Raw genomic sequence first — 72,089 nt, 5'->3', positions numbered from 1 at the left:
GGTCCGTAACCCTGCAGGTTACGGCACTTCAAGTGCACATCCAAGTATTTTTTAAATGTGGTGAGGGTTTCTGCCTCTACCACCCTTTAAGGCAGTGAGTTCCTAACCCCCACAACGCTCCCCTCAAATCCCCTCTAAACCTTCTACCAATTACTTTAAATTTATGCCTCCTGGTTGTTGATTCCTCTGTTAAGGGAAATAGGTCCTTTCTATCCACTATATCAAGGCCCTTCATAATTTTATACACCTCAATGAGGTCTCCCCCTCAGCCTCCTATGTTCCAATGAAAACAAATCCAACCTATCTAATCTGTCCTCATAGCTTAGATTCTCCACTCCCGGCAACATCCTCATGAATCTCCTCTGTACCCTCCCCAGTGCAATTATGTCTTCCTGTAATGTGGTGACCAGAACTGCATGCAGTACTCTAGCTGTGGCCTAACCAGTGTTTTATACAGTTCAAGCATAACCTCCCTGCTCTTGTATTCTGTGCCTTGGCTAATAAAGGCAAACATTCCGTATGCCTTCTTAACCACCTTACCTACCTGGCCTGCTAATTTCAGGGATCTGTGAACATGCACTCCAAGGTCCCTTAGTCCACACATCTCAGTGCCCTACTATTTAATGTGTATTCCCTTGCCTTGTTAACCCTCCCAAAATGTATTACCTCACACATCTCTGAATTGAATTCCATTTGCCACTGTTCTTTCCATCATTGATATCTTCCTGCAGTCTGCAGCTTTCTTCATTATTAATCACACAGCCGATTTTAATATCTTCTGCAAACTTCTTAATCATACCCTCTATATTCAAGTCTAGATCATTGATATATACCATAAAAAGCAAGGGACCAAGTACTGAGCCCTGCGGAACCACACTAGATACAGCCTTCCCGTCACAAAAACACACATCAACCATTACCCTTTGCTTCCTGCCTCTGAGCCAATTTTGGATCCTACTTGCCACTTTGCCCTGGATCCCATGGGCTTTTACTCTTGTGACCAGTTTGTCATGTGGGACCTTATCAAAAGCTTTGCTAAAATCCATCTACACTGTATCATACGCTTTGCCTTATTGACCCTCCTGGTTAGCTTCTCGAAAAGTTAAATCAATTAGTATGCAGGTACAGCAAGTAATCAGGAAGGCAAAGAGAATGTTGGCCTTAATTGCAAGTGGGATAGAGTATAAAAGCAGAGAAGTCCTGCTACAACTGTACAGGGTATTAGTGAGGCCACACCTGGAGTACTGCATACAGTTTTGGTCTCCGTATTTAAGGAAGGATATACTTGCATTGGAGGCTGTTCAGAGAAGGTTCACTAGATTGATTCCAGCGAGGAGGGGGTTGACTTATGAAGATAGGTTGAGCAGGTTGGACCTATACTCAATGGAGTTCAGAAGAACGAGAGGTGATCTTATCTGACTCTGGATCAGTTCCTATGGACTGGAGGGTAGCTAATGTAACACTACTTTTTAAAAATAAGCTCACATTTATTCACATTATACTGCATCTGCCATGCATTTGCCCACTCACCTTACCTGCCCAAGTCACCCTGCAGCCTCCTAGCGTCTCCCTCACAGCTCACACCGCCACCCAGTTTAGTGGAGAGAGAAAGTGGATAATTATAGACCGGTTAGCCTGACATCAGTAGTGGGGAAAATGTTGGAATCAATTATTAAGGATGAAATAGCAGCGCATTTGGAAAGCAGTGACAGGATCGGTCCAAGTCAGCATGGATTTATGAAGGGGAAATCATGCTTGACAAATTTTCTGGAATTTTTTGAGGATGTAACTAGTAGAGTAGACAAGGGAGAACCAGTGGATGTGGTGTATTTGGACTTTCAAAAGGTTTTTGACAAGGTCCCACACAAGAGATTGGTGTGCAAAATCAAAGCACATGGTATTGGGGGTAATATACTGACGTGGATAGAGAACTGGTTGGCAGAAAGGAAGCAGAAAGTCGGGATAAACGGGTTCTTTTCAGAATGGCAGGCAGTGACGAGTGGAGTGCTGCAGGGCTCAGTGCTGGGACCCCAGCTCTTTACAATATACATCAATGATTTGGATGAAGGCATTGAATGTAATATCTCCAAGTTTGCAGATGACACTAAACTGGGTGGCGGTGTGAGCTGTGAGGAGGATGCTAAGAGGCTGCAGGGTGACTTGGACAGGTTAGCGCAGGATAGCGTAGATGAATACATGGCTTGAGCAGTGGTGCAGCAGGGAGGGATTCAAATTCCTGGGGCATTGGAACCAGTTCTGGGGGAGATGGGACCAATACAAACCGGACGGTCTGCACCTGGGCAGGATCGGAACCAATGTCCGAGGGGGAGTGTTTGCTAGTGCTGTTGGGGAGGAGTTAAACTAATATGGCAGGGGGATGGGAACCAATGCAGGGAGACAGAGGGAAACAAAAAGGAGACAAAAGCAAAAGACAGAAAGGAGATGAGGAAAAGTGGAGGGCAGAGAAACCCAAGGCAAAGAACAAAAAGGGCCACTGTACAGCAAAATTCTAAAAGGAAAAAGGGTGTTAAAAAAACAAGCCTGAAGGCTTTGTGTCTTAATGCAAGGAGTATCTGTAATAAGGTGGATGAATTAACTGCAAATAGATGTTAACAAATATGATGTGACTGGGTTTACAGAGACGTGGCTCCAGGATGATCAGGGCTAAAACTCAACATCCAGGAGTATTCAACATTCAGGAAGGATAGCATAAAAGGAAAAGGAGGTGGGGTAGCATTGCTGGTTAAGGAGGAGATTAATGCAATAGTTAGGAAGGACATTAGCTTGGATGATGTGGAATCTATATGGGGTTGAGCTGCAGAACACCAAAGGGCAAAAAGCGTTAGTGGGAGTTGTGTCCAGACCTCCAAACAGTAGTAGTGATGTTGGGGAGGGCATCAAACAGGAAATTAGGGGTGCATGCAATAAAGGTGCAGCAGTTATAATGGGTGACTTTAATATGCACATAGATTGGGCTAACCAAACTGGAAGCAATACAGTGGAGAAGGATTTCCTGGAGTGCATAAGGGATGGTTTTCTAGACCAATATGTCGAGGAACCAACTAGGGGGGAGGCCATCTTAGACTGGGTGTTGTGTAATGAGAGAGGATTAATTAGCAATCTTGTTGTGCGAGGCCCCTTGGGGAAGAGTGACCATAATATGGTGGAATTCTGCATTAGGATGGAGAATGAAACAGTTAATTCAGAGACCAAGGTCCAGAACTTAAAGAAGGCTAACTTTGAAGGTATGAGGCGTGAATTGGCTAGGATAGATTGGCGAATGATACTTAAGGGGTTGACTGTGGATGGGCAATGGCAGACATTTAGAGACCACATGGATAAACTACAACAATTGTACATTCCTGTCTGGTGTAAAAATAAAAAAGGGAAGATGGCTCAACCGTGGCTATCAAGGGAAATCAGGGATAGTATTAAAGCCAAGGAAGTGGCATACAAATTGGCCAGAAATAACAGCGAACCCAAGGACTGGGAGAAATTTAGAACTCAGCAGAGGAGGACAAAGGGTTTGATTAGGGCAGGGAAAATGGAGTAGGAGAAGAAGCTTGCAGGGAACATTAAGACGGATTGCAAAAGTTTCTATAGATATGTAAAGAGAAAAAGGTTAGCAAAGACAAACGGAGGTCCCCTGCAGTCAGAATCAGGGGAAGTCATAACGGGGAACAAAGAAATGGCGGACCAATTGAACAAGTACTTTGGTTCGGTATTCACTAAGGAGGACACAAACAACCTTCCGGATATAAAAGGGGTCAGAGGGTCTAGTAAGGAGGAGGAACTGAGGGAAATCCTTATTAGTCGGGAAATTGTGTTGGGGAAATTGATGGGATTGAAGGCCGATAAATCCCGAGGGCCTGATGAATTGCATCCCAGAGTTCTTAAGGAGGTGACCTTGGAAATAGCGGATGCATTGACAGTCATTTTCCAAAATTCCATTGACTATGGATCAGTTCTTATCGAGAGGAGGGTAGCCAATGTAACCCCACTATTTAAAAAAGGAGGGAGAGAGAAAACGGAATTATAGACCGGTCAGCCTGACATCGGTAGTGGGTAAAATGATGGAATCAATTATTAAGGATATCATAGCAGCGCATTTGGAAAGAGGTGACATGATAGGTCCAAGTCAGCATGGATTTGTGAAAGGGAAATCATGCTTGACAAATCTTCTGGAATTTTTTGAGGATGTTTCCAGTAGAGTGGACAAGGGAGAACCAGTTGATGTGGTATATTTGGACTTTCAGAAGGCTTTCGACAAGGTCCCACACAAGAGATTAATGTGCAAAGTTAAAGCACATTGGATTGGGGATAGTGTGCTGACATGGATTGAGAACTGGTTATCAGACAGGAAGCAAAGAGTAGGAGTAAATGGGGACTTTTCAGAATGGCAGGCAGTGACTAGTGAGGTACCGCAAGGTTCTGTGCTGCGGCCCAGCTGTTTACATTGTACATTAATGATTTAGACGAGGGGATTAAATGCAGTATCTCCAAATTTGCAGATGACACTAAGTTGGGTGGCAGTGTGAGCTGCGAGGAGGATGCTATGAGGCTGCAGAGCGACTTGGATAGGTTAGGTGAGTGGGCAAATGCATGGCAGATGAAGTATAATGTGGATAAATGTGAGGTTATCCACTTTGGTGGTAAAAACAGAGAGACAGACTATTATCTGAATGGTGACAGATTAGGAAAAGGGGAGGTGCAACGAGACCTGGGTGTCATGGTACATCAGTCATTGAAGGTTGGCATGCAGGTACAGCAGGCGGTTAAGAAAGCAAATGGCATGTTGGCCTTCATAGTGAGGGGATTTGAGTACAGGGGCAGGGAGGTGTTGCTACAGTTGTACAGGGCCTTGGTGAGGCCACACCTGGAGTATTGTGTACAGTTTTGGTCTCCTAACCTGAGGAAGGACATTCTTGCTATTGAGGGAGTGCAGCGAAGGTTCACCAGACTTATTCCCGGGATGGCGGGACTGGCCTATCAAGAAAGACTGGATCAACTGGGTTTGTATTCACTGGAGTTCAGAAGAATGAGAGGGGATCTCATAGAAATGTTTAAAATTCTGATGGGTTTAGACAGGTTAGATGCAGGAAGAATGTTCCCAATGTTGGGAAAGTCCAGAACCAGGGGTCACAGTCTAAGGATAAGGGGTAAGCCATTTAGGACTGAGATGAGGAGAAACTTCTTCACCCAGAGAGTGGTGAACCTGTGGAATTCTCTACCACAGAAAGTTGTTGAGGCCAATTCACTAAATATATTCAAAAAGGAGTTAGATGAAGTCCTTACTATTAGGGGGATCAAGGGGTATGGCGAGAAAGCAGGAATGGGGTACTGAAGTTGCATGTTCAGCCATGAACTCATTGAATGGCGGTGCAGGCTAGAAGGGCCAAATGGCTTACTCCTGCACCTATTTTCTATGTTTCTAGTTTCTATGTTCGGTCAGTGGGCAAATGCATGGCAGATGCAGTATAATGTGGATAAATGTGAGGTTATCCACTTTGGGGGCAAAAACTCAAAGACAGAATATTATCTGAATGGTGGCAGATTAGGAAAAGGGGAGGTGCATTAGAGTTTAGAAGGATGAGAGGGGATCTGATAGAAACATATAAGATTCTGACGGGACAGGACAGATTAGATGCAGGAAGAATGTTCCCGATGTTGGGGAAGTCCAGAACCAGGGAACACAGTCTTAGGATAAGGGGTAGGCCATTTAGGACTGAGATGAAAAGAATCTTCTTTACTCAGAGAGTTGTTAACCTGTGTAATTCCCTGACACAGAGAGTTGTTGATGCCAGTTCATTGGATATATTCAAGAGGGAGTTAGATATGGCCCTTACGGCTAAAGGATCAAGGGGTATGGAGAGAAAGCAGGAAAGGGGTACTGAGGGAATGATCAGCCATGATCTTACTGAATGGTGGTGCAGGTTTGAAGGGCCGAATGGCCTACTCCTGCACCTATCTTCTATGTTTCTATGAAACATATAAGATAATGAGGAGGCTCAACAAGGTGGATGCAGAGAGGACATTTCCACTCATAGGGGAAACTAAAACTAGGAGACATAGTCTCAGAATAAGGGGCTGCCCATTTAAAACTGAGATGAGGAGGAATTTCTTCTCACAGAGGGTTGTAAATCTATGGAATTCTCTGCCCCAGAGAGTTGTGGAAGCTGGGTCATTGAATATATTTAAGGCGGAGATGGACAGATTTTTGAACGATAAGGGAATAAAATGTTTTGGGGAGTGGGCAGGGAAGTGGAGCTGAGTCCATGATCAGATCAACCATGATCTTATTAAATGACGGAGTAGGCTCGAGGGGCCAGGTGCTCTATTTCTATTTCTTATATTCTTATGTTCTTATGTAAGTTAGTCAGACACGACCTTTCCTTAACAAATCCGTGCTCACTATCCTTTTTTAATCCGTGTCTTTCTAAGTGAAGATTTATTGGAAAGATTTTTCCCAATAATTTTCCCACCACTGAGGTTCGACACATCCACTGTGCACTGCCATGCAGGCTGAGGTGGAGAGATTCACATCTTGGATCATTAGTAACGAGTCACTTATTGCAGACACATGGCACACAATTAGCTACAGAGCCACTGTTGTTTTGATCATTGCAGGCCAAACTCGCCACAACAGGCGAGAGCAGCAGCAGACAGGAGGGGAGCCTGACCTCCAGGACCTCACCAACATGGAGGAGTGAGTGTCGGCCCTCACGGGAGCACCAGGTGATGGCGGCCGGCGAGGCAGAGTCCCCGCTCGACAATGACGGTTTGAGAATGGGATGGCCGTTTTCTGTGAGAACCCTCACCCTTGAGCCCACATGCCTTACAACAATTAGCTCCAAACTAACAATACCCCCTCTTTCTTGACTTCCTGCCCCCTCCCCAACTGCTACCCACATTTCTGATTCTTTGTGATTACAGATGATGAGTCAGACGAGCGACAGCCTGCCCGTCAGCTGTCGTCGTCACACAACAGTGCGGGATTTGTCCTCAGTGCCAGGAAGTGGGGAGACCAGCTCAATGGAAGAGGCCGTCTTCCTGGTGTTTCCAGATCTGGATGCTCCTGGCCCCAATGTTCTGCAACAATGCCCAGCGCGAGGGGAAACTCGGGAGACCAACTCTCTGGAGGGTAAGTCGGCCCAGGAGTCCTGCTCAGAGACAGGCTGATGAGGAGCTTAATTTGGAGGCTGTGTCCAGAGAGTCCATGCAGATACACCACAAGCTTATGGGTGCATTGGGGAGAGTGCCGCAGAGCGTCGATGCAATTGCTGTGCGTGTGGCGGAGGCCGCTTCAAGCATTACCCATGCCTCTCAGCAGTCCAATGAGCCCACCTTTGGCTGGCTAAACTGGGATGTGGGCTCAACGAGTGACAGTGGGGTTCCAGAGGTGATGGCGCGTGCCGTGGTTGACGTGGCAGCAGCCAAGACAGCACAGGCCGAAGCCACACAAGGTCTTCGTGATGTCATGCAGTCACTAGTTGCTGGCATGCACTCTCAGACTGCTGTGTTTCAAGCAGTCTGATCTGATGAAATCTCAGAGTGATGCCATGCAAGCATTGACTTCTGCCATCCTCTCTGTCTTCCCCACAGTTGGACAGGGAACAGACAGTGCTGCAGCAGGCCAGCAATCTGTGCTCGCACATATTACTCCTGATGCCACCCCGGAGAAGTGGCAGTGGGCCTCTGGAAATAGAAGGTGCTGTCCTTCCTCACGATGACAGCATTCCAGCTCCCGCCACTGCCAGTCTGCCTCTGCACCCACCATGGCCTGCAACCCAGCCATCCAACACTGCTGCCGCCCATCCTGAGGCGGTGCAGTTAGCAGACGGGCCCTCCAGAACTGGTCCAGGGTGTCCTGCTACACTGTCTGTCCTGTCTCCCTCAGACACAGAGTAGCCCGCAAGCAGCCTTGCTGCAGATACTGAAGGCCACATTGAGGAGTAGTAGGAATGGGAGGGGGGTTGAGGCAGAGGGATGGCAAATACCTGCAGAAGACGCACTAATCATGAATCATGATTATGTTGAATGGTGGTGCAAACTCGAAGGGTCGAATGACCTACTCCTGCACCTATTTTCTATGTTTCTTTGTTTCTATGTTTCTATCACGTGACATATCACCATGGGAATATGTCGCTGTTGACTACAACTCGTTGTCAAAATCTCTTTGGCGTTCTTGCATGCCTGCTACTTTTGTAAGGCGCTGTGGTTGAGATGGTACATGGATACTGTTGCAGAATGAGAACTGGTAGGGTGTTTGTACATATATTGTTTATGGTGATTATGTGTTCTTGTGTTTGAAGGGGCGGTAGCTCCAGCTTTTATTATTTGCGGCTGTGGGGTTTTTGGGATTGTTTGAGGGATGTAAATAAATAAAATGTTAACTTTGACCATTTCGTTCAGCCTCTGGTATATGACTGTGGGCTTGTGATGGAGATGTGGCATTATCATTGCACAATGCACGATCATTATTAGCTGCATCCCTCTGCTCTCTCCATTTAATCAAACCGATGCACTATGGGCCACTATGGCCCGCTGCCTCCTCCGAGGCTGCTGCCTTATTGGACATTCGGGGCCTCACCAGGCTCCTGTTCCTGAATAGTGAGACCTGGTGAGGTGAATATTGAAGGCTGCCTCCAGAGCGGTCCAAGCATCAGAATCGCTGTTTCAGCAGCCCTATTATCTGCTCGATGATGTTGTGGGTGCCGACTTAGCTCTCATTGTAGCGTTCCTCCAGTCTGTGGTGAGGTTGCAGAAGAGATCATTGGGCAGGAGGTCAGGTCGTATCTCTTGTCTCTGAGCAGCCAGCCTCGGCCTTCCTGAAACAGTCGCGGCACAGTGCTCTCCTGCAGGATAAACGCATCATGTGCGCTTCCAGGATAGCGAGCATTGACTGCGAGGATGCGCTGCATGTGACCGCACACAAGCTGCACACTTAGGCAATGGTATCTCCTTCAGTTTCTGAAGACCTCTGCATTCTCGAATGGTGCTCGCAAGGCCATATGTGTGCAGTCAATTGCTCCTTGCACCCTTGGTGAAGCCTGCTATCCTGGCAAACCCACATGCACGCTCATTCGGTTTCTCCCTTGTCATTGGGATGGTAATGAAATCTATTCTACCTGTGTAAAGAGCTTGTGTGTCATCGCGGATGCAGCGATGTGCTGTGAATTGTGCGATGCTGCATATGTCCCCTGATGAAGCTTGAAAGGAGCTGGAGGTATAGAAGGTGAGCGCCAAAGTGACCTTCACTGCAGTGCAGTCCTGGTCTGCAGGAAATGGCATATCTCTAACTACGTCCTTTCGGAAGCACAGCCTCCTGACACACTGCTTCTCAGACAGGTCCAGGTCTGAGTTTTGCTGCCAGTAAAGCCGTGGGGGTAAGGCCTCCTGCCCTGACGTCTAGGGGCTCTCCTCCTTCAGCCGCTGACATGGCAAACAGCCCTTCTCTCTTGACATCGTCTTATAGACCATGTAGAATGCGACACTGCCGGCATAGTAATGCACCCATTAATGTTTTCAACTTCACTTTTTCTGAAGCAGTACTGTTAGGTCCATCTGCTACTGCAAACTCAGAGGATCATGCACCATGCTCTGTGTAAACGTTGCCCTGACTGTGACCTCTGAGGGAAGCGTTTCTTCATCCCTTTAAGTAGCCACCAGTTAATGACTGTGGAAGGTTGTACCGACTGTTTTTTCAGGCGTGATTAGCGGCGGTCATTAAATGGCCGCACCTAATTTACCGAGCGTGGCGCAGGCGTGGTCATTGCACCAGGACTAACGTCATGATCAGAGTGATCGGCAACAGCCAGGCGCTACTGGTCGGTGCTGCCAGTAAACCTCAACTAAATGTTCCGGCGGGGCACTGCAAGCTATTACGCCCGCTTTAACGCCCCTTCTGGCCGCTAACTGAGGCACTAGACAACCGAATTTCCACCCCTAGCTGTTTAAATTTGACCCTATGTATGACCTTTACAGAGTTGCTATCAATAATTACCAAAATTTTTAGTCAATTAACATCAGTTTCAAAATGTAAATAATATTAATACTGGAGTTAAACAAGACAATTATTTTAGTGAATAATTGATTAATATAACAAAAGGCATATTAACACCAGTGAAATGCTTTAACAAGACAGTTTTATTTTTCATGACCTACGTGTAACTACGTAATTATTCTGTTCAAGGTAATTTATGCAATGCTGGGAAATGAACTTTATTTTCTGTTTAGCATCTTATGACAGTACTGAACACTTCTTTATGTTGTACAATATGGGTCAATAATTTTACCTCATCAAAATCTTTGGCAACCAAAAGAAAGGGAGGCCCTAATCCTGCTACCCCCATCAACCCAAATCCAGATTTTATTGCTATCCAAGTCCCAGGGCTGAGAAGCAGTCATCATTTGGATGGTCCGGATAGTTTCATTTACTTTGAAAAAGGTGCTTTGCCAATTGAAGGAGGGCTGTATATATACTTGTTTTGATAGCAACGATGGAAATTTTGTTTTTTAAGTTGACGTATTAAGATGGCGGTGGAGTTCTACAGAATTAACTGATCGACCTGACAGTGGGGGCTAACATCAGGTGAATGGGCTAACATTGAGGCTGTGCGATCTGACCTTCCCTTAAGGCTGCATTAGGCTCTGGTATGTCCGCATCTGTGTCCAGTTTTAGTTCGTGCAGATGGTGAAGGTTGTTGTGACTCTGGAGGTAACGCAGTGAAGGGTGACTAGGTGGAAATCAAATCTTAAAGCTTTTAGTTATGAGGATTGGCTCCAAGATATTTATTTTGGATGCGCAGAGGCTTAGAGGGGAAATGACTGAAATGTAAAAAATTATGATGGAATTGGATACAGACCATTTAGAGAGGTTATTGCAAATGGATACAGATGGTAGGATGAGAAGTCATGCCTAGAAAATCGATAGGCAAAGAGTTATATTAGAAATACTCCAGAATACATTATATTAATGCAGTGTAGTGTATATTATATTAATGAACTGTAGAGTGTATTATATTAATAAATTGTCAGGCATTTCACACTGATTGTCTATGGGGTATATTATAGTGATGATCTGTAGTGTATTATAGTATTACATAATATTTATAGCACAAAAACAGGCCATTTTGCATAACAGGTCGATGTCAGTGTTTATGCTTCACATGAGGCTCCTCCCTCCCTTATTCATCTAACCCTATAAACATATTCTTCTATTCCTTTCTCTCTCTTGTGTTTATCTAACTTCCCCTTAAATGAATCTATGCTATTCATCTCAACTACTCCTTGTGGTAACGAGCTCAACATTCTCACCACTCCATGGGTAAAGAACTTGCTTCTTAATTCCCTATTGGATTTATTGGTGACAATCTTATATCCATTAGTTCTGGTCTCCCCACAAGCTGAAACAACTCTCCACATCTACCCTATCAAACACTTTTATAATCTTAAAGACCTCTATCAGGTCACCCCTCAGTCTTCTCCTTTCTAGAGAAAAGATCCCCAGCCTGTTCAATTTTTCCTGAAATGTATAACCTCTCAATTCTAGTATCTTCCTAGTAAATCGTTTTTGCACCTTCTCCAGTGCTTCGATATCTTTTTTATAATATGGATAACAGGGGGGCGAAATTGCCCCTTTTTATAGCCCTTAGAACCTCTGGGAGGCACTAATGGGCGCAAAACAGTTTTTGCCCTGGGGAGGGGGGCGCTACCACCTCCTGGGAAATTGCCCGGGAGTTTGCGGAGGCACTGCGCCGTGCCCCAGACCGCTGTGCAACCGTCGATGACATCATTACTGTGCACGGCAACTTCTCACCGCCCCGCGCCGACCCGTTACCGCTCCGCGGAGGAAATTGCCCCGCGGGTGGCAAAGCAGGCCGACATCTTCTCTCGGGACGGTGCTTAAAGGGGAGGGAGACAGTGCCCCGGGCCGCCATCTTTTTTTCGGCCGACTCTCGAGTCGGCTCAACGATGGCGGCCCTAGCGTTGTCTGGGCTGCCATCGTGCAGCCTGGCACTCCGTCTTGGGTGTGGGCTGTTGGCCCAGTCGCACGCTGCCCTGGTGGCCCAGTGGAGGCCATCAGAGGCTGTGCAGAGTGCGCAGCGGCCCTCCCCTATAAGCGAAGGGGAAAGGCGTTGAAGGAGCATCCACCGAGCACTTGACTCCCCGCCCCAGTAGCGCCCTACTGTTCCAAAGGAAGTGGAGCGTGAGAGATTGCGCTCTGCTTCATTTGAGGGGCAGTATCGGCAATTCTGCAGTGGGGACGAGACTTCCGTGCCAGGCGCTAAACGTCCCGGCCCCAAGCAGGGCACATGGCAATTTTGTCTCCCAGAACTGTTCACAATACTCCAAGTGTTGTCTAACCAAGGTTCTATACACGTTTAACATAACTTCTTTGCTTTTCAATTCTATCACTCTAGAAATAAACCTCAGTGCTTTGTTTACTTTATGGCCTTATTAACCTGCGTCGCTACTTTTAGTGATTTGTGTATCTATATCCCCAGATCCCTCTGCTCCCCTACTCCAGTCTGACACTTATTATCCAAGCAGTATGTGGCCTTCTTATTTTTTTCGACCAAAGTGCTCTCCCTCACACTTATCTATATTGAAGTTAATTTGCCAATTACGCACCTATTCTGACAGTTCATTAATTTATTTCTGTATTTTGTGCTAGTCCTTCTCTGTTTTAAATACATCCCCCAATTTGGTGTCATCTGCAAATTTTGATATTGTACTTCTGATTGCAGACTCCAAATCATTTACATAAATGGTGAACAACAGTGGTCCCAGTGCCGATACGTGTGGAACACCACTTCTTACCTTTTGCCAGTCTGAGGAGCTGCCCTTAACCCCTACTCACTGTTTTCTGTTTTGTAGCCAGATTGCTATTCATTCTGCTACTTGATCCCTGACTCCACATGTTCTGACCTCAGTCATGAGTTTACTATGTGGTATGTTATTGAAGGCCTTTTGAAAATATATAGTAATGAATGATAGGGTGTATTATCCTTGCCAAATCCACTGTAATGCTAATTGAAAGTGTGAAGGTTACAAAATTTAACTACTTGGCAGCTACCCTCCTGTTTAATATTTGCCCAGGAGGTCAAGACCATCCTCAGAGAATGGGCCATAAGTGAGCCTGAAGGCTTCTTTCTGTTAGATGGTGACAATGAAAATGCTTTTGCCAACGATTCTTAAGAAACTTAACATAGAAACATAGAAACATAGAAACTAGGTGCAGAAGTAGGCCATTCGGCCCTTCGAGCCTGCACCACCATTCAATAAGATCATGGCTGATCATTCACCTCAGTACCCCTTTCCTGCTTTCTCTCCATACCTCTTGATCCCATCAGCCGTAAGGGCCATATCTAACTCCCTCTTGAATATATCCAATGAATTGACATCAACAACTTTCTGCGGTAGGGAATTCCACAGGTTAACAACTCTCTGAGTGAAGAGGTTTCTTCTCATCTCAGTCCTAAATGGCTTACCCCTTATCTTTAGACTGTGTCCCCTGGTTCTGGACTTCCTCAACATCGGGAACATACTTCCCACATCTAATCTGTCCCATCATGTCTTTGAAAATGAACTGCAGGAAAAGACCAGCTGGTCCATCAAGCCTGCCTCACACCTATGATGGCTGGAGAACTATGTCCAGGCCTATCTTCCCTAGAGTTTAGAAGAATGAGAGATGATCTAATTGAAGCATATACAATTCTTAAGGGGTTTCACAGGATTAATGCTGAGAAGATGTTTCCCCTGGCTAGGGAATCTAGAACGTGGGGTCACAGTCTCAGAAGAAAGGGTCGGCCATTTAGGACTGAGATGAGGAGAAATTTCTTCACTCAAAGGTTTGTGAATCTTTGGAATTCTCTACCCCAGAGAGCTGTGGATGCTCAGTCATTGAGGATATTCAAGATAGAGGTTGATAAATCTTTGGAAACAAAGGGATATGGGGATAGCGCAGGAAGGTGGAGTTGAGGTAGAAGATCAGCCATGATCTTGTTGAATGGTGGAGCAGGCTCGAAGGGCCCAATGGCCTACTCCAGCTCCTTTTTCCTGTGTTCTTATGAAGTTACTTCCCACCCCATCAACACCAACCCCCAGCCCAGCCATGTAATCTCCTGGGACAGGCTAAAATGGCAACAACAAAAAAGGGCCAATAAAGAGGAACAATTGCTCTGACCCCCTCAGGCTATCGAAACTAGTCCAGGAGATCATATAGATCATTCTTACATTATCTGTGTTTCCACTTTCCTTCTATATGATACAATCTCTGCTCTAGACAAGAACTGGTCCAGTTCCCTCTTTCAGCTTGGTGTTACTTTGATAATAGTTCTTCTTACGATCTGAGGTTTGTGAATCATAAATAAGCTGCTGACAATCCCAAAAGATAAAATTTACTACCGCCCATATATAATACCATGGCTCTAGTCAATCTATATAATGACGCCTACGATCCCACTTAACCAGAACAGATTGTGTATAAAAGGTCAGGGTGATTATTGTCTTTTGATGATGGGAATTTAAGACCATTTATGGCAGTGCATTATAGTGTGAGGTGATATGCCAATAAATTTAATTGGATTCCAATAATGGAGAGGCAGTTCCGTGGTAAACAATAGGAGTTGAGGGGAGGTCAAAGGGGAGTTCTATCCATATGGGAGAAATTAAACCTCAGAAACTTTCTATGCTATTGCTATGGAAGCATCTTGGAGGTCTATTGTGACCAGTCAGTCTCTGAGTGACATTGGCTAGTGTTGACCTGCTCAGATCTCAGAACCTCTGATAGTCATCAGGAGATGGTTGACAGTCAAGTAACTGGGCCTATAATAGTTTGTCAGAGAGAAACATAAAAGCAGTCTTCCCTTATTCGGGCAGCGGGGAAGTTGAGAGGAATGGAAAGAGCTAAAGTGAAAAATAAAGAAGCCGAGTTAATTAATCAAAATGCAATTTTGTCTTGTGTTGGTTAAACTTCAAACAGAAAGGCTCCATCAGTCACTTCAATCAGATAGACATAGACATAGACATAGACATAGAAATATAGACACAGAAAATAGGTGCAGGAGTAGACCATTCGGCCCTTCGAGCCTGCACCACCATTCAATGAGTTCATGGCTGAACATGTAACTTCATTACCCCATTTCTGCTTTCCCGCCATACCCCTTGATCCCCCTAGTAGTAAGGACTACATCTAAATCCTTTTTGAATATATTTAGTGAATTGGCCTCAACAACTTTCTGTGGTAGAGAATTCCACAGGTTCACCACTCTCTGGGTGAAGAAGTTTCTCCTCATCTCGGTCCTAAACGGTTTCCTCCTTATCCTTAGACTGTGACCCCTGGTTCTGGACTTCCCCAACATTGGGAACATTCTTTCTGCATCTAACCTGTCTAAACCCATCAGAATTTTAAATGTTTCTATGAGATCCCCTCTCATTCTTCTGAACTCCAGTGAATACAAGCCCAGTTGATCCAGTCTTTCTTGATATGTCAGTCCCGCCATCCCGGGAATCAATCTGGTGAACCTTCGCTGCACTCCCTCAATAGCAAGAATGTCCTTCCTTATGTTAAGAGACCAAAACTGTACACAATACTCCAGGTGTGGCCTCACCAAGGCCCTGTACAACTGTAGTAACACCTCCCTGCCCCTGTACTCAAATCCCCTCGCTATGAAGGCCAACATGCCATTTGCTTTTTTAACCGCCTGCTGTATCTGCATGCCAACCTTCAATGACTGATGTACCATGACACCCAGATCTCGTTGCACCTCCCCTTTTCCTAATCTGTCACCATTCAGATAGTAGTCTGTCTCTCTGTTTTTACCACCAAAGTGGATAACCTCACATTTATCCACATTATACTTCATCTGCCATGCATTTGCCCACTCACCTAACCTATCCAAGTCACTCTGCAGCCTCATAGCATCCTCCTCGCAGCTCACACTGCCACCCAACTTAGTGTCATCCGTAAATTTGGATATATTACATTTAATCCCTCGTCTAAATCATTAATGTACAATGTAAACAGCTGGGGCCCCAGCACAGCACCTTGCGGTACCCCACTAGTCACTGCCTGCCATTCTGAAAAGTCCCCATTTACTCCTACTCTTTGCTTCCTGTCTGACAATCAGTTCTCAATCCACGTCAGCACACTACCCCCAATCCCATGTGTTTTAACTTTGCACATTAATCTCTTGTGTGGGACCTTGTCGAAAGCCTCACGATCCGTGAGCTTCATGACTCGAGAGTTAACAGTTGACTGCAGTGTAGCCAAATCCAGTAGATCAATCTGGAGAAATGTACAGGTGACTTCCAGATGTGAAGTTGACCTAGAGGAAAGGTTAAAAAATAAAATATCACTATTTATGTCATTTCCTACTGAGTTCAGATGAATTCATCTCTCTCGATTGTTAGCTCTGTTTTCCTACTTTGCACACAGGAACCTTCCTACAATGCAACCACCTTTAGCTGGGGTGCCGAGGTAGTCTGTGCCATACTCTTTCTCCGTTATCTGTACTCAGCGAACAAAGTGGCTTACAATAAAATTAAACCTCCCTCTCCCCAAACATGAAGTGTTCAACCATAATTAGAGATTTCATTCGATAAATTCCCAGATTTTTACTTCAGGCATTGAACTGGTAAAAAAAATAATAATTTCCACAAGAATTTAAAAAAAAGCTGACATCGTTCAAAAAAAACGTAATAAATAAAATATCCATACTGGGATAGGATCTTAAGATAAGAGATAGTTTGTAACAAAAAAAGGTGCTTTTTACCCTTCCTTTCTGTTCTCTGTTAGCCACTTATTTGACTGTAAGGCTGAAATAAGGAACTCATTACACTGAGAAACACATGTTTAAACTAAGAGGGCAATTTTTCCTTGATAATTTAGGTCCTAAAGAGCCGCTAAGATGACCACGATGGGGTCTTAAGCTGAAACGCCAGTTTGACCCACGTTTAACACAAGACTCCATCTTGCTAAAGGAGTTGAAGCTTGTGCTAGGAGTGGCCATCCAACGGGTCTTTAAGGGGCTGATTGCTACTTAAGTTGCTTGTAAGCACTCAATAAGAAGGCTGCATAGCTTTTTTGTAGCTAGCATTTGACCTAACACCCTCTCCCAACAACGACCAGCTGATTGGGAGTAAACAAGTCCTTGCTGAGGATTTCGAGTGCTACTTAAAGGTATATCTTTTACTGTTCACTTGCTGCTGGAGGTTTGAAGAACAATTTTGAAACACATCAGGAGACTTTCTGAGAAACTTTGTCAAGACTTCCCAACACTCTATCGACATTGATTCTGGAAATTCTATGAGGACTTCCCCTGAAAAGAGTAAGGGCTGTGCAACTCTACCTTATTGGACATCGTATAAGAGTCATCAGGAGAAAGGGAATCCTTGGTCATGGGCATCATGCTAGGCATCTCCCTTGGTCTGGAGGAGGAGATGAAACCAGGCAGAGCAATACTAGCTGCTGCAGGAGAGAGGGACAGGAGGACGAGGAATGTCAGGTAAGGGTGAGTAAGGTGTCCTCCCCCCCGCCCCGTGCAGGTATAGGACATCCCTCCTCCTCTGGACCTCCTCCACCAGGACCTCCAATGCCACGTGTGCCATCTTCCTCAGTCCCTGTGTCACCCTAAAACCTGCCGTTGTGTGTCAGCCAGCGCACACCACACCTTCGGTGGAAATGGGTGGGATGAGCCCACAAATACTGCTGCACGAAAGTTGCGTCTAATCAGCACTTGAATGCTAAACCTGCCAGTGTCTGCTTTAGCAACTCCAGGTAAGTTCAAATCATGGTAATCAGCAATTAGCCCCCAAATTGTGTGCTAAATCCAGACTTTCAAACATGTGTGTACTATTAGCACAGCACCCATTTAGCACCTGTTTTCACCCTTTCCTCAAAATAACCCCCTAATATGCTACTGCTCTCGCACAGTATGGTGAAGCACCTATTTCTTTGCCTTGTTTTTATTATAATGGAAGGTTTTCTGAAATGCAGCCTCCAAATCCATCACTTTTTTACCTATTCTAATGTATAGAACTGTACATATTAGTCCCTCACTGTATTCACCTGCAAGTATTCTGACATCTATATTACAGAGTGCACTCTGTAGCAAATCTATATCCCATGAATGAATAATTTAAAGCATGACCTGAAAAAGCAAGTAAACTTGTACAAAATAAAGATCTCCCTGGAAAAAACAAACAGCACTTTTAACTTGCAGTTTGCTAGACTGTGTAAATAATAGATTGAAGTGTACTCAATCTGCACAAAGTGTGGCATGGATCCGCAGCCCTTCCAGCTCACTCCTCCCCTCCCCACTAGTGGGAGTGCAGCGGGTGCTGAAAACAAGGCTATAATCCAGATTATCCAGGACCTGACCTAGATATTTCGATGGGGAAGCTGAACCTGTGCCTGCCTCAAGCAAGGCCTTCAATGCAGAGGGAACGGGACCGAAGGCAGAGCATCTCTCTAATTTGGGAGTTCCCACTTCCCCAGTCTCCCTGAAGCCTCATGGCATCCTTGGTGGCTGATATTACGAGAATAAAAAGGCATATGAGCCTGTTCAGCGGCAGAAGCAGTGGTCCAGCGAGGGGTCGAGATATTAACTGAGGCCTGGTCCCCAAGGAGGGGGTGAAACTTAAATAACAATATTTTTCAGCAACCCCCTTTGTTAAGGAGAGCCACAGCCCCTGACCTGGGCATGAAGGTCGCATTCTCTAGCCTTCGAAGGTAGCTTTCCCTGGCGCTGACTACCCACATGTAGGCGAGGTGCCCTCCCACTGACCCCACATACTCTGGCGACATCAGCAGCAGAGGTGACCTCCAATTGGCGGAAACCAGGAACCTGCTTCCTTCCTGCGTGTCCGTGTATTAACCTGCTCTTTTGAACAGGCGATCAGGACACCCGCAGGAAGGAAATGGGATGCTGTTTTAAATATGACAATTGGGTGCGATGATGTAATCAGGCCCATTGTTCAATATCAACCAGAGGCCTGAGTGGTGGGGGCAGGGGCAGTGTCAGCTCCCCTGTCAGGCAAACCTGCTGGGAGCTGCATTCTGGGCCAGAAGAAGTTCAGTAGGTAAAGTTAAAAACTTATATTTCAGGTTTTCTTGTGGTCCAGGAGTGCTCATTCAGGCCGCATGAGTAGGACTTGGGCCTCCCTTGAACTGGGCTATACCCACTTCCCCCCCCCACCCCCACCCCCACAGGATCTCTGACAGACCACCCCCCCCCAACATCCCTTCCCCCGATCACTGCCAAGAGCCTTCTTCCCCCTCCACCCAGCTTACATCTCCAGCCTCCCCCCACCCCAACTCCCGATCGTGAGTCTGGAATTGACACTACCTTCTGAGTGCAGGGGACCTTCCCCATGGGACCCCGACTGCGGCCTCCTGCCACTAGTTTTCCCCTTACGTCCGCTGGCCAGGTTGTCCTTTTGGCCGGCTGCCGGGCGGGGTGTGGCCAAACAATATTGTAACGAGGCCCTGCCGTTAAGATGGGCAGTGCCTCCAAGTCCTCGCCATCGTCTGGTTCCTCAGTCCAGTCCACGCTCCTTCTAATCCTTCCCCGCTCCCAATTAATATCTGGACCTCGGGGCTAGTGACAGCTGCTATTTGCAAATGCACGGAGTGAACTGTGCAACAGAAGTGTTCATTGGTAAATTATTGCCAGATAAAAGCTGGCCATTCTAGATGTTCAACTTCCACTCATGTTGGAGGATTTACCGATCAGAACACAACTACTCACTTAAGTGGAGCAAAATGTACATTCATCCAGAAAAGTGCATTGAGACCCCTGAATGTATAATACAAGTGCATATAAAAGCAGCTTCTGTTGGAGCTCGCCGGGCGTTTAGAATTGCTTTGAGATATTGTGCAAACAGGTAAAGATGGATTTCTGAATGAACAAGCATAGATCTAAAGTGAAGCCATGGACACATAAGATATGAGCTTTCTTCCTTTATATTTTCACTCCACCAGCTCACTAAAAGTCAACAAAGCGCTGAACAACTCTAATACCATATCAACCATTGTGCTCTCCCTAATATAGAGATGTTTGCTGAATCTGAGGAACCTTTCTTAAAACTAAACACATTTTCACTCAATGTCTGACAAATAACAATGCCTCACCTATTACTTAAATGAGCTACTGTGCTGCGTATTCATCATAACATGCAGCCTACTTGTCAGTGGATAAAGGGAAATCTCATCCTTGTTTTCAAATTCCTCCATGACCTCATCCCTCCCTATCTCTGTAATCTTCTCCAGCCCCAAACCCCCCCTGAGATATCTGCGCTCCTCTAATTCTGCCCTCTTGAGAATCTCTGATTATAATCGCTCAACCATTGGTAGACGTGCCTTCTGTTTCCTTGGCCCTAAGCCCTGGAACTCCCTGCCGAAACCTCTCTGCCTCTCCCCCTCTCTTTCCTCCTTTATGGCACTCCTTAAAACCTACCTCTTTGACCAAGCTTTTGGTCACCTTCCCTAATTTCTCCTTATGTAACTCGGTGTCAAATTTGTAATCTCATAATACTGCTATGAAGCACCTTGGGAAGTTTCACTACGTTAAAGGCTCTATGGGCCCAAGTTTCCACATGATTTGCGCCTGATTTTTAGGAGCAACTGGTGGAGAACGGACTATCTTAGAAATCGCAATTCTCCACATTTTTTTTTCTGCAGTTCTAGTCAGGTAGAACAGTTCTACTTTGGAACAGAATTTTTTCTTCAAAAGGGGGCGTGTCCGGCCACTGACTCCTGATTTCAAAGTTTCCACAGTGAAAACGTACTCCAAACTAAAGTAGAATGGAGCAAGTGAAGATTTTTGAAGAACTGAAAAAACCTGTTCTACACATTAAAAAATCAGGTGCAGGTTACAAATTAGGCGTCCAGAACGAGGTTGGGGGGGGAGGGGGGGGAAGGGAACTCATTAAATTCGACAATAAATCCTTATTTATACTTCTACAAATATTATACAAATAAATCCATCCTGAATAAACATTTATAAGCAAAGAAAAGATTAAATAAACCATCTTCCTACCTGTGTGAAAGTGCTTCAGCCAGGGACAATTCTGCAGCCGTTTGTTGTCGCTGAGCGGGAGGGGGGGGGAGAGGAGGCGCCCGTTCGTGCCGCTGAGCGGGAGGGGGGGGTGGAGAAAGCCGTTCGTGCCGCTGAGCGGGAGGGGGGTGGAGGAGACAGTGGGTTGTTGTTGTGGAGGGGAGGGAGGGGAAGGAGACAGCGGTTTGTTGCCGCGGAGGGGAGGGAGGGGAAGGAGACAGCGGTTTGTTGCCGCAGAGGGGAGGGAGGGGAAGGAGACAGTGAGAAGGGTAGCCTCAGTGCTGATGTGCTGATGGCAATGTGCTTTTATTAAAAAATGTTCAAAAATTAAACAGCTACAAAGAACTACAAAAATGGCCGAGTGCCAATGTTTTTTTTCACACTGAGCATGCGCGAACGCTCCAACGCGCCAGCACAGCGTTGCCGGCAGGAAAAAAACTAATTTAAATAGTACCCGCCCCCTCTCACTTACAAAATCGGTGCGAGTGTAGGCTCCGCCCCCCTGGATGCCGCGCCAAACAGACAAGGAGCTGCAAAGCGCTCGAGAATAGCGCGTTTTTTTTCTGGCGCCGTTTTAGGCGCGAAAAACGGGCGCCCAGCTCGGAAGGGCGCCAGTTTTTTATCCTGTGGAAACTTGGGTCCTATATAACTACAAATTGTTGTTGTTGACCCCTCAGTCTAATGTTAAGATATAAAAGATGAGTCCTATAAGGGACACTTCTTTGGAAAGAAAAGGAGGCTTTGAGTTGATCTCGTTGGAGTTTTCAAGATTATGAATGGAATTGAAAATATTGATTATAGAAACATAGAAACATAGAAAATAGGTGCAGGAGTAGGCCATTCGGCCCTTCGAGCCTGCACCACCATTCAATGAGTTCATGGCTGAACATGCAACTTCAGTACCCCATTCCTGCTTTCTCGCCATACCCCTTGATCCCCCTAGTAGTAAGGACTTCATCTAACTCCTTTTTGAATATATTTAGTGAATTGGCCTCAACAACTTTCTGTGGTAGAGAATTCCACAGGTTCACCACTCTCTGGGTGAAGAGGTTTCTCCTCATCTTGGTCCTAAATGGTTTACCCCTTATCCTTAGACTGTGACCCCTGGTTCTGGACTTCCCCAACATTGGGAACATTCTTCCTGCGTCTAACCTGACTAAACCAGTCAGAATTTTAAACGTTTCTATGAGATCCCTTCTCATTCTTCTGAACTTCAGTGAATACAAGCCCAGTTGATCCAGTCTTTCTTGATATGTCAGTCCCGCCATCCCGGGAATCAGTCTGGTGAACCTTCGCTGCACTCCCTCAATAGCAAGAATGTCCTTCCTCATGTTAGGAGACCAAAACTGTACACAATATTCCAGGTGTGGCCTCACCAAGGTCCTGTACAACTGTAGTTGTCATGTATCTCACACTAGTGTATATAACTGTATCTTACCATGCTATACATGACTGTAACTAGATATGACCTGTAACCACAAGCATACTTTACCACCAGGGGTGCACTTGCAGGAGACACTGCCTACCTGTTCCACACAGATATATAAAGGCAGATCTCAGGCAAGTGAGGCATTCCAGAGCTATGAAATAAAGGTGCAGGTCCAGAGCAACCTTGACATCAGCATGTGCCTCGTGTAAGTCTGTACTGCAGGGTCAGGACTTTGTAGTGGCGACGAGTTACGGGATCACAGAATCCACAGAATGGCTACCAACGGCTCAGATGAGAAATACAATGCTGGAAACAATTGGGAGAACTTTATAGAAAGGCTCCAGCAAAGCTTTGTAACCAAAGACTGGTTGGGCGATGATAAGGCAGACAAGAAAAGAGCCCATCTCTTGACCAGCTGTGGCTCGAAAACATACGTCTTAATGAAGGACCTGCTGGCACCCGAGAAACCAGCAAGCAAGTCGTTTGAGGAGTTGAGCACACTGGTGAGAGACCACCTGAAGCCAGCGAGCAGCCTACACATGGCCAAACACAGGTTCTACAACTACAGACGCTGTGTGGGCCAGAGCATACCCGACTTTGTGGCGGAGCTCCGGAGGCTGGCTAATTTATGTGAGTTCTCCGATTAACTAAGGAGAGAAGTACTGAGAGACTTTTTTATTGAAGGAATTGGCCACGCAGGCATATTCCGAAAGCTTATAGAGACAAAAAACTTGATCCTAGAGGCAGCAGCACTGGTTGCACAGACATTCTTGGCAGGAGAAGAAGAAACGAGGTTGATCTATACTGCGGGTACGACAACTAACAAAACATCGGAACAAGGGGTTCTCAGCGTGAAACGAGCCGCTACCCCCACACACAGACAAAGGCAGGAGAGCAGGTCTTCAACAGCAGCCAGTGGCGCCAGAAGCCATCAAGGGCCACAGGAACGGCCGTTCACACCTCATCAACCCACAATGCGAGCAATCAACTTCAGACTGAGAGTCGCTCAAGAGAGATCAGCCAGACGCAGCTCATCCTTCGAAAACAATGGAAGCGGTCTGTGCTGGAGATGTGGGGGAAGGCACTCAACGTGGGGGAAGGCACTCAACAAGGGGGTGTCGATTTCAGCATGCTGTTTGCAGAAACTGCAACTATACAGGGCATCTGGCTTGCATGTGCAGAAAAACAGCAGCTCGGTTGGTATACGAATCGGAAGGGTCAGAAAGCGGACCAGAAGACGGTGGGGACAGTGCCCGGGATGACGGGGTCAACACAATCAATGTCCACTGTTCTTACAACAAAACGCCTCCAATAATGATGAGGGTCCTACTCAACGGGATACCCGTCAACATGGAATTGGACACGGGAGCTAGTCAACCTCTCATGAGCGTCCAACAATTTGAACAGCTGTGGCCGCACAAAAGCAACAGACCAAAACTCACAAGGATCGACACCAAACTAAGGATCTATACCAAAGAAATCGTCCCAGTCCTTGGCAGCGCCATGCTCTCAGTCACACACAAAGGGACGGTGAACCGACTTCCCCTGTGGATTGTCCCCGGAGATCTCCCAGCACTGTTGGGGAGAAGCTGGCTGGCAAAACTAAATTGGAAATGGGATGATGTTCACGCCATGTCATCAGAGGACCAGACCTCCTGCTCAACAGTTCTCAGTTGTTTTGAACATCTCTTTCAGCCAGGTTTGGGCACCTTCAAAGGGGCTAAAGTTAAAATCTACATCACACAGGATGCCAGACCGGTCCATCACAAGGCCAGAGCTGTGCCTTATGTGATGAGGGAAAAGATTGAACATGAACTGGACCGGCTTCTGCGGGAAGGCATTATCTCACCCATGGAATTTAGCGACTGGGCAAGTCCCATCATCCCCGTCATGAAGCCTGATGGATCCGTACGAATCTGTGGAGGTTACAAGTCTACCATCAACAGAGTCTCCCTACAGGACTAATACCCGCTGCCCAGAGCGGAGGACCTATTTGCCACATTGGCTGGAGGAAAACTTTTCTCGAAACTAGATCTCACATCTGCGTATATGACACAAGAACTGACTGAAGAGTCTAAGCTACTCACCACCATCAACACACATCGAGGCCTTTTTATGTTCAATCGATGCCCATTCGGCATCAGGTCAGCAACTGCTATATTCCAGCGCAACATGGAGAGTCTGCTCAAGTTCATCCCGGGGACGGTTGTGTTTCAAGATGACATACTCATCAAGGGCAGGGACACCGACTCCCATCTCCGCAATTTGGAGGAAGTACTAAGTCGATTGGATCGGTTAGGCCAAAGAGTTAAGAAATCCAAGTGCCCGAGGTTGAATTTTGGGCAGAAGGATTGCCGCTGATGGAATCCATCCAACAGAATCCAACACTGAAGCAATTCGTCTGGCACACAGGCCCCGGAATGTCTCAGAACTGCGCGCCTTTCTCGGGCTACTCAATTACTTTGGGAACTTTATGCAGAACTTGAGCACGCTATTGGAGCCTCTACATGTGCTACTCAGAAAGGGGTGCGATTGGTTTTGGGGGGATGCCCAAGAACACGCCTTCAATAAGGCACGCAACCTTCTATGTTCCAACAGTGTTTTAGCCTTTTTTGACCCAGGTAAAAATCTAGTTCTTACATGTGATGCGTCAGCATATGGGATCAGGTGCGTTTTACAGCATGTCAATGATGTGGGTAAATTACAACCCATTGCTTATGCCTCCAGGTCACTTTCGCGGGCGGAGCGCGGGTACGCTATGGTTGAGAAGGAGGCACTCGCGTGCGTGTACGGTGTCAAAAAGATGCACCAATACCTTTTTGGGCCAAGTTCATGTTAGAAACAGACCACAAACCCCTCACGTCCCTGCTAACCGAGAGCAAGGCAATAAACGCCAATGCCTCGGCGCGCATTCAACAGTGGGCATTCATGTTGACGTCTTACGACTACACAATAAGGCAAAGACCAGGCACAGACAACTGTGCCGCCGCGCTTAGCAGGCTACCCCTGGCGACCACGGAAGTGTCCGACGAACAGGACTGTGAGATGGCCATGGCAATCAATGCCTTTAAATCCACAGGTGCGCCCATATCGGCTCGCCAAATCAGAGCCTGGATGACCAGCGACCCCACGTTATCCTTAGTCAAAAGATGTGTTTTAACTGGTGACTGGGCAGAGGCTCGTGATGCCTGCCTCGAGGAGATCAAACCTTTCCATAGGCGCATGCATGAACTATCACTACAGGCAGACTGCCTGATGTGGGGCAGCCGAGTAGTTATGCCTCTGCGAGGCAGAGAGGCGTTTGTCCGGGAGCTCCACCGCGAGCACCCGGGGACCGTCCTTATGAAGGCCATAGCCAGATCCCACATCTGGTGGCCTGGCATTGACGCGGACTTGGAGCTCTGCGTCCAGCGGTGAACCATTTGTGCCCAACTCAGTAATGCCCCCAGGGAGGCCCCCCTAAGCCCCTGGCCCTGGCCCACCAAACCGTGGTCGTGGGTGCATGTAGACTATGCGGGCCCATTCATGGGCAAAATGTTCCTCGTAGTTGTAGATGCATTTCCAAAGTGGATCAAGTGCACCATTTTAAACTCGAGCACCACCTCCACCACTGTGGAGAGCCTTAGAACCATGTTTGCAACGCACAGAATTCCTGACATATTGGTCAGTGATAATGGTCCGTGCTTCACCAGCACAGAATTTCAAGATTTTATAGCTGACCACAGCATAAATCACATTAAGACGGCACCGTTCAAGCCAGAGTGAGCAGTGCAAATCATTAAACAAGGAATGCTAAAAATCCAAGGTCCCACGCTGCAGAGCCGCCTGTCGTGACTGTTGCTGGCATACAGATCTCATCCGCATTCATTGACTGGGGTTCCCCCCCGGCGCAACTATTGATGAAAGGGACCTTAAAGACTAGGCTCTTGTTAATCCTCCCAGACATGCATGAAATTGTTGAGGCAAAGCGCCGGAAGCTAACTGATTACCATGACCGAAATTCGAGGGGGAGGTGGAATGAGATAGGGGACAAAGTGTTTGTGCTAAACTATGGCAGCGGTCCCAAATGGCTTGCAGGGACAGTAACAGGCAAGGAAGGAAACAGGCTACTGGTTGTACAAATGGACAATGGCAAAACCTGCTGGAGGCATGTAGACCAAGTAAAAAGTAGATTCACTGATAACACTGAAGAACCAGAGGCAGACTACAATGTGGAACTCACACCACACCTGCTGGACAGACAGGTGGAACAACCTGAGGAAAGGGCAGCCTCAATAGACAGCCCAGGCGAGATAACAGCAATCATACTGAACGAAACAGACAGCCCAGGCGAGATACCTGCAACCACACCGAAAGAAAAACAGGCACCAAGGCAAACAACTGAACCACAACTAAGACGCTCCACGCAAGAGCATGGACCACCTGAGAGACTGAATCTATAAAGACAATAAGACCTTAGGGGAGGGTGATGTCATGTATCTCACACTACTGTATATAACTGTATCTTACCATGCTATACATGACTGTAACTAGATATGACCTGTAACCACAAGCATACTTTACCACCAGGGGTGCCCTTGCAGGAGACACTGCATACCTGTTCCACACAGGTGTGTAAAGGCAGGTCTCAGGCAAGAATGGCACTCGAGAGCTGTGAAATAAAGGTGTAGGTCCAGAGCGACCTTGACTGTGCTTCATGTTAGTCTGTACTGCAGGGTCAGGACTTTACAGTAGTAACACCTCCCTGCCCCTGTACTCAAATCCCCTCGCTTCATGGCCAACATGCCATTTGCTTTCTTAACCGCCTGCTGTACCTGCATGCCAATCTTCAATGACTGATGTACCATGACACCCAGGTCTCGTTGCACCTCCCCTTTTCCTATCTGTCACCATTCAGATAATAATCTGCCTCTCTGTTTTTACCACCAAAGTGGATAACCTCACATTTATCCACATTATACTTCATCTGCCACGCATTTGCCCACTCACCTAACCTATCCAAGTCACTCTGCAGTCTCATTGCATCCTCCTCGCAGCTTACACTGCCACCCAACTTTGTGTCATCCGCAAATTTGGAGATACTACATTTAATCCCCTCATCTAAATCATTATGATGAAGTATAGTGGAGGATTCGGCGGGGCAGGTGGGTGACGCTAAAGACTCCTGAGCGGCTACATTAATGTAGCTTCAGTGACATTTTGACTATGCCAATCACTACCTGCCTGTGTGAGAGGAATCCTGACTCTGCCATCTCCACAGAATCGTGCCATTGTTAATTTCTTTATTCTTGGGATGTGGCCAACATCCGGGTAGATTTTCCCTCTGAACGCCGGCCGGTAGTCCCAATAAGAGGGCCAGGCCTCATTACCATTGGGCCAGTGGGCTGTAAACGAGTGCTCCGGGGCAGCTGGTAATTTCAGGCTGTTTGCTCTTAAAGGGCTGCAGCTCAACATAAGAGGGGAAAGTTGTGATAGTGGCAGAAAAGTAGTTGTTCAAAATTGCACAGCAGAAGCCTGTGTGTGACACTGCATCCCTTTAATGCTAAAGGTCATTGGCAAAAGAACCCTAGGTGACATAAGGCAAAAAAAATTATGCAGTGAACTGCTGTGATCTGGAATGCTTTGCCTGAAAGGGGGTGGAACCAGATTCAAATGCAACTTTCAAAAGGGAATTGGATAAATACTTGAAAGGGAGACATTTGCAAGGCTACGGGGAAAGAGCAAGGGAGTGGGACTAATTGGATAGCTCTTTGAGAGAGCCGGCACAGGAAAGATGGGCCAAATGGCCTCCTTCTGTGTTGTATGATTCTATGGGCAAAGAGCAAGACATAAATTGTCTGCATGGAGAAAGAGTCAGATTGAACACTGTGAGCTCAAAGTAAAGTGTGACCTTAGCCTTTTATTGCAGGATTATGGGATCCCTTGGGACTCAGGGGAATGCGCCCTCTGGTGGCCTTACAGAGTAAATACAAGTCCACATATAAAACAACATTCCCCCCAAAGTCAATAGTGTAACTATTTACAATGTGAGTCGATCTGGGGCCTTTCTTGCCCTGGTTGATCGTCTCCATGTGAAAACTGGTGTTGTTGAATCATTTGTTGGGCCCTCACTGGGCTGCTGTGCAGCTGGCCTTGCTGGGCTGCCTGGTGTGTTGGGCCCTGCAGGTGATGGGCTCTGCTTCATGGTCAACCGTGGTGTCGGTTGCCACTGGTGTGTGTGTTATTGGGATCAAAAAAGGTAGGGTCCAAGGTGAGTTGCTCAGGGTAGTCTGTGAATCTGAGTTTGATTTGGTTCAAGTGTTTCCGGTGAATGAGTCCATTTGAAAGTTTGACCCGAAACACCCTGCTCCCGTCTTTGGCCATGACAGTGCCGGGAAGCCACTTGGGACCTTGTTCATAATTTAATGCATATACAGGATCATTGACTTCAATCTCGTGTGACACATTTGCTCTATCATGGTATGCACTTTGTTGAAGCCGCCTGCTCTCTACCTGTTCATGTAGATCAGGGTGAACTAACGAGAACCATGTCTTAAGTGCTCTTTTCATGAGCAGTTCAGCAGGTGGGATCCCAGTGAGTGAGTGCGGTCTTGTGCAGTGTCTAAGCAGGACTCGGGATAGGTGAGTCTGCAATGAGCCTTCCGTTACCCGCTTCAAGCCTTGCTTGATGGTTTGCACTGCTCTCTCTGCCTGACCATTGGACACTGGTTTAAACGGGGCAGATGTGACATGTTTGTTCCCGTTAGGGGTCATGAATTCTTTGAATTCAGCCCTGGTAAAACATGGCCCGTTGTCGCTCACCAGGACATCGGGTAAGCCGTGTGTGGCAACCATGGCCCGCAAGCTTTCAGTGGTGGCAGCGGATGAGCTAGCCGACATTATCTCACATTCAATCCACTTGGAATACGCGTCTACAACCACAAGGAACATTTTACCCAGGAACGGGCCTGCATAGTCGACGTGTATCCTAGACCACGGTTTGGAGGGCCAAGACTATAAACTTAGCAGTGTCTCCCTGGGTGCATTGCTTAACTGTGAGCATGCTTAACTGCGGCAGTCGGCGAGAGGCGGGAGCAGCGTGGTGAGGCCTATAAAAGGCCCAGCGGGTGTTCCACAGGCAGCGGCAGTCGGCGAGAGGCGGGAGCAGCGTGGTGAGGCCTATAAAAGGCCCAGCGGGTGTTCCACAGACAGCGGCAGTCGGCGAGAGGCGGGAGCAGCGTGGTGAGGCCTATAAAAGGCCCAGCGGGTGTTCCACAGACAGCGGCAGTCGGCGAGAGGCGGGAGCAGCGTGGTGAGGCCTATAAAAGGCCCAGCTTGTGCAGCTCCAGCCGGGAGAAAAAGTAGAAAAGAAGTAGAAAGGAATCAAAAGGTGATGTCACAGCCAAAGGGGTAAGTGATTGGCTGGTAATTGGTAAGTAGTTTTTCTTTTTCTTTTTTATATCAGTAAGTAACCTGTTAACATTGTTGTCACCAATTTAAGTGTATCTAAGGGTTAAGTCATGGCAGGAGAGCTCGGTCACGTGATATGCTCCTCCTGTACCATGTGGGAACTCAGGGACGCCTCCAGTGTCCCTGACGACTACCTGTGCGGGAAGTGTATCCGCCTCCAGCTCCTGACGGACCGCGTTGTGGAATTGGAGCTGAGGGTGGATTCACTCTGGAGCATCCACGATGCTGAGAATGACGTGAGTAGCACGTGTAGCGAGTTGGTCTTACCGCAGGTGAAGGGTCCACAGCCAGCGAGGGAATGGAAGACCAGCAGGAACAGCAGTGCAAGGAAGATAGTGCAGGGGTCCCCTGCGGTCATCCCCCTGCAAAACAGATACATTGCTTTGAGTACTGTTGAGGGGGATGACTCACCAGGGGAGGGCAGCAGCAGCCAAGTTCATGGCACCGTGGCTGGCTCTGTTGCACAGGAGGGCAGGAAAAAGAGTGGGAGAGCGATGGTGATAGGGGATTCAATTGTAAGGGGAATAGATAAGCATTTCTGTGGCCGCAACCGAGACTCCAGGATGGTATGTTGCCTCCCTGGTGCAAGGGTCAAGGATGTCTCAAAGCGGGTGCAGTACATTCTGAAAAGGGAGGGAAAACAGCCAGTTGTCATGGTGCGCATTGGTACCAACGACACAGGTAAAAAAAGGGATGAGGTCCTACGAGACGAATTTAAGAAGCTAGGAGCTAAATTAAAAAGTCGGACCTCAAAAGTAGTAATCTCGAGATTGCTATCAGTGCCACATTCAAATTCCTGGGGGCATTGGAACCGGTTCTGGGGGAGGTGGGACCAGTACAAACCGGACGGTCTGCACCTGGGCAGGACCGGAACCAATGTCCTCGGGGGAGTGTTTGCTAGTGCTGTTGTGGAGAAGTTAAACTAATATGGCAGGGGGCTGGGAACAAATGCAGGGAGACAGAGGGAAACAAAATGGAGACAGAAGCAAAGGACAGAAAGGAGATGAGTAAAAGTGGAGGGCAGAGAAACCCAAGGCAAAAAACAAAAAGGGCCAATGTACAGCAAAATTCTAAAGGGTCAAAGTGTAATAAAAAGGCAAGCCTGAAAGCTCGGTGCCTCAATGCGAGGAGTATTCGGAACCCAGGGGAGGGAGGGCTCTGAGCTAGTTAGAGTGGGTGAGAACTCAGATGAACAGGACCCCAAGAAAGAATGCAAAAGGCAGGAGGCAACAGAGAAAAGTAGCACTGGGGTAAGTGTAAACCACAAGGTGACAAGAAGGGACAATATGTATGAAGATAAAGGGACTGCAGGAGGGGTCAAAACTAAAAATCATAGTTTAAAAGCTTGTATTAAAACACTCGACCGAAACGCACGCAGCATTCGAAATAAAGTAAATGAGTTGACGGCACAAATCATTACAAATGGGTATGATTTGGTGGCCATTACAGAAACGTGGTTGCAGGGTGGCCAAGACTGGGAATTAAACATACAGGGGTATCTGACAATTCGGAAGGATAGACAAGAAGGGAAAGGAGGTGGGGTAGCTCTGTTAATAAAGGATGATATCAGGGCAGTTTTGAGAGATGATATTGGCTTTAATGAACAAAATGTTGAATCATTGTGGGTGGAGATTAGAGATAGTAAGGGGAAAAAGTCACTGGTGGGCGTAGTTTATAGGCCCCCAAATAATAACTTCACGGTGTGGCGGACAATAATCAAGGGAATAATAGAGACATGTGAAAAAGGAATGGCAGTAATCATGGGGGATTTTAACCTACATATTGATTGGTCAAATCAAATCGCACGGGGTAGCCTGGAGGAGGAATTCATAGAATGCATACGGGATTGTTTCTTAGTACAGTATGTTACAGAACCTAAAAGGGAGCAAGCTATCTTAGATCTGGTCCTGTGTAATGAGACAGGAATAATAAATGATCTCCGAGTAAAAGATCCTCTCAGATTGAGTGATCACAGTATGGTTGAATTTGCAATACAGATTGAGGGTGAAGAAGTAGTGTCTCAAACAAGCATACTATGCTTAAACAAAGGGGACTACAGTGGGATGAGGGCAGAGTTAGCTAAAATAGACTGGGAACATAGACTAAATGGTGGCACAATTGAGGAACAGTGGAGGACTTTTAAAGAGCTTTGTCATAGTACTCAACAAAAATATATTCCAATGAAAAAGAAGAGCGGTAAGAGAAGGGATAACCAGCCGTGGATAACCAAGGAAATAAAGGAGAGTATCAAATTAAAAACCAATGCGTATAAGGTGGCCAAGGTTAGTGGGAAACTAGAAGATTGGGAAAATTTTAAACGGCAGCAAAGTATGACTAAGAAAGCAATAAAGAAAGGAAAGATAGATTACGAAAATAAACTTGCGCAAAACATAAAAACAGATAGTAAAAGCTTTTACCGATATATAAAAAGGAAAAAAGTGACTAAAGTAAATGTTGGTCCTTTAGAAGATGAGAAGGGGGATTTAGTAATGGGAAATGTGGAAATGGCTGAGACCTTAAACAATTATTTTGCTTCGGTCTTCACAGTGGAAGACACAAAAACCATGCCAAAAATTGCTGGTCACGGGAATGTGGGAAGGGAGGACCTTGAGACAATCACTATCACTAGGGAGGTAGTGCTGGACAGGCTAATGGGACTCAAGGTAGACAAGTCCCCTGGTCCTGATGAAATGCATCCCAGGGCATTAAAAGAGATGGCAGAAGTTATAGCAGATGCATTGGTTATAATGCATCTGGTGAGGTACCAGTGGATTGGAAAGCAGCTAATGTAATGCCTCTGTTTAAAAAAGGGGGCAGACAAAAGGCAGGTAACTATAGGCCGATTAGTTTAACATCTGTAGTGGGGAAAATGCTTGAAGCTATCATTAAGGAAGAAATAGCGGGACATCTAAATAGGAATAATGCAATCAAGCAGATGCAACATGGATTCATGAAGGGGAAATCATGTTTAACTAATTTACTGGAATTTTTTGAGGATATAATGAGCATGGTGGATAGAGGTGTACCGATGGATGTGGTGTATTTAGATTTCCAAAAGGCATTCGATAAGGTGCCACACAAAAGGTTACTGCAGAAGATAAAGGTACGCGGAGTCAGCGGAAATGTATTAGCATGGATAGAGAATTGGCTGGCGAACAGAAAGCAGAGAGTTGGGATAAATGGGTCCTTTTCAGGTTGGAAATCGGTGGTTAGTGGTGTGCCACAGGGATCGGTGCTGGGACCACAACTGTTTACAATATACATAGATGACCTGGAGGAGGGGACAGAGTGTAGTGTAACAAAATTTGCAGATGACACAAAGATTAGTGGGAAAGCGGGTTGTGTAGAGGACAAGAGATTTAGATAGGTTAAGCGAATGGGCTAAGGTTTGGCAGATGGAATACAATGTCAAAAAATGTGAGGTCATCCACCTTGGAAAAAAAAAACAGTAAAAGGGAATATTATTTGAATGGGGAGAAATTACAACATTCTGCGGTGCAGAGGGACCTGGGGGTCCTTGTGCATGAATCCCAAAAAGTTAGTTTGCAGGTACAGCATGTAATCAGGAAGGAGAATGGAATGTTGGCCTTCATTGCGAGAGGGATGGAGTACAAAAGCAGGGAGGTCCTGCTGCAACTGTATAGGGTATTGGTGAGGCCGCACCTGGAGTACTGCGTGGAGTTTTGGTCACCTTACTTAAGGAAAGATATACTAGCTTTGGCAGGGGGTACAGAGACGATTCACTAGGCTGATTCCGGAGATGAGGGGGTTACCTTATGATGATAGATTGAGTAGACTGGGTCTTTACTTGATGGAGTTCAGAAGGATGAGGGGTGATCTTATAGAAACATTGAAAATAATGAAAGGGATAGACAAGATAAAGGCAGAGAGGTTGTTTCCACTAGTCCGGGAGACTAGAACTAGGGGGCATAGCCTCAAAATACGGGGGAGCCAATTTAAAACCGAGTTGAGAAGGAATTTCTTCTCCCAGAGGATTGTGAATCTGTGGAATTCTCTGCCCAAGGAAGCAGTTGAGGCGAGCACATTGAATGTATTCCAATCACAGATAGATACATTTTTAACCAATAAGGGAATTAAGGGTTATGGGGAGTGGGCGGGTAAGTGGAGCTGAGTCCACGGCCAGATCAGCCATGATCTTTTTGAATGACGGAGCAGGCTCGAGGGGCTAGATGGCCTACTCCTGTTCCTAATTCTTATGTTCTTATGTATTACATCTGTGAACGCAGGACTCTAAGTCCGCATCGACACCGGGCTGCCACACGTGGGATCTGGCTATCGCTTTCATCATTACGATGCATGGCTGGGTACTGTGGAGCTCATTGATGAAGGTGTCTCTGCCCTTCTTGGGGACCATTACTCAATTGCCCCACAGAAGGCAGTCTGCCTGTATAGACATTTCATCTTTGCGCCGCTAGAACGGCTTTATCTCTTCCTGCATTTCCACTGGGACACTGGATCAGCTCCCGTGAAGCATACAGTTTTGACTAGGGATAATAAGGGGTCCTGGCTTTTCAGGTTTTGATCTGCCGGGCAGTGACGGGTGATTGTTCACTCTCAAATGCTTCCATAACCATGGCTAGATCTGCTGGCTGCGCCATTTCCACCCCCGTGGTGGGCAATGGCAGCCTACTGAGAGCATCGGTGCAGTTTTCTGTGCCCGGCCTGTGGCGGATGGCGTAGTTGTATGTGGTCAACGTGAGTGCCCATCTCTGGATGCAGGCCGATGCATTGGTATTTACCCCTTTACTCTCGGAAAACAGGGATATAAGTGGCTGATGGTCAGTTTCCAATTCGAATTTTAGCCCAAACATCTATTGATGCATTTTCTTTACCCCATAGACACACGCTAACGCTTCTTTTTCAATCATGCTGTCGGCTCTCTCGGCTTAGACAGACTCCTGGATGCATAAGCAACCGGTTGCAGTTTCCCAAAATCATTATCTTGTTGCAATACACACCCGACGCCATATGACGACGCACTACATGCTAGTACCAAACGTTACATGGATCATACAACACAAGCAATTTGTTTGAGCATAACAATTTTCTCGCTTTTACAAAGGCATTTCTTGGCTTTTGCCTCAAACCCATTCGCCCCCTTTTCGTAGTAAGACATGTAGTGGTTCTAGCAATGTGCTGAGACCCGGTAAGAAGTTACCAAAGTAGTTCAAGAGTCCCAGAAATGACCGCAGCTCCGTCACTTTCTGTGGCCTCGGTGTGTTCTCGATTGCCGCTGTCTTCGCGTTGGTGGGTCTGATGATGTCCGCCGCAATCCTCCTTCCCAGGAACTCCACTTCAGGTGCCAGGAAACGCACTTCGAGCGTTTTAACCTGAGCCCCATGCGGTTGAGTTAAGAACCTCCTCCAGGTTCTGCAGGTGCTCGACTGTGTTCCGACCTGTGACCAAGATGTCGTCCTGGACAACCATGGTGTGCGGGACCGACTTCAGTAAATTTTCCATGTTTCTCTGGAATATCGCACTGCTGATCAGATTCCAAACGGGCATCTGTTATAAGCAAAAAGACTTTTGTGTGCGTTGATGCAGGTGAGGGCCTTTGATGATTCCTCCAGTTCCTGTGTCATGTAGGCTGATGTCAGATTCAGCTTCGTAAACATCTTTCCTCCTGCCAGTGTTGCAAAGAGGTCATTGGCTTTTGGTAGTGGGTATTGGTCCAGCAGGGAGAACTGATTGATAGTTACTTTGTAATCGCCACAGATTCTGACGGTGCCATCTCCCTTGAGGACTGGGACAATAGGGCTGGCCCACTTGCTGAACTCGATTGGTGAAATGATACCCTCTTGTTGCAGCCGGTCTAGCTCGATCTCTACCCTTTCTCTCATCATGTACAGTACTGCTCTCGCCTTGTGATGGATGGGTCACGCCCCCAGAATTAGGTGGATCTGCACTTTTGCTCCTTGGAATTTCCTGATGCCTGGTTTGAACAGCAAAGTAAATTTGTTTAAGACCTGGGCACATGAAGTGTCATCAGCAGGCGATAGTGCTCAGACGTCGTCCCAGTTCCAGCGTATCTTTCCAGCCAGCTCCTGCCAAGCAGTGAGGGACCATCACCCGGTACTGCCCACAGTGGTAGCTTGTGCACCGCTCCATCATAGGAGACCTTTACGGTAGCACTGGCGATTACAGGAATCAGTTCTTTTGTGTAAGTTCTTAGTCTCGTGCGAACTGGAGTTAAGACTGGCCTTGAGGCCTTGTTGCACCACAACCTTTCGAATGTCTTTTTGCCCATGTTGGACTGGCTCACGCCTGTGTCCAGCTCCATTGATACCGGGAATCTATTTAGTTCAACATTCAGCACTTTCGGGGGACAATTTGTGGTGAATGTGTGCACCCCATGTACCTCTGCCTCCTCGATCTGAGGCTCTGGTTCGTAGTGATCCTCCGTGGATCTGTTCTCCTCTGCAACATCGTGGTTTGCAGGTTTAACCAGCTTAGCAGCTCGCCTGCACACTCATTGGAGGTATCCCATTGTTCCACAGTCCTTGCAAACGTATCCTTTGAATGAATGGAAATGATGATCACCCCCGCAGCATCAACAAGGTGTTAATGGCCTTGCATTCATCACCCTTGATGGTGGACTTTGAGACATCTGCGGATGTGTAGCTGCAGGTATGTGTGACCTGCCCTGTACGTTATGATTCGAAAACAACATCACTTTGTTCACAGTACTTGTAGCAGCACTTGTGTGCTGAGCGATTTGCTTAGTATTGTCACTGGTGGCAATGAATGCCTGGGCTATCACTATGGCCTTACTCAATGTTGGGGTCTCTACAGTCAAAAGCTTGCGAAGTATGGTTAATTAGCAATCTCATTGGGCGAGGCTCCTTGGGAAAGAGTGACCATAATATGGTGGAATTCTACATTAGGATGGAGAATGAAACAGTTAATTCAGAGACCATGGTCCAGAACTTAAAGAAGGGTAACTTTGAAGGTATGAGGCGTGAATTGGCTAGGATAGATTGGCGAATGATACTGAAGGGGTTGACTGTGGATGGGCAATGGCAGACATTTAGAGACCGCATGGATGAACTACAACAATTGTATTTCCCTGTCTGGCATAAAAATAAAAAAGGGAAGGTGGCTCAATCGTGGCTATCAAGGGAAATCAGGGATAATATTAAAGCCAAGGAAGTGACATACAAATTGGCCAGAAATAGCAGCGAACCTGGGGACTGGGAGAAATTTAGAACTCAGCAGAGGAGGACAAAGGGTTTGATTAGGGCAGGGAAAATAGAATACGAGAGGAAGCTTGCAGGGAACATTAAGACGGACTGCAAAAGTTTCTATAGATATGTATAGAGCAAAAGGTTAGTAAAGACAAACGTAGGTCCTCTGCAGTCAGAATCAGGGGAAGTCATAACGGGGAACAAAGAAATGGCAGACCAATTGAACAAGTACTTTGGTTCGGTATTCACTAAGGAGGACACAAACAACCTTCCGGATATAAAAGGGGTCAGAGGGTCTAGTAAGAAGGAGGAACTGAGGGAAATCTTTATTAGTCGGGAAATTGTGTTGGGGAAATTGATGGGATTGAAGGCCGATAAATCCCCAGGGCTTGATGGACTGCATCCCAGAGTACTTAAGGAAATAGCAGATGCATTGACAGTCATTTTCCAACATTCCATAGAATCTGGATCAGTTCCTATGGAGTGGAGGGTAGCCAATGTAACCCCACTTTTTAAAAAAGGAGGGAGAGAGAAAACAGGGAATTATAGACCGGTCAGCCTGACATCGGTAGTGGGTAAAATGATGGATTCAATTATTAAGGATGTCATAGCAGCGCATTTGGAAAGAGGCGACATGATAGGTCCAAGTCAGCATGGAATTGTGAAAGGGAATCATGCTTGACAAATCTTCTGGAATTTTTTGAGGATGTTTCCAGTAGAGTGGACAAGGGAGATTAATGTGCAAAGTTAAAACACATGGGATTGGGGATAGTGTGCTGACATGGATTGAGAACTGGTTGTCAGACAGGAAGCAAAGAGTAGGAGTAAATGGGTACTTTTCAGAAGGGCAGGCAGTGACTAGTGGGGTACGGCAAGGTTCTGTACATTAATGATTTAGATGAGGGGATTAAATGTAGTATCTCCAAATTTGCAGATGACACTGAGTTGGGTGGCAGTGTGAGCTGCGAGGAGGATGCTATGAGGCTGCAGAGTGACTTGGATAGGTTAGGTGAGTGGGCAAATGCATGGCAGATGAAGTATAATGTGAATAAATGTGAGGTTATCCACTTTGGTGGTAAAAACAGAGAGACAGACTATTATCTGAATGGTGACAGATTAGGAAAAGGGGAGGTGCAACGAGACCTGGATGTCATGGTACATCAGTCATTGAAGGTTGGCATGCAGGTACAGCAGGCGGTTAAGAAAGCAAATGGCATGTTGGCCTTCATAGCGAGGGGATTTGAGTACAGGGGCAGGGAGGTGTTACTACAGTTGTACAGGGCCTTGGTGAGGCCACACCTGGAGTATTGTGTACAGTTTTGGTCTCCTAAATTGAGGAAGGACATTCTTGCTATTGAGGGAGTGCAGCGAAGCTTCACCAGACTGATTCCCGGGATGGCGGGACTGACATATCAAGAAAGACTGGATCAACTGGGCTTGTATTCACTGGAGTTCAGAAGAATGAGAGGGGATCTCATCGAAACGTTTAAAATTCTGATGGATTTAGACAGGTTAGATGCAGGAAGAATGTTCCCAATATTGGGGAAGTCCAGAACCAGGGGTCACAGTCTAAGAATAAGGGGTAAGCCATTTAGGACCGAGATGAGGAGAAACTTCTTCACCCAAAGAGTGGTGAACCTGTGGAATTGTCTACCACAGAAAGTTGTTGAGGCCAATTCACTCAATATATTCAAAAAGGAGTTAGATGTAGTCCTTACTACTAGGGGGATCAAGGGGTATGGTGAGAAAGCAGGAATGGGGTACTGAAGTTACATGTTCAGCCATGAACTCATTGAATGGCGGTGCAGGCTCAAAGGGCCAAATGGCCTACTCCTGCATCTATTTTCTATGTTTCTATGTTTCTCTGGTTTTGTGCCCAATGCCAAGTACGATAAAGTCTCTGAGCATGTACTCCAAATGTCCTTCATATTCGCAATGTCCTGCAAGGTGTCTCAGCTTGGTAACATAACTCTCCACTTCCTGGCCTTTAGACCTTTTGTTGATGTAGAATCAATACCTCGCTATCAGAACGCTTTCCTTCGGGTTCAAATGCTCTCGGACCAGTGTGCACAAATCATCGTACGATTTTTCTTGGGTTTCGCTGGAGTGAGCAGATTCTTCATGAGGCCATACATTGGTGCCCCACAGATGGTGAGGAGGATCACTCTACATTTGGCAGCGCTCTCTTCCCCATCTAGCCCATTGGCCACGAAGTATTGGTCGAGTTGCTCCATGCTTTCCCAATCATCATCCTCCGAAAATTTCTCCAGGATGCCCACTGTTCTCTGCAGCTTTGTGTTCGCTATCTGTATCTCATCGCCAGTTGTTGTGTATGGAGAAAGAGTCAGACTGAACACTGTGAGCTCAAAGTAAAGTGTGACCTTTACTTTGTTTCTTTGCAGGTCTCCAGAGTGCCTCTCTAACCTGTGAAGCCTTCTTAAATACCTGTGCTCCCAAGGGATTATGGGATTCCCTTGGGACTCCGGGGAATGAGCCCTCTGGTCGCTGTACAGAGTAAATACAAGTCCACATATATAACATAAATAATGAGATATTACAAGGCTGCTGTGAACTAGATGGCAGTAAGTGTAAAAGAGAATGGAATACATTAATCTATTCATTCCTTCAGATTATCTTTCAGAAATGAATTGCACCACTTTCACTGTATCACATGTTGATGCACCTAAATTATTCTTCTATCCTGTCGAATCAAATATATGTGAAAATAGATTTGTTGCAGCCTATTATGCAACTGTTAAATCTCTGTAAATCCCAAGTCAGTTCAAGGCTTTAATACTTCTTCCGTATCTGGGATGGCACTTCTAATTTATCTCGCATGTGTGGAAAGAATATACATTTTTTTTTAAATTTGCCTGATAGCTGACCTTTTTTGGCACCTCCAGTAAGAACATTGCTTTCTCCATCACAAACTTTATTGTCTTTCCCTCTTTTATCAACATCACTGTGGTCACTGGTCCGAGAGCATTTGTAACCGAAGGAAAGCATTCTGATGGCGAGGTACCGGTTCTACAACCTACAACAGGAATGAAGGCCAGGAAGTGGCGAGTTATGTCGCCGAGCTAAGACGCCTTGCAGGACATTGTGAATTTGAAGGACATTTGGAGCACATGCTCAGAGACTTTTTTGGACTTGGCATTGGCCACGAAGCCATACTTCGCAAACATTTGACAGTAGAGACCCCAACCTTGAGTAAGGCCATAGCGATAGCCCAGGCGTTCATTGCCAGCAGTGACAATACGAAGCAAATCTCTCAGCACACAAGATCAATTTCACGTGACACAGTGGCATCGTTTACATTTTGTTGCTGCCGCCTGCTCTGTACCTGATCATGCAGGTTGGGGTGAACCAGCGAGTGTCTGGTTTTAAGTGTCCTTTTCATGAGTAGCTCAGCCGGGGGCACCCCTGTGAGTGAGTGGGGTCTGGTCGGTAGCTGAGCAGTACTCGGGACAGGCGGTTTTGGTGTGAGCCTTCTGTGACTCGTTTGAGGCTCTATTTGATTGTTTGTACTGCGCGCTCCGCCTGCCCATTAGAGGCTGGTTTAAACGGGGCCGAGGTGACATGTTTGATCCCATTACGGGTCATGAGTTCTTTAAATTTGGCACTGGTGAAACATGGCTCGTTGTCACTGACCAGTATGTCAGGCAGGCCGTGGGTAGCAAACATGGCCCTCAGGCTTTCAATGGTGGTGGTGGCGGTGCTTCCTGACATTATTTCACGTTCAATCCATTTTGAAAAAGCATCCACCACCACCAGGAACATTTTACCGAGAAACGGGCCTGCATAGTCGACATGGATCCTCGACCATGGTCTGGAGGGCCAGGACCACAAACTTAGTGGTGCCTCTCTGGGCGCATTGCTCAACTGAGCACACACATTGCATTGCCGTACACAGGACTCTAAGTCAGAATCGATACCGGGCCACCACACGTGGGATCTGGCTATCGCGTTCATCATTACTATACCCGGGTGTGTGCTGTGGAGATCCGAGATGAATGTCTCCCTGCCCTTTTTGGTTAGCACTACGCGGTTACCCCACAACAGGCAGTCTGCCTGAATGGACAACTCGTCCTTTCCCCGCTGGAACGGCTTGATTAGCTCTTGCATTTCAATGGGGATGCTGGCCCAGCTCCCATGAAGTACACAGTTTTTTACTAGGGACATCAGAGGATCTTGGCTGGTCCAAGTCCTAATCTGGCGGGCCGTGACAGGTGATTTATCATTTTCAAATGCTTCCATGATCATCTTCAAGTCTGCGGGCTGCAACACCATCAACAAGTTTTCAGGCTGCGCCATTTCCACCCCTATGGTGGGCAATGGTAGCCGACTGAGAGCATCCGCACAGTTCTCGGTGCCTGGCCTGTGGCGGATGGTATCGTTATAAGTTGATAGCGCGAGTGCCCACCTTTGTATGCGGGCTGAGGCATTAGTATTTATCCCCTTGTTTTCAGCGAACAGGGATATGAGGGGCTTGTGATCGGTTTCCAGCTCAAATTTGAGTCCAAACAGTTACTGATGCATTTCCTTTACCCCAAACACACACACTAATGCCTCTTTCTCAATCATGCTGTAGGCCCTCCCGGCCTTAGACAAGCTCCTGGAGGCATAGGCGACAGGTTGCAACTTCGCCTCAACGTTAGCTTGTTGTAATACATGTCCGACTCCGTACGACGACGCATCACATGCTAGCACGAGTCTTTTACACGGGTTATACAATACAAGCAGCTTGTTGGATCATAAAATGTTTCTGGCTTTCTCAAAAGTAATTACTTGTTTTTTTCCTCCATACCCAGTTCTGACCTTTACGCAATAACACATGTAGGGGCTCTAAGAGGGTGCTTAACCCCGGTAGGAAGTTACCAAAATAGTTGAGGAGTCCCAGGAACGACCGCAGCTCCGTGATGTTCTGTGGCCTGGGCACGTTCCTGATAGCCTCTGTCTTGGCGTCTGTGGGCTGAATGCCATTCGCCGCGATCTTTCTCCCCAAAAACTCCACTTCTGTTGCCACGAAGATGCATTTCGACCTCTTCAGCCGCAGCCCTACGCTATCCAGTCGCTGGAGGACCTGCTCCAGGATTTGTAGGTGCTCGACGGTGTCCCGACCTGTGACCAATATGTCGTCCTGAAAAACCATTGTGTGTGGTCATGACTTGAATAGGCTCGCCATGTTTCTCTGGAAGATCGCTGCAGCCGACCGAATTCCAAACGGGCATTTGTTGAAGATGAACAGTCCCTTGAGCATGTTGATGCAGGTGAGGCCCTTCGAAGACTCCTCCAGCTCCTGCGTCATGTAGGCAGAAGTCAGGTCGAGCTTGGTGATCGCCTTGCCTCCTGCCAGCGTCGCAAATAGGTCGTCAGCCTTAGGTTGCGGGTATTGGTCCTGTCGTGAGAAACAATTAATAATTACTTCATAATCGGCGCAAATCCTGACCGTGCCATCATTTTTGAGGACTGGAACAATCGGGCTGGCCCACTCGCTGAATTCCACTGTGGAGATGATGCCCTCGTGTTGCAGCCTGTCCAGCTCGATTTCCACTCTCTCCCTCATCATGTGAGGTCCCGCTCGCGCCTTGTGGTGAATGGGTCATGCCTCTGGGACCAAGTGGATCCGCACCTTCGCCCCGGAAAAGTTTCCAATGCCTGGCTCAAAAAGGGAAGGAAGTTTGTTAAGAACCTGGGTACATGAGGCCTCATCGGCATGTGATAGTGCTCAAATGTCATCCAAGATCCAGCGGATTTTGCCCAGCTTCTAAGCAGTGTGGAGCCATCGCTCAGGACAATCCAGAATTGCAGTTCGTGCACTGTGCTCTCGTAGGTGACCTTGACCATGGCGCTGCCCAGGACAGTGATAAGCTCTTTGGTGTACGTTCTCAGTTTCATGTGGATGGGGCTCAGGGCTGGTCTCAGTGCCTTGTTGCACCACAGTCTCTCAAACATCTTTTTACTCATGATGGATTGGCTAGCGCCAGTGTCCAGTTCCATGGCTATGGGTAAGCCATTCAATTTTACGTTAAGCATTATAGATGGACATTTCGTCAAAAATGTGTGCACCCAGTGTACGTCAGCTTCTGCCTCCTCTCTCTGAGGCACGAAATTGCTTTGGTCCACCATGGACCGATCTTCCTTAGCAGGTTTTGCAGAGCTTGCAGCTCGTTTGGAAGCTCGTTGGAGGTGCCCCATTGTTCCACAGCTCTTGCAAACATACCCTTTGAAGCGGCATGAATAGGCTGAATGGAAGCCTCCACAATGCCAACAAGGTGTGAATTGCCTTGTATTCATCCTTTGTTGCAGACTCTGAGTCATCTGGGTCACCTGAGGCCTGCTGGCTGTTGCAGACTTGTGGTTTCTGCCCTGTACATTTCTGCTCGCAAGGACAGTTCCAGTTAATTTATGAACATTGCTAGCACTTGTGTACTGAGAGATTTGTTTGGTGTTATCACTGGTGGACATAAACGCCTGTGCTATCGCAATGGCCTTTCTGAGGGTTGGTGTCTCTACAGTCAAAAGTTTTCATAGGATGGTCTTGTGGCCAATGCCCAGTACAAAAAAGTCTCTGAACGTTTGCTCCAGGTAGCCATCAAACTTACATTGTCCTGCAAGTCGCCTTAGCTCGGCGACGTAGCTCGCCACTTCCTGACCTTCAGATCGCTGGTACATATAGAACCGATACCTTGCCATCAGCACGCTCTCCCTCGGGTTAAGATGCTCCCGAACCAGCTCCTCATATGACTTATCTGTGGGTTTCATCAGAGCCAGAAGATTCTTCATGAGGCTGTAGGTCAGTGCTCCGCAGACCGTGAGGAGGACCACTCTCCTTTTTGCAGCGCTTCCTTCTCCATCCAGCTCATTGGCTACAAAGTACTGGTCTAACCGTTCGACATAGGCTTCCCAGTCCTCACCCTCCGAGAACTTCTCCAGGTGCCCAGAGTTTGCTGCATCTTTGCGTTGGATTCGTGTACTCGTCGCCAGTTATTGTGTTCCTAACACAGATGAGACTGCACCCAGGGAGGTTAAAGTAACAGTGACCTCAGTCCTTATTAAGACATTCCAGAGTGAGCAACAGGCCTTAGGAGCTGCCTTATATACAGAGCTCCCAAGGGATGCTGGGACCCCTTGGGACTTCAGGCGATGCGTTCCCTGGTGGCAGAACATGGGAGTGCATGCTTTACAGATACACAACAGTTTCCATTCATGCCGATTCAAAGAGTACATTTGCAAGGGCTGTGAAAAAATGGGACACCTCCAACGAGTGTGCAGGCGAGCTGCAAAGCCTGTTAAACCTGCAAAGCACCATGTTGCAGATGAGGGCAGTTCCACGGAGGATCGTGATGAACCAGCGCCTCAGATCGAGGAGGCAGAGGTACATGGGGTGCACACGAATTGTCCACCGATAATGTTGAATTTTGAACTAAATGGACTCCCGGTGTCAATAGAACTTGACATGGGCGTGAGCCAGTCCATCATGGGCAAAAAGACTTTCAAAAGGTTGTGGTGCAACAAGGCCTCAAGGCCAGTCTTAACTCCAGTTCGCACGAAACGAACTACTTACACGAAAGAACTGATTCCTGTCATTGACAGTGCTACCGTAAAGGTCTCATATGATGGACCGGTGCACAAGCTACCACTCTGGATGGTACCGGGCGATGGTCCCACGCTGCTCGGCAGAAGCTGGCTGGGAAAGATAAGCTGGAACTGGGACGACGTCCAAGCGCTATTGCCCGCTGACGACACTTCGTGTGCCCAGGTCTTAAACAAATTTCCTTCGCTGTTCGAACCAGGCATCGGGAAATTCCAAGGGCAAAAGTGCAGATCTATCTAATTCCGGGGGCACGCCCATTCCATCACAAGGCAGGACCATACAAGATGAGAGAAAGGGGAGAGATCGAGCTATACTGGCTGCAAAGAGAGGGCATCATTTGCCCGATCGAGTTCAATGAGCAGGCCAGTCCTATCATCCCAGTGGTCAAGGGAGACAGCACCGTCAGAATCTGTGGTGATTGCAGGACCAATGCCCACTACCAAAGGCCGACGACCTATTTGCAAAGCTGGCGGGAGGAAAGACATTCACAAAGCTGAATCTGCCTTTAGCCTACATGATGCAGGAACTGGAGGAATCATCGAAGGCCCTCACCTGGTCTTTTTGTTTATCATAGATGCCCGTTTGGAATCCGATCGGCAGCAGCGATATTCCAGAGAAACTACTCAATCGGTTCCGCACACCGTGGTCTTCCAGGACGACATCTTGGTCACAGGTCGGAACACAGTCAAACATCTGCAGAATCTGGAGGAGGTTCTTAGTCGACTCAACCGCGTGGGGCTCAGGTTAAAACACTCGAAGTGCGTTTTCCTGGTGCCTGAAGTGGAGTTCCTGGGAAGGAGGATTGCGATGGAAGGCATCAGGCCCACCAACGCGAAGACGGAGGCAATCGAGAATGCACCGAGGCCACAGAACGTGACGGAGCTGCGGTCATTTCTGGGACTCCTGAACTACTTTGGTAACTTCTTACCAGGTCTCAGCACATTGTTAGAACCACTAATTGTCTTGCTATGAAAAGGGGATGAATGGGTTTGGGGCAAAAGCCAAGAAAATGCCTTTGTAAAAGCGAGAAAATTGTTATGCTCAAACAAATTGCTTGTGTTGTATGATCCATGTAAGCGTTTGGTACTAGCATGTGATGTGTCGTCATATGGTGTTTATTGCAACAAGTTCATGATTTCGGGAAACTGCAACCATTTGCTTATGCATTTGCAGTGCCCACCACGGGGTGGAAATGGCGCAGCCTGCAGATCTAACCATGGTTATGGAAGCATTTGAGAGTGAGCAATCACCCGTCACTGCCCGGCAGATCAAAACCTGGACAAGCCAGGACCCCTTATTATCTCTAGTCTGAAGCTGTGTGCTTCACAGGAGCTGGTCCAGTGTCCCAGTGGAAATGCAGGAAGAGATAAAGCCGTTTCAGTGGTGCAAAGATGAAATGTCCAAACAGGCAGACTGCCTTCTGTGGCGCAATCGAGTAGTGGCCCCCAAGAAGGGCAGAGACACCTTCATCAATAACCTCCACAGTACCCACCCAGGCATCGTAATGATGAAAGCGATAGCCAGATCCCACGTGTGGTGGCCCGGTATCGATGCGGACTTAGAGTCCTGCGTTCGCAGTAAGCAAAGTACCCAGGGAGGTGCCGCTAAGTTTATGGTCTTGGCCCTCCATACCGTAGTCTAGGGTACACTATGCAGGCCCGTTGCTGGGTAAAATGTTCCTTGTGGTTGTAGACGCATACTCCAAGTAGATTGAATGTGAGATAATGTCAGCTAGCACGCCCGCTGCCTTTACTGAAAGCCTGCGGGCCATGTTTGCCACACACGGCCTACCTAATGTCCTGGTGAGCGACAATGGGCCATGTTTTACCAGTGTTGAGTTTAAAGAATTCATGACTCTTAATGGGATCAAATATGTCACATCTGCCCTGTTTAAACCAGCAACCAATGGTCAGGCAGAGAGAGCAGTGCAAACCATCAAGCAAGGCTTGAAGAGGGTAACGGAAGGCTCACTGCAGACTCGCCTATCCCGCGTTCTGCTCAGCTACCGCACGAGTCCACACTCACTCACTGGGATCCCACCTGCTGAACTGCTCATGAAAAGAGCACTTAAGACAAGGCTCTCGTTAGTTCACCCTGATCTACATGAACAGGTAGAGAGCAGGCGGCTTCAACAAAGTGCATACCATGATAGCGCAAATGTGTCATGTGAGATTGAAATCAATGATCCTGTATTTGTATTAAATTATGAACAAGGTCCCAAGTGGCTTCCCGGCACTGTCGTGGCCAAAGAGGGGAGCAGGGTGTTTCAGGTCAAACTTTCAAATGGACTCATTCACCGGAAACACTTGGACCAAATCAAACTCAGATTCACGGACTACCCTGAGCAACCCACTTTGGACCCTACCTTTTTTGATCCCAGTAACACACACACCAGTGGCAACCAGCACCACGGTTGACCACAAAGTAGAGCCCATTATCCACAGCAGTCCAGCAGGGCCCAACACACCAGGCAGCCCAGCAAGGCCAGCTGCACAGCAGCCCAGCGAGGGCCCAACAAATGATTCAACAACACCAGCTTTCACACCGAGATGATCAACCAGGGCAAGAAGGGCCCCAGATCGACTCACCTTGTAAATAGTTACACTATTGACTTTGCGGGGGGAGTATTGTTATATATGTATACTTGTACTTACTCCTTACAGCCACCAGAGGGCTCATCCCCTGCAGTCCCAAGGGATCCCATAACCCCTTGGGAGCACAGGTATTTAAGGAAGCTTTACAGGATGGAGAGGTACTCTGCAGACCTGTAGAAGCTTTAGCCACTAGAAATTATTCAGCAGAAACCGTGGCCAGGATCCTTGCTGAAGAAATACCCTGATGGGGAATGCCACAACAGCTGGACTCAGATCAAGGTACACACTTCACAGGGAAGATAATGAAACAGGCCTGCACTTTACTAGGGATTAGGCAAAAATATCCCATATCAAAGAGACTGGAAAGGGATGGGTAGACAGGGTACACCGAGTACTAATGAAGTTCAAGGCAACCCCTAGTCGGATAGCAGGTCTGACACCCTTTGAACTATAAAAAAGACAGGATACGGAAATTTGTAATGGAACTCTGTAAGCAGTTACATTATGAAGGACTTCGAGAACGACACTAAGGAACAGAAGGTCCAAACACCCCAAATAGGCAGTCAGGTGATTACCCCAGAGAGGTCCTGGCTCGTACCCAAATGGACCGGACTCTATCAGGTGATAATAAGTTATGGTAGTTATAAAGGGTATCGAAAGTGGAAACACTGGACCCAGTTAAAAAAGCATGGTCACTAACTAATCGGTGACGACCGGGAAATATTGTTTTTTTGCAGGACTCCGATGCTTGTGGAAACAACGTGAGTAATGCAGCTGCATACCAAGGACAACAAGCTGGGGGACGGCAAGGCCTGTATTACAGGGACTCAGTCGACATTAGTTTAAAAAGAATCAAAAACATTGATGGTGACGCACGGAGCAACAATAGACTTAAGTAACGGGCATAAAACAGCGTAGCGAGGAAATGAAACAACATTGGGGTTGGGCCAGTAATACGGGACCAATAATTAGTGGGAATAAGACCGCCGTGTGTTTTATAATCAGGAGGGACAGAGATACTGCCCCCGGGGGAAGGAGCTGCAGATTTCACTTAACATCTATGAATGGTGGTGGAGGGGTATCTCCCGAGATAGACCCACCAACACGGCCCCACCCATTACTTTAGCAATAGTGAGCACTACCAGGGCCCTGACCACCATACACCCAGTGCCACAAATGTGTCCAGCTATGAACGCTGGGGCAAAAGGGGGATTGATAAGGCAGTCCAAGGATAAGATACACTTCGGGGTAAGTCAGCAAATAATTACTGCATTCCTAAATTTAAACACCTTAAGCCTGTATAGAAACCTGACCCTGCGAGCACTTAAAGGCCCTGAATCAAAAACCATGAAGCTTAATGTGGAAAGAGGGTCAGGTAAAAAATGGTACCGGGGCAAAAGAGGGATACTAGAAATGGTACGCGCCGGGATACGCGCCGGGATACGTGGCGGGAGTTGCGACGGTAAAAATTATAGACCTACACACGATAGATAATCGAGTTAATGCCCGAACACGAACCTTACAGGGATTGCTGGAAAGGGATGAGGATAATAAAAAGATACAGGCACAACTGGGTAATGGCGCAAAAAGGAAATTATTACAAGTGACCCACACATTGCAAGACCACACCAGAACTATAAATTCGATGAAGAGAGCAGAATGGAACTTAAGTAAAACCATACAGACAGAACTAGTGTGTACAGGATATGGAGCATGGTTGCTCAATGGAATACAACATAACCTAGAGCAGCTTCAGAATAGAAATGTGCCGGATTGGATAACACGTGATGTATTTACCAACTGGACCTTGGACAAAAACATGACTCATGCCTGCGAGGTGCAGAGAAACAGTCATGCTTGGGTCCCAAAGACCAGATATGTAATCGGACATTTACATATAATAGGTTTTGTATTATCTATACCACAGTATGATGTGACAAAGCCTCTATACCAAACAATGTAGGAGAAATAAAAAATCAAACTAGCGTGCGGTACCATGACAAACCAAACATGTAACTGAAGAGAACAGCAGTACTAAGAGTCTCAGCATAGATGATTGTTATAAAAATAACAAGTTGCTTTATGTCGCGATCCACTACGAATGATCAAAGATGACTGTGGATATGACCAAGTGGACGGGTGCAGCTTGAGTATCACCCCCCTAACACAGGACTAATAATTATCGCTGTTCCATGAAGAAATGGAGATTGATGTATGAGCACCACGGCAACTGAAATGAAGAAAGGAACACCTCATTATGGATACTGACTTCTGCTTTACTCCGCTTGACGAGACAGATATAAATGGGTTTATTATAACCCCTGAACTAAAGGAAGAAAGATCGTTGGGACAATGAAGGACATTACCTGAGGAGGTTATGCAAAGGCCATCGGGCCACAAGGAAAACCGATACTTGAACTGAAAGAGGAACAAACTCGACTGAATTGGACACCATTCGACAACATAGAGGATACCCCAGGCGAGGCAGAAATTCGGCAGAGTAAAGAAGACCCCAAGTGGAGGAAAGATAGAAGAAACAGAGGATTATGCCCAGGGGCATAATTCAAACACCGAGAAAATATTGGCTAAAAAGGACTTATACATGAACTATGCTGGACTAAATCTACTGGTTGTAATGCAAGGGAACTCACCTTGCTAGTATTATCCTGTAAAAAGGTGTAACCGATGTAAGAGGCAGGCCCTAGCCCGTACTATAGTTAAAACATTGAATAAAGGGCAATCGGACAGTCTGGCAGAAAGGACTTACTTAGTGTGACCGGCAGCACCACTGAACAGCCTCAGGCACAAATATAAATACAAATACACATGTGCACATACATGAGCAAAGTTTCTTAGCAGCAAACTACAGATGTGCCACAGTACTTAGAATGTTACAAGATAAGTGGTGTATTTTGACCTCCCCATGGGCAGTACAGCAGTGTTTTTGTAATATGCTTCTAATCACCTTAGAACATAATGCTATGCAAACTAAAGTTAAAGCCATGCAATCTAATGTGCATCACTTTGCATTCATCTCCAGTCACAAAATTTGCAATTCAGTTCCCATCCCCCACCTCATCTATTGCACTTAATCCCATCCTCCAAAAAACAAATAAATTTAGGAATTACAGAATCTCATTCATATATCAGTGCTCTTAGAATCATCCTACAGCACAGAAGGAGGCCATTCAGCCCATCGTGCCTGTGCCGATTCTCTGAAAGAGCTGTCCAATTAGTCCCACTCCCCTGCTCTTTCCCTCAAATTTATCCAATTCCCTTTTGAAACTTACTGTTGAATCTGTTTAAACCACCCTTTCAGGCAGTGCATTCCAGATCACGATAATTCGCCGTTTAAAACAAAATTCTCCTCATCTCACTTCTGGCTCTTTTGACAATCACCTTAACTCTATGCCCTTTGGTTACCAATCTTGCTGCCAGCTGAAACAGATTCTTGTTATTTACTCTTATCAAAACTACACCACTCTTTGCTGTTGACAATAATTTTCAGAAGAAGACCTTGGGCTGTGTCCTTTGCAATATCCTTAAATATCTTGCAGTAATGAACACTGATCTATAACCCTTGTCATGACCTTTTACTTTTCTTAAAAACAAATCAGTATTTCTTTAGCATCTGCACTCCTCTCCCCCCCTCCCCCTCTCTCCCTCTCCCCCTCTCTCCCTTTCCCCCTCTCCCCCTCTCCCTCTCCCTCTCCCCCTCTCCCCTCTCTCCCTCTCTCCCCTCTCTCCCCCTCTCCCCCTCCCCCTCTCCCCTCTCTCCCCCTCTCCCCTCTCTCCCTCTCTCCCTCTCCCCCTCTCCCCTCTCCCCTCCTCTCCCTCTCCCCCTCTCCCCTCTCTCCCCCTCTCCCATCTCTCCCCCTCTCTCCCTCTCCCCCTCCCCCTCCCCCTCTCCCCTCTCTCCCTCTCCCTCTCCCCCTCTCCCCTCTCTCCCCCTCTCTCCTCTCCCCCTCTCTCCACCTCTCTCCTCCTCTCCCCCCTCTCTCCCTCTCCCCCCTCCCATCTCCCTCTCCCCCTCTCCCTCTCTCCCTCTCTCCCCCCTCCCCCCCTCTCCCCCTCTCTCCATAATGAGTGACTGAACATTTGATCACATATGTTCAATCTTGCTTGTTTTCTTTCCTTCAGAATCATTCCTTCAGGTCTCAGTGTTTTTTTGTACTGATACTACTGCCAGATATTGAAATAATGAATGCTCTGTTGAGTAGGCTCGAAGGGCTGCATGTCCTATTCAGTTGGTAGCTCTCCCGCCTCTGAGTCAGAAGGTTGTAGGTTCAAATCCCACTCCAGGAACTTGAGCACAAAATCTAGGCTGACACTCCAGTGCAGTGCTGAGGGAGTGCTGCACTGTCAGAAGTGCCGTCTTTCAGATGAGATGTTAAACTGAGGCCCCTTCTGCTCCCTCAAGTGGACATAAAAGATCCCATGACGCTAGTTTGAAGAAGAGCAGGGGAGTTAACCCCGGTATCCTGGCCAATATTTATCCCTCAATCAACATCACAAAAAAACAGATTATCTAATCATTATATCATTGCTGTTTGTGGGAGCTTGCCGTGCGTAAATTGGCTGCCGCGTTTCCTACATTACAACAGTGACTACACTCCAAAAGTACTCCATTGACTGTAAAGCGGGTTGAGACGTCCGGTGGTCATGAAAGGAGCTATATAAATGCAGGTCTTTCTCTTTTCTTTTTACTCCTGTTCCTATTTCATATGTTGTTATGTATTTTTGCTGCACCAGTCCTTAAAACTGTGTCATCTTAATTGTGAGGTTTGTAATGTTGCTGCACCCCTTTTGACAATAGTGAAGAACCTTTTTAACTTCATCCCTGCTCTAATTTACCATTTTTCTGAGACGCAATCTAACCAACATTCTGTCTACTATGAACTTGGCTTAAATGATTCATAAAAGCATTCTGTGGAGATAGTGAAATTACTTACAATTTCTGTTCTGAAACATTCATATCTCCACACGTCACTTCTTTTAATTTTCTCCTCAGTTCCTCGGGTGTGTCACATCGCCTTTATGCATGTCTCAGCTCTGTAACATGATCTAATAAAGATGGAAATTAGCAACTTGTTCATAATTTCTTTGGGCTATTTTAATTAATAATAACTCATTCACATGTTTTAATTATGCAAGATTTCCCCAGCTTCCAATACGGCAGAGCATTTAAATAAGCATCGTCTGCTGACTTCAATTTAAAAGTCTCTAGTTGAAGTCTGGCAGTGAATTCTGTACAAAATAAAAGGCCAGTGCCACGTATTAAAAAACTTTGGAAGATCCTAGAATATCTTCATTACACTAGGCTCATTTTATTTGTTGTTCTTTCGATATATATATATATATATATATATATATACAAATATAAAAAAAGCTACCTTTCAAGACTCAAGGGTTGATGTGAAATGAGTATCAGAGAGTTATCCTCATTTTACAGTGCAGTTTAAATCACATTCAATCAGATGAGGCTACAAGTTGTACCTCTCCAGTCTGGGACTCTCTAATCCAGAAACATCCGTGGTTCAGCATTAGTTGGGCCTGAGAGAAAAGAGGGTTTATTTTAAAAACTGCTTGATCGGGGGATTGACTGGAATGGTTGTCAGTCAACCATTGTGTTCGGCGATTGGCTGGAATGGCTATCAGTCAGCCATTGTGTTCAGCTGAGGGAGCCGCCCACAGGCTGCCATACACAGGAGCCCGGGGGCTGTCGACAGAAAAGGGATTTCTCTATTGCCTTGTAATATGGTCAGTTAAATATTATTGGAATGTAGTTTTCAATATGGTCCATGTACTGATTTTGCTTTGTCTTTGAAATGTGATAGTCTGGATGTTAATGAAATATAGGTTTCATATTGGGAGAAATGTTTTAGACAGAAATTGCTTGGATTTGAATAAGAATCACTTGCTTTCATTTTGAACTCAGCTTTTCATCTTTTCTGGCATAAACAGCCTAAAAAGGGTTTTCTGCAATTCATGAGGAGGTTAAAATGCCACCTAGAGTATTCCCATTTGGAGTGCTTTCAGGTGACGGCTAAAGAAGTGTAAATACATAATTTATAATCACATACTCTTTTTGCCGATTTTGTATTAATGAACCTTTATCTTCTAACTCGTAGTGATACTATCAGAAGTCAGATATGGTGGCTGCAGTGATCTCCCGTGGTTCGGAAAATTCTCTGTTCCGGCACCGGTCAAGTGCCGAAGTACCGGACCAGAGAGGTCCAACCCCGAGGGTGTCGGACCAGAGAGGTCCAACTGTACTTGCATTTCTGATGCTGCTTTCAAAAATATGATTAAAATAAATTATTTATTCTTCATGCAGAAAACTAAATAGTTTTCCAAGGTAATGGAAAAATTGTCTCTTGTGACTAGATAACCATGAAAGAAAGAAACATGTCCTCTAACATACTATTGTCCCTGATAATGCCTTTGGGATTTTAGATATAGGGCTGAATTTTCACTATTTGCGATTTCGCCCGTTTTCTGACGCTATTCACGGCAAAATCAAAATTTTACTGCCAGGTTAGCATTAGCGTGAGAGTGTGCAACTTTCACCAAATTAAAGTTCACGATGGACGTTAGTGCTAACTCTGGTGTTACACGACTGAATTTGTGTGCCGGAGCCGAAAGTTCCGACTGGAAAAAAAAATCGGCCATTCCGTGCACACGCAATATTTTTTTTGTCGTGCTTCTGGTCTGCTGTCCGATCGCAAATGTTAATGCAGGGCACGGCCTCTGTGTACATGCGCAGTACACCCGGGACTGAATCAGCCATTTTTATAATTAGATTTTCATGATGATGGAGGAGGAGGACACCAGGCAGCGTGCATGAAGATTCACACAGGAGGCTATCGAAGCTCTTTTGGGGCTGTGGAAAGGAGATAACAGGAACTCCATGGGTGGATCCAGACCTCTGCCAGCGATTTTTAACAAGATCTGAAAGGAGATTGCTGAGGAGATCTCTGCCTCAGATACAGTAATAAGTACTGCAACACAGTGCCGGAAAAAGTTTAACAACCTTTCGAGGATCATTAGAGTGAGTAAAGTTTTTATTCATGCATTCTTTTATTATCTAAATTATAAATCTCGCACATTATTCATTCTGATGCTGTTGCTGTCTCTGAACACTCTGTGGGTTGCTTCCTAAAATGTATGACATAAGTAAGCTTAGTGTGGCACCTTATTTGACATGAATGATCTTTACACATTATTAAGATTTCTTTATGTGATCTGATCAGGTGTTTCCACACTTCGATGTCCTCTTGATGAACCACATGCAACTTCCAAGACCATTAAACAGAGGACACTAATACATTCAGGCAGTATGGTACAAGTGCTTTGGTGGCTATCTGTGTGTGCCACAAGGGCAGATGGACCCCCTGGTAACCATTCCCATTTTCATCTTTGCAGGGAATAAAGTTCCACAACTGCTGTGGACAGGCGGCAGACAGACGGCAGTCCAGCTCAGACCCTGCCACTTACAGACCTGAAAGAACGAGTGACAGGCCTCATGGGGATCCCAGGTCAGGCACTGGTGGCACTGACCCCTGCTACGTCCCGAGGGCTAGTCCTGCACACTCCTGGGCTGGGTTGGGGCAATGTGATGCAGTGTCTGTGGACTAGGGTTGGGGCAGTGTCTCTGGACTACATATTATGGAGTAGTGGCGGTCATTCAAATGAACCTGTGCTATGTGACCTTCCTCATTTCACCCTGCCCCCTCCCCTGCTGCTAACCACTCGTCTGTTGCTTTCTACTTCCAGATGACCAGCCAGAGGAGTAGAATTCTTGTGATCAAGCCTCCAGGTCAGCCCAACATGTGGAGGAGGAAGGGGAATGTGATGAAGAGGAGTTGACAGAGACTGATCAGCTAACTCCAGGGTGGTGCAGATGCAGTCTACACCTCTTTTAACACTGGTAAATACGTCATCCGAAGATGGTCAAACAGTCTCGGGTTTTGCCATCTCTGAGGCTCCTGGGGCTAGTAGTGGCAGCAGCCCAGTTTGGAGTCAAATCCCATATGCTATCTCTCCAGAGGGTGAGTCGGTAAAGCTGGTCTGCTGACAGACAGGCAGACGCACACCTGGAAATGGTGGCACTGTCCAGGGAGAACATCAGGCTCACCCATCAACTCCTTGAAGTCCTGGGTAGGATTCCCACAAGCATTGACAGTCTGAAGGCGACTAGAATGGAGGTAGGATCGCAGATTGTCGGTGCAAGCCGCGAGGCCATCAATGCCCACATGAGGCTGGCGGCCTCCACCAGTCACACAGGAATCCCAGAAAGTGTTGGAACCAACCTTTCTGAGTTCCCTAGTATGACACACAGACACAGCCCTTCTTCTTAAGCAGTCCCTCGAATTGAGGATGACTTGCTTCCACGCCAAAAAGGGTTGAGTTCACAGGTGTTTCAATGCAGGCCTAATATTCCAGGTCCCGAACTGCATATTGAAGGGTGTAAGGTACCTGTGCGTGGATTTTTTTAACGTGTGGTGGCCGTTGCACACAAGCCACCACACGGGCTTGACAGAGCTAGGTCTTGGTCCAGTGGCAAGGATTAACCAAGACAACTGGCACCACCTATGACTGGCAACGCCGATTAAGAGACTCACCAGTCACAAGCCGGGCCTTCCACGTCACGAGCTGGTCCAGTGTATCCCCAGGAGGCGTCTCCAAGGTCTTTCCCCCCAGCAGCACTCTGACAACATTGCTGCATGCTATCGTGGTCCCACTTTAGGTGCGAGGAGCGGGCAAGGGAGGGGGCTAAGGTAAGCTGTGGGGGAGTGGGGTGGAAGCTGGTGTTAAAAGATCGTGAGGCAGGGGTGCTTGTTATCATGTTGTTGTTGCAGTATAATCACAGTTTAATCACAATTTATGTTATTTTATTAAAGTTTCAACTTTTCAAATTATGTTAACAAAGTTATAACATTTTACAAGGTTTGATAAATTCTTTTGTTCACCTTAACCATTCCTATGTAGTGTTTCATTTGCAGAATAAGAGGGGGGAATAGTCAACATAAAAACATAAGAACATAAGAAATAGGAACAGGAGTAGGCCATACGGCCCCTCGAGCCTGCTCCGCCATTCAATAAGATCCAGGCTGATCTGATCATGAACTCAGCTCCACTTCCCCGCCCGCTCTCCATAACCCCTTATCCCCTTATCATTTAAGAAACTGTCTATTTCTGTGTTAAATTTATTCAATGTCCCAGTATCCACAGCTCTCTGAGGCAGCAAATTCCACAGATTTACAACCCTCTGAGAGAAGAAATTCATCCTCATCTCAGTTTTAAATGGGCGGCCCCTTATTCTAAGATTATGCCCTCTAGTTCTAGTCTCCCCTATCAGTGGAAACATTCTCTCTGCATCCACCTTGTCAAGCCCCCTCATAATCTTACACCTTTCAATAAGATCACCTCTCATTCTTCTGAATTCCAATGAGTAGAGGCCCAACCTACTCAACCTTTCCTCATAAGTCAACCCCCTCATCCCCGGAATCAACCTAGTGAACCTTCTCTGAACTGCCTCCAAAGCAAGTATATCCTTTTGTAAATATGGAAACCAAAACTGCAGTATTCCAGGTGTGGCCTCACCAATAACTTATATAGCTGTAGCAAGACTTCCCTGCTTTTATACTCCATCCCCTTTGCAATAAAGGCCAAGATATCATTGGATTTCCTGATCACTTGCTGTATCTGCATACTATCCTTTTGTGTTTCATGCACAAGTACCCCCAGGTCCCGCTGTACTGCAGCACTTTATAATCTTTCTTCATTTAAATATTAACTTGCTCTTTGATTTTTTTGTCAAAGTGCATGACCTCATGCTTTCAGACATTATACTCCATCTGCCAAATTTTTGCCCACTTACTTAGCCTGTCTATGTCCTTTTGCAGATTTTTTGTATCCTCCTCACACATTGCTTTTCCTCCCATCTTTGTATCGTCAGCAAACTTGGCTACGTTACACTCAGTCCCTTCTTCCAAGTCGTTAATATAGATTGTAAATAGTTGGGGTCCCAGCACTGATCCCTGCGGTGCCTAACTAGTTACTGATAGGATAAACATGCCGTTCACTCTTCAAGCAAAGTGATGAATTATGAGCTGCTGAAGTAAGGCTTTTGCAGCAGTGAAATTTCCACAATGCCTCCCTGTGGTTGTGGTGGTGATGGTTGTGGCATAGGTTCCTCGCCAGGCTCCTCTTCCTCATCCTCTTCCTCCTCCTCTTCCCCTCCCTCCTGAGGTTCTCCTGCAATCCTCATTGGCAAATCCTGTCTCCTCATGATGGCTAAGTTGTATAGCATGCAGCACATCACAATGAACTCAGAGACCTGCTAAGAGGAGTATTGCAGGCAGCCTCCAGAGCGCTCCAGACATCAGAATCGTGCTTGAGCAATCCAATTGTCTGTCGACGATGTTGCATGTGACTGCATGGCTCTCATTATAACGATGCTCGGCTTGTGTCTGAGGGTTCCGGAAGGGGGGTCATGAGCCAGGTGGCGAGTCTGTAACCTTTGTCCCTGAGCATCCAGCTCTAGCCTTGTGGTGAAGCTGGAACAGGCCTGTGACAGTGCAAGCAAGATGAAAGCATGATTTTATGAAAGGGGAACCAGTGGATGTGGTGTATTTGGATTTCCAGAAGGCATTCAATAAGGTGCCACTTAAGAGGTTACTGCACAAGATAAAAACTCACAGGGTTGGGGGTAATATATTAGCATGGATATCATACCATCATCATCATAGGCAGTCCCTCGGAATCGAGGAAGACTTGCTTCCACTCTTGGCATGAGTTCTTCAGTGGCTGTACAGTCCAATACGAGAACCACAGTTTCTGTCACAGGTGGGACAGATAGTTGTTGAGGGAAAGGGTGGGCAGGGAGTCTGGCTTGCCACACGCTCCTTCCGCTGCCTGCGCTTGATTTCTGCACGCTCTCGGCGATGATACTCGAGGAGCTCCGTGCCCTCCCGGATGCACTTCTTCCACTTAGGGCGGTCTATGGCCAGGGACTCCCAGGTGTCAGTGGAGATGTTGCACTTTATCAGGGAGGTTTTGAGGGTATCCTTGTAAAGTTTCCTCTGCCATGGACGAATTCCAAGTATGGATAGAGGATTGGTTAACTAACAGAAAACAGAGAGTTGGGATAAATGAGTCATTTCCGGTTGGCAAATAGTGACCAGTGGGGTGCCGCAGGGATCAGTGCTGGGTCCTCAACTATTTACAATCTATATTAATGACTTGGATGAAGGGACCGAGTGTAATGTAGCCAAGTTTGCTGATGATACAAAGATGGGTGGGAAAGAAAATTGTGAGGAGGACACAAAAATCTGCAAAGGGATATAAAGAGGCTAAGTGAGTGGGCAAAAATTCGGAGTATAATGTGAGAAATTGTGAGGTTATCCAATTTGGCAGAAATATTAGAAAAGCAAATTATAATTTAAATGGAGAAGCATTGCAAAGTGCTACAGTGCAGAGAGACCTGGGGGTCCTTGTGCATGAAACACAAAAAGTTAGTATGCAGGTACAGCAAGTAATCAGCAAGGCAAATTGAATGTTGGCCTTTATTGTAATTGAGATAGAGTATAAAAGCAAAGAAGTCCTGCCACAACTGTACAGGGTATTGGTGAGGCCACACCTGGAGTACTGCGTACAGTTTTCATCTCCATATTTAAGGAAATATATACTTGATAGAAGGCTGTTCAGAGAGGGTTCACTAGGTTGATTCCGGAGATGAGGGGGTTGACTTATGAGGATAGGTTGAGTAGGTTGGGCCTGTACACATTCGAGTTCAGAAGAATGAGAGGTGATCTTATTGAAACTTATAAGATAATGAGGGGGGTCGACAAGGTGGATGAAGAGAGGATAGTTCCATTCATAGGGGAAACTAAAACTAGGGGTCATAGTCTTCGAATAACGGGCTGCCCATTTAAAACTGAGATGAGTAGAAATTGCATGTCTAAGAGGGTTATAAATCTACGGAATTCTCTGCCCCGAGAGCTGTGGAGGTCGGGTCATTGAATATATTTAAGGCAGAGACAGACTCATTTTTGAATGATAAGGGAGTAAAGGGTTATGGGGAGCGGGCAAGGAAATGGAGCTGGGTCCATGATCAGATCAGCCATGATCTTATTGAATGGCGGAGCAGGCTCGAGGGGTCAAATGGCCTACTCCTGCTCCTATTTCTTATGTTCTTGTGTTCTTATGATGGATTCTCCCTGGATATTGGACATTGACTGCCATGATGTGCTGCGTATGGTCGCAGATGATCTCTACGTTCATGGAGTGGAATCCCTTTCGGCTTCGCTCTGGTTTATATAAAGGTGCTCGCAGGATGACGTGCATACAGTCAAGATAACCCTGAACCTTGGGGAAGCCAGCAAATTGTCCAACACCTACAGCCCTCTCATTTTGGGCCTCCTTGGTCATTGGGAAGTTTATGTAGTCTATCCTGTGTGCATACAGTGCATTAGTCACCTGGCGAATGCAGCAATGTGTAGCATGTTGCGAGATGCAGCATATGTCCCCCGCTGATGCCCGAAAGGAGCCGGAGGCATAGAAGGCAGGTACCGCAGTCATCTTCACCTCGATGGGCAGTGCAGTCCTGATGCTGCTGGTAGGCTGTCGGTCTGCCTTTATGAGCTGGCATATCTCTGTCAGCATTTCCTTTCGGAAGCGCAGTCTTCTCATGCACTTTGCCTCAGAGAGCTGCAGGTATGAGCTTGTATACTCGTTGTGGGTAAGGCCTCCTCCCTGCGACCTCTTTGATTACGTTCAAAATGATCATCAATAAGCCTTCTTGCAGCTCGATGCCGTATAAATATAGTAGCCAGGAATAATGTCTGACATAGTAAAGCCCCCATCTTTTAAAATGTCCTTAAATGTCCTTTAAAACGATCTATAAACCCACACAAAACTTCAGTATGATAAACGCAGTCTTCTTCTCCCAATCCTTTTATGCTCTCAACTTCTGCTCCATTTACAAGATGGCGCCGTTAGCCTTGGGTCCGACGTGAGAGTGACTGCCTTTTGCTGGCAGGTTCCCGGGCGGTTGGTTAATCGGGCGATATCACCGAAAGTTCCGCCCAGGGTGCTAGCGCAGTGTTGCACGCCGATTTACGTCATCCAAACGGTGAAAACATCGGGCGGGCGCTAAGTTTTAGCACCACCACAAAACCACTGCCGAAAGTTCCGCCTGGGCACAAAATGTTGTGTGCCTCGTTTTGCGCAAAAAAAACATATTTGTGCCGCGTCCAGGCGCTAAACGGGGCGCAAATTAGCCGCAAATCCAGCCCATACTCTCAATATCCACTCACTTAATATAAAATTCACACATTTAGGATTATGGTATTACTATTAGAATTACCATTGTTTCATATTGCAAGGGTTGGATACCTAAGCTGCCTGCAACCAAACAATACATCACACCTCTAGAAACCAATGAGATCTTGATTTTTCACTTTTGACACTTAAACTAGCTCAGTAGCACTAATTTTATCCTGCAACCTATACTCTTCTGTATACATATTTTCAATCATAGAATCATAGAAATTTACATGGAAGGAGACCATTTCATCCCATCATGTCCGTGTCAGCTGACAAAGAGCTATCCAGCCAATCCTAATTTCCAGCTCTTGGTCCATAGCCTTGTAGGTTACGACACTTCAAGTGCGCATCTAACTACTTTCTAAATGTGGTGGGGGTTTCTACCTCTACCATCCTTTCAGGCAGTGAGTTCCAGACCCTCACCACCCTCAGGGTGAAAACATTTCCCCTCAAATCCCCTCCAAAGTAAACCAATTACTTTAAATCTATGCCCCCTGGTTGTTGACCCCTCTGCTAAGGGAAATAGGTCCATCCTATGCACTCTATCTCGGTCCCTCATAAATTTATACACCTCAATAAGGTTTCCCCTCAGCCTCCTTTGTTCCAAAGAAAACAACCCCAGCCTATCCAATCTTTCCTTATAACTAAAATACTCCAGTCCAGGCAACATCCTCATGCATCTCCTCTGTATTCTTTCAAGTGCAATCACATCTTTCCTGTAATGTGGTGACCAGAATTACATGCAGTACTCTAGCTGTGGCCCATCTAGTGTTTTATACAGTTCAAGCATCATCTCCCTGCTCTTGTATTCTTTGATGACAACTGATGTTAAAACTGAACAAAAATGATGGAAGTCTACAGAGGCACGAGCAGATACTCCGCAACATAACCACAGTACACCGAGACTGGACCCCAAATTAGAAATATATGAAAGGATGAGTAAGGGTTTTATTTTAATTATCTGATTAAAATCAAAAGTAAGAAAAATCAACAAGCGTAAGAAAGAAGAAAATGGAAAGAACGAATGAAAAACAGAAATGAGTGAAACAGGAACAAAAGAACTGAAGGAAGAAAGAAAAAACATGACAAACATTTAGGGTTGCACCAGATTACTTACATAGCAGCACATTGCGAGAATCACATACAGGTGAAGTTTTAGGGCAGGATATTTGTGGTTATCCCAGAGACTCAGCCTGGCCCAAAATTTGACAATGGACTGTCAGTACTCCTTTAATTTATGACCAGAACAATTTTTATGAGTCTTTTTTCTGCTCCAATTTTCCATTAGATTTCTCCTTTTGCCCTCTGTACCTGAAGATACCAACTTACGCTGATATCTCGCCTGATTGGACATTTCTTTAAATGTGTTAACTTGTATCAATAAATGTTGACAGGTTAGCTGACCAATGAGCTCATCAAAGTTGGCTAGATTTTTTATCCTGGGACTATGGGTCCAAGTTTCGGCCTCAGTTGCTCCTGATTTTTTGGAGCAACTGGTGTAGAACGGAATATCTTCGAAATTCAAATTCTCGGCATTTAGTTTGCTCCAGTTCTAGTCAGTTAGAACAGTTTCCCTTTGGAACAGAATTTTTTTTCCAAAAGGGGGCGTGTCCGGCCACTTACGCCTGTTTTCAAAGTTTCGGCAGTGAAAACTTACTCCAAACTAACTTAGAATGGAGTAAGTGAAGATTTTTGTACGCTCGAAAAAACCTTGTCTACACTTTAGAAAATCAGGCGTAGGTTACAAATCAGGCGTAGGGAATGGGGGGGGGGGGGGGCGGTTTAAAGGCAAGTTTACAAACATTAAACAGTTCAGTTTTACAAATAAAGAGCCATCATCAATAATAAATGATAAAAACATCAATAAATCAACCAATAAATCAATCAAAAAAAATTAATAAGAAATAATTTTTTTTTAAAAATCAATAAATAAAACATTTTCTACTTACCGACTGCAGCACCGGGAGCCCTCCAACAGCGTGCTGGGATGCCCTCCCCACCAGTGTGTCTCTGTCAGTGTCTCTTTCTCTCTGTCTGTCTGTCTGTCTGTGTGTGTCTCTCACTCTCTGTCTGTCAGTGTCTGTGTTTCTGACAGCGAGGGGAGGGGGAGAGGGAGGCAGGGGGAGGGAGGGGGGCAGGGGCAGGGGAGGTCGGGGGGGCAGGGAGAGGAGAGGGAGAGGGGGCAGGGGGAGGTCGGGTCGGGTCAGGTCAGTTCGTGTCGGGGGCGGGGGGAGGGAGGTCAGGTTGGGCCGGGTCCGGTCCGGGTGGAGGGGGAGGGTTGGGAGCGCGGGTCGGGTCGGGGGGGTGGTGGGAGGGAGGTCAGGTCGGGTGGGGGGGGGAAGGTGGGAGCGCGGGTCGGGTCCAGTCTGGGGGCGGGGGGGGGGGAAGCAGGAGTCGAGTCGGGTCGGGAGGAAGCAGGAGCTGGGCGTGGGAGGAGCCTTATGCATGCAGCCCCAGTGAGGCCATTGGGCCAGGGCTAGGGGCTGCATGCTTCGGGCCCCTCCCACACAGTTTTGGGCGCCTGGAGCTATTGCACATGCGCGCCCACGGTAGTGCGCATGTGCAGAGGCTCCGGCACTGTTTTCAGTGCAGGGACCTGGCTCCGCCCCCCATAGCTTGTGCTGCGCCGCGCCCGACTCCAGAGGACCAGCAGGGAGCCCGAGAATCTGTAAGTTTTTTTTAGGCGCACTTTGTGGCGTGAAAAACGGGCATCCAGGTCGGGGCTGTGCCGTTCTAGGCGCAGCCCGAAACTTGGGCACTATAAATGGGCAAAATAAATTTGCTCGTTATCTCATTGCTGTTTGTGGGAGTTTGCTATGTGCAAATTGGCTGCTGCGTTTCCTGCATTACAACAGTGACTACACTTCAAAAGTACTTAATTGGCTGTAAAGCCTTTTTTAGACATCCTGAGGCCATGAAAGGCGCTATATAAATGCAAGTTATTTTTTTAAATCATTTTTTACATCAGGTGGCGTAGTTCTGCATTTGGCTTACCGTTGATCCTGATCCTGTAAAGACAGGATGCTTGCAAATACAGCTGTTGGCATCTTGGTGGGCATGGCCAAATTTGGCTTTGCTGGCTGATTGCCTTGGTATACACTATAAGTCGCCATGGATCTGGTGAACTTGTACCCACCATGAGGATGTATACTTCCCTCTAGACTCTGAACAGATTGGATTTATTTTTAAACTACCTAAGTTTGTTGGGTAGTTTAGACTTTTCCCTCTGTGCATGTGCAGAATGAAAACTTTAAAAAAAAAATGAAACTGACATCTCTGAGACTGTAATATAGTGGATGTGAGTTCATGATTATGATTGCACATTTTTTTGGAGTTTTTGATCTTGGACATATCATCGCAGGGGGCCATCAAACAGATGCCAAGGACTCATTCATGAAGACAAAGGGAAAATTGTCAGGCAAATTCAAACTGGGCCGTGCTATGCACTTTATACTGGCTGAAGTATGGGACTGGATCACTTACTGAGCTTTTTAGGTCGAAGAGGTATCCATGAGTATCTTGCAGAGAATGAAGTCCTGGTTTTAATCTCGATCTTTTGGTTTCTGTTACATCTCGAACTTTTCCAGTTCTGATGAAGGGTCATCGACCCGAAACGTTAACTCTGTTTCTCTCCACAGATGCTGCCTGACCCGCTGAGATTTCCAGCATTTTCTGTTCCTTTTTCAGATTCCAGCATCTGCAGTATTTTGCTTTTGTTCTGGTGTTAACCCTGCCTGCTTGACCGGAATGGCGCAGACAAGTGGTTAAAATAGTGGTAGTGTTATCGCTACGTTCCTGACGCACTTGCGCCCATCGCTGTTGTAACCATGCATTATTCAGAAGTGACTATACAGATAGATAGATTTTTAACCAATAAGGGAATTAAGGGTTACGGGGAGCGGGTGGGTAAGTGGAGCTGATTCCACGGCCAGATCAGCCATGATCTTGTTGAATGGCGGAGCAGGCTCGAGGGGCTAGATGGCCTACTCCTGTTCCTAATTCTTATGTTCTTATGACTGCCACAGGCAGGTATTGGCCTCATGAACATGTTTAAATTGGGATCTTATGATGAAATTAGGACCCCAGTGCAATCTTAACTAAAATATGCAGCAGTCCCACCCAGTGACAGATCAGAAACAGTAAAACTTGCCGGCAAACGGATCCAGGGCTGTAAGAGGCAGCAAAGTCAGTACTTTTACTTTTGTTTCCTTGTGAGCCCAGGAAGAGTATGAGTGCTTCTCTGGGTCCCAGAAGGAAAGCTTAGGGCCATCCCTTACCCTGAACCTTCCTTACCCTCCCCTAATTGTGATACCATCCCAAACCACTCACCCCCCCCCCCCCACTCCTAACCACTGACCTGAGTACCAGGGACCACGGCAGATGCATCCTGCCACCTGAATTCCCTGCTCCCACCGGACAGCGAGCTCTCCCACTGGGCTTAGCTGGAAGACTGACTGGGACCATCCAGATTGGGCCCGGGAATTAAAATTGCCTGGGGCCTTACGCTCGCACCATTAATGAGGTTCGATTCATGCCCTGAGTTAAAATTGGGGCTTTAAAGAATATGTGAGAGCTTCACTGAATGGTGTCACCTATGTGCAGAGCGATGTTAGTTAAGCTGCATCTATGCATTCCATTTTATTTAAAGGAAAAGTATCTTCAGCTGAAAATTGGTCAAACGCATCAGCTTCAGTTGTGTCAGTTCTTATTCCTGAACCTGGCACTCATCCCTACTTTATATTCTAATGATGCTGATAATCAGGCTGATACAGCAACGTGACACAAGCCTCTGACCATGTAGTAACCTTCCAGATAGAAGTTCTGCGAATGCCATTCTATTCCAGTCCCTCATGATTTTTACGAGCAATATCATTAATACATTCACAATGCTTAAACGTGAACATTGGCCCAGAATTGTCTCTGCGGGGCATATGCAGCATGCCCCATGAGTTGGAATTTTACCTGCACCATCCAACTCAAAATTGCTTTGCACCATACTTGCTTGAAGTGCGAGCTGATTACAGCGCGGTGAGTTCAACAGGGCATCTGGGACCTTAGTGAATGATGGGACCAACAATGTAGCTCCTTAACCAAGGAGATTTAAGGATTGAGAGAGAAACAGAGGGCTAGACTTTCCACTTCACATCGCCCATCTATGGCCCATCTATTGCCCAAAATGGACCTCTAGCGCCCATTTTGAGCAAAAAGTGGCAACTAGGCCCAAAACATCACCGTGCCTAAGTTTCACTTTGATCGCCGAGATATCGCTGAAATGATCGCCCACACAAGGCCCATCCCAAGTTTCAGCACCTAGGCCGATGCAAGGCCCAAAAGAGTGCTGAAAAATAGTTGCTTTTTCTGGGCCAAAGAGAAGGATAATGGGCACTACGGACACCATTTTGAACTTCAGATGAAGGGTGGAGGGCTAATTGTGAGTTATTTAGAGACTTAATTTAAAGATAATTGTACTCAGAATATTGGAACAGGGAATATAAAGAGGTATTATCAAGTTATTTTCGGAAAAAAGCTTTTATATATTGAAATTATTTTGTAAATAGCTTTTACATAGTGAAGTTTACTGATATTGTTGGGCCTATCAAACTGACTGGAATACAGCATAGAGAGTACAGAGAGTGCAGAGTACAGTGATTAGAGAGTATAGAGTAGAGAGATTATTAAAATTAGTGAAAGTAATTATTGATAGTTATCTTGGGGCCTAAGCTTTCCCTGCCTTTAATTGCAACTGCTCACACACTGGTTACTGAAAGGATCAATCGAAGAGGTCACAGAGTAATGCGTAGACGGAGACGAAGACAGAGGAGGAGACCGTACAGCCAACGAAGGTACTAGGAAAAACTATCTTACCTGAACTTGTCTGAAAATGCTTGTCTTAGGAGGCTGCGATTCCGGAAGGAGGTCATCGATGAGATATGTCAACTCGTCAAGGGAGATCTGCAGCCTTCCAGCACCATCAGAACCACACTGTCCATTGAGGTGAAAGTTATTGCTGCCCTAGCCTTCTACGCATCGGGATCTTTTCAGGCTTCAGCTGTTGACGTCTTCCATATCTCTCAGCACACTACACACTACTGCATTTGACAGGTGATTGAAGCCCTATATGCTCACAGGATGGACTTCATAAGCTTCCCAAAAACCAGGGAGGCACAGACCGAGAGGACTTTGGGTTTCTCGAGAATAGCAGACTTCCCCAAGGTGCAGGGAGCAATAGACTGAATGCACATTGCCCACAAAGCACCTTAAAGAATGCAGAGGTCTTTCGTAACCAAGATGTCGTGCAGTGTGGGACGGCAAGACTTCCTGCCGTGGTGGAGGTGACGGAGTGTAAGCAGAAGCCTGAGACACCACTTCCGAGTCAGGAGGAACTGTGTCCTCTGTACTCGCTTGCGTGCTCGGGGTCCGCTATGAGCTGACACGACACCTTGGGATACAGCGCCGTGTCCAGCCAGCAACGTATGCCATAGGGCATTGGTTGCGGCTGTCTGCTGCCGAATGGCCTCCATCGTCTCCCATGCAGTCTGTGCTTTCTCAGAAGACCAGTTAGAGAAGTTCGTGCAGAACTCGCTCCAGGTTGCTGGAAACTGGCTCCAGTGCGCGGAGAACTGGCTCCAGTTTGCAGAGAAACCTGTGAAACCCTGGATAAGGTCGCGACCAATCGTGACCGTCTCCCTGCACAGGGATAATAAGCTCTCCGTCTGGTCCTCCATGGTAGGTAATTGCTCACCCCGCTGACCACACCTCCGTGGGGTCAGCGTTTGCAACGTTACATGCCTTGGCGTCACCACCTGCACACCGCTTGGTCCCGGCGCATAATCCATCTCAATAGAGGTGGCCGCAGGTTGTTCCCCCCCCCACAAAAAAAATGTCATCGTCTTCCTCCTCCTCCTCTTGCTCCTGCTCGACTTGAGTCATCAGTTCCTTCTCTTCCGCCTCTTCCTCCTGTGAACTGTTTGATGGCTCGAGAGTTGCGGATGTCTCCGCTGACTCAACGGACACTTGACCTAAGAAAGACGAATTAAATTTCTAAACAACTTATAACATTACCTATCAATACATATCAATATTTCAATAACCCAAAACATTACAATACTTTTCAAAACCCCATATGCACAAGGGTTCAGCAGGGCTAACATGGCCTCATTTGTAGATCAAGAGTACATCAAAATTATTGCATTATAATTGCATAACATTACATGCGTAACTACGATATTTTTAGTATGTATTTAGTAATGTTTGACACATTGCACAGTTCGCATTACTCACGAGACTCAAGGGTGGGTTCAGCCACACCACGGGTCGTGACCGAACGGCTTTCAGGCCCCACCAAGGCCACCGCATGCTCCTCGTATTCATTCAGTATATGGACTGTAGCGGAGCCGCCGCCCGTCCTCCTTTGCTCCGAACGGTTGATAGATATCTTCTTCTGTAAATGATAAGATAACATTGCACGTCATAAGTTAATGCACTTGGCAACAAACATTTAAGACTGACTGATTTAAATGTTCAATTAAAAATTAGCATTGCATATGAATAATTTTTCATACTATAAGATTCAATTTAGTGTCAGGGTGCATAAATTAATTCCAAATTTAATTATTTTATACTATAACAAAATGACATTGAAGATTCTAATTAAAATTTACAAACATTATTTAAATAATACATATGTATGATTTTAAATATTAAATGCAACTTACTCTGGCTGCTGCCAGCAGGCTGTTCCATCTCTTACGGCACTGGTCTGGAGTCCGTACCTCGTTTGATGCTGATGTGACTACGTCGGCAATCTCACACCATATTCTCCGATATGCACAGGGTGGAGGTTTCCCATGGCCAACCCGTGTCACGTCCTCCCACCTTGAGCTCACACTATTTACGAGGGCCTCCTCTCTAAAGGGTTTGGCCCTTCTCCTTTCACTTTCTTCTTGCATTTCCATTATTTTGTATATATTGCAGTATTTCAAACTAAAATACTGTTGACAAATCTATAATATTAATTTTAATGATTTGAAATTTAAAAAAAAATTAAAAGATCTATCAGATTTGTTAGTTTTTACGTTCAAATATAAGCATTAACCACCGAACAAACACACAGGCCTCTCTCCTTCTCTCTCTCTCTCTCTCTCTCTCTCTGATCCTCCCTGTGCTTCTGAGCATGTGCGATGACCCTGACCTCTTGAAACGTGGCAAAAAAAAATCAACCATAAAAAAAACATCCCACACATGCGCACAATAGCGTTGCTAGGGAGGCTTTTTTTTTCTATGACTTCTGTTTGACTTCCGTTTTCTTTGGACGATCGTGAGATCGTCGTAAAATCACATTGCCCATTTGACATCGCTGGGGTAAGGCCGAGTGGAAAATCGCCAAAAAAAATGGGTGATGTACCAGCGATCAGCAAAGCCGATACATCCCACATCGTTGGAACATGGCCCATTTTTTGGGCCTTAGCCAGCTAGTGGAAAGTCTAGCCCAGAGTAACAATGGAAAAGGGGGGTGAATTACAGTCAAATCAGTTACAGAAAGAGAAATAAAGAGAGGGAAAGAATGATTGGATTAACAGAGAGATTGAGAAAAGGGACAGAAAGATAAAGTAAGTAAAACATTAAAAAATGTTAAATGTTAATTTAAAATATCTCTAAAAACAATTTACTCCTGGTAAGAATGAGACTCAACAGTTTAAATTGTTCCCTTTTTGGGCTGGGTAGGTTAATTGGCAATACATGAACATAAATCTCCTTATTACAAAGGTACTTACGCTGTTAAGTAGCAGCCCTAAATTTATGCGATGAGTTTTAAGGGCAGCTAATGCATAAATGCTGCAATTTCCTGAAACTCATGGGGAGGTTGAGGGTGACCTGTCATTTTAGTGAGTCTAACGGCAGTGCACAGGATGATTTACACAGTCGTAACAGCGCGCGACATTAAGCTTGCCGTTATTTTTGGCAACAAAATTTGGGCTATTATATCAGTTGTCAAAAAGTGTTCTAATGTTTTTATTGTATTACATTTAAACAGAGGTGCAGCCTGTATTCTTTTTTCACTGAAGTCATTTTGTCAAGTCTCTTCAATTTGTATGTTCTGAATTTTGCTGTGCTCACAAATAAGTGACATGCAACAAAATATCAAAGCACTAAACATGGGCTGGTAACTAAGACAACAGTGAGGGACTATTAAAAAATGTAAAAGCAAACAAAAACAATTATCTTTAATGTGCATGTCACCATAGCTAAGGGGCTGAGAGAATAGCTTAATAATCTTGCTGAGCTCGAGTTGTTAGCTCAGTTGTTACCAGCAATCGTGCTTAAATACCCAAAAGAGGATACGAGCACATAACGATTTATTTTCTTTCTGTTTGTAAATTGAAAAAGGGCAAAATGATAGACATTTGCATTTGCAGCGCTTCGATTTTAAAATTCTTAACCTTGTTTACAAGTTCCTCCATGGCCGCGCCCCTCCCTATCTCTGTAATCTTCACCAGCCATACAACCTTCCGAGATCTCTGTGCTCCTCTAATTCTGGTCTATTGTACATCCCCGATTTTAATCGCTCCACCATTGGTGGTTGTGCCTTCTGTTGCCAAGCCCCTGAACTCTGGAATTTCCTCCCTAAACCTCTCTTCCTTTAAGACGCTCCTTAAAATCTCCCTCTTTGACCAAGCTTTTAGTCATCTGCCCGAATAGAAACATAGAAACATAGAAAATAGATGCAGGAGCAGGATATTCGGCCTTTCAAGCCTGCACCACCATTCAATATTATTGTGTTCCTAACACAGATGAGACTGCACACAAGGAGGTTAAAGTAACAGTGACCTCAGTCTTTATTAAGACACTCCAGAGTGAGGAAAAGGCCTTCGGGGCCGGCTTATATACAGTGCTCCCAAGGGATGCTGGGATCCCTTGGGACTTCAAGGGATGCGCTCCCTGGTGTCGGAACATGGGAGTGCATGCTTTACAGATACACAACATCACTCCCACCCAAAGTCAAAGTGAAAACTATTTACAAGGTGAGGCAGTCGGGAGCCTTTCTTTCCCTGGTGGACCGCGTCGGTACAAATGTCTGTTCTGGTGTGTTGGCTGTGCCCTCACTGAGCTGGTGTGTTGTTGGCCCTGCAGCGCTGCTGGGTGAGCCTGGCCTTGCTGGGCTGTTGGCCGTGATGGGTTCGATTTCCTGGTCCGGGGTGGTGTCGTTGATCCTTTGGGTGTGTGTTGTGGGCTCGAAAAAAGTAGTGTCTGCTGTGGGTTGTTCAGGGCAGTCTGTGAACCGCAGCCTTGTTTGGTCCAGGTGCTTTCTGCAAATTTGTCCACTGTCTAGTTTGACTACAAACACCCTACTCCCTTCTTTAGCTATCACCGTGCCCGCGATCCACTTGGGACCATGTCCATAGTTTAGCACATACACAGGGTCATTCAGATCAATTTCCCGTGACACAGTGATGCGACCATCGTTTACATTTTGTTGCTGCCGCCTGCTCTCTACCTGATCATGCAGGTTGGGGTGAACCAGCGAGAGTCTGGTTTTAAGTGTCCTTTTCATGAGTAGCTCAACTGGGGGCACCCCTGTGAGCAAGTGGGGTGTCGTGCGGTAGCTGAGCAGTACTCAGGACAGGCATGTTTGGAGTGAGCCTTCTGTGACTCGTTTAAGGCTCTGTTTCATGGTTTGTACTGCCCGCCCATTGGAGGCTAGTTTAAACGGGGCCGAGGTGACATGTTTGATCCCATTGTGGGTCATGAATTCTTTAAATTCTGCACTGGTAAAACATGGCCCGTTGTCACTGACCAGTATGTCAGGCAGGCCGTGGGTAGCAAACATGGCCCTCAGGCTTTCAATGGTGGCGGTGGCGGTGCTTCCTGACACTATTTCACATTCAACCCATTTTGAAAAAGTATCCACCACCACCAGGAACATTTTAGTGGGAAACGGGCCCGCATAGTCGACATGGATCCTTGACCATGGTCTGGAGGGCCAAGACCATAAACTTAGTGGTGCCTCTCTGGGCGCGTTGCTCAACTGAGCATGTAACGTCCTTACTCAATGGCACAAAACCCACACGAGGCACATTCTATGGACAAGGTCACTCTATGACCTGAACCTTTATTCACAGGAGCAAGAAGTGGTGACCCTGCGTGGAACCTCCCTTTGTATACCTGGATGACGAGGTAAGGAGTGTCTTCCACAAGTTCACCCACTGTGATCAAGGTGTGCATTTCTTAAGTATATACAATATTGCAGTGGTGCGACATAGAGGTTACATACATGACATCACCATTCCTCCCCCCAAAGTCTTATTGGGATCATAGGTTAAGCCTTTCACGTGGTCTACGCTGCTTCATGGAGCGCCGCAGTTAGGGCTCTAGTTGTTGAGCCTTGGCGTGAGTGTCTGTTATCTGTGGTGATTCCGGCCT

The 72,089-nt window shown here is 46.4% G+C and overlaps 1 long non-coding RNA gene across 1 annotated transcript; it reads right to left on the bottom strand.

Moving 5' to 3' along the window:
* Positions 1–16,027: 16,027 nt before the first annotated feature.
* Positions 16,028–68,066, bottom strand: LOC139245338 (uncharacterized). The gene is made up of 3 exons (XR_011589974.1): positions 67,950–68,066; positions 52,289–52,400; positions 16,028–16,331 (listed from the first exon to the last, which is right to left on the bottom strand). It is a non-coding gene; the product is annotated as an uncharacterized lncRNA (long non-coding RNA).
* Between the last annotated feature and the right edge of the window lie 4,023 nt (positions 68,067–72,089).

This window comes from Pristiophorus japonicus, chromosome 1 (genome assembly GCF_044704955.1).
Source record: "Pristiophorus japonicus isolate sPriJap1 chromosome 1, sPriJap1.hap1, whole genome shotgun sequence".
In the NCBI taxonomy this organism is placed as follows: Eukaryota; Metazoa; Chordata; class Chondrichthyes; family Pristiophoridae; genus Pristiophorus; species Pristiophorus japonicus.
This window is presented reverse-complemented; position numbering and strand designations above follow the sequence as displayed.